This window comes from Lepidothrix coronata, unplaced genomic scaffold (genome assembly GCF_001604755.1).
Source record: "Lepidothrix coronata isolate B3197 unplaced genomic scaffold, Lepidothrix_coronata-1.0 Scaffold100, whole genome shotgun sequence".
NCBI lineage: Eukaryota > Metazoa > Chordata > Aves > Passeriformes > Pipridae > Lepidothrix > Lepidothrix coronata.
Genome location: NW_016690280.1, coordinates 3,119,430 through 3,191,518, shown reverse-complemented (window position 1 = coordinate 3,191,518; position 72,089 = coordinate 3,119,430). Strand labels below are relative to the sequence as shown.

The following is a 72,089-nucleotide window of genomic DNA, read 5'->3' as shown; positions in this document are numbered from 1 at the left end:
TTTCCTGGGGGTGGGGGCAATAGTAGCAGGATGGGGAGAGTTCTCCATCCGTGCCCAAAAAGCAGGGTGTACCCAGAGCTGCCATTGCATTTGTATCTCCATCCTGCTGCCAGTTTTCAATGAAACAGAGGGATTTTCAGCTTATCCACATGAATGCTGAGTTGCTGATATACCAATGGCATGAGTGGAGTGGAAAGCAAGACCTGAAAGGTGTAAGGACTGGGGAGGAGAGAGTTACACCTACAGAAAATTGCCTGTGTTGTCAGAGCATTTTATCATGGTCCCTGTATGCTCTGTGTTACCAGGACAGTTTGTCTCTAATCGCATCCCTCACACACACAGAGCAAAGATTCACATGACGACTAGAGGGAAGCTTCTGCAATTTATAGTCTCAGCCTGCATCCTTGCAGGATGGAAAAAAAAATCCATGGGGCTTTTGCTGGAAGCTTCTGTGGTGCTTCATCAAGCCCTTGCGTCGCACCCTGACAGGGCTGCCCTTTCAGCCTGACTGCACGGCAACTACTCACTGCTCCTGAAGTCACACCTGGCCCTTCTTCCAAATGATCAGCTCTTCAAACCTCCCCACCACCTCCCTGGGCAAGAGAGGAAGGCTGGAGCCTTTCATCTGTCACTGGCTGGAGGCTGACCTTGAGTCAGCTGTTTGATCTCAGCAGGTCTCTCTTCTGCCACTTGTGAAGGAAGAACAATGATACTTCCCTCCATCCATGAGACACTCTGTGAGCTAGACATGAAAAACACCTATCAAAATGCAAAGCATGACTATGATTTATTTAACAGCTTTTCCACCCCAGTCCTCAGCCTCTTCATTACCAAGATTGACAACTGTGCTGAATGCAGAAGCCGACGACATGTGGGTTTCCTGAAATGAGCCTGAGCTCCCCCTCCCAGGGAATGCACAGCCTGGCTCCGAGGCAGCCGGAAAGGAGGGCTTGGCTGGAAAGGAGGTTTGGCACATTAGCAAAGGGTTGGCTCGGTTCAAAGGAGGCACCTTTGTCTCAGGGTGTGGATCTGCACACAGGAGAGGAGGGGCTGCGTTAGCAGAGGCGCTGGCACAGCCCATCCCCTGCGACTGCACAAACCACAGCCCAGATCTGCTGCAGGAGTGAGGGAGGGACATGGACAGAGCAGCACCATGAGAGCAGGACAAACCATGACATGGCACAGGATTTCAAACCAATAAGAGGGTTTTCTGAACAGACTGGGCAATTTGTCATTTTTGTTGTCAATTAAAATAGCCTGCTGAGGGGAAGACTTCACTATCAGGATCAATAAGGGGCCTTCTTCCCTTTCCATCCTTACTGTGACCAGTTTTACTCTCATCTAAATGCAAATCTATTACCAGTCTATAAATGAAAGTCTAAAATAAAAGGGACAAGAGAAGTCCATGGACGATGTACAAGTGACTGACTCCCTAATGCCAACACTATTAATAACACCCCACATCAGCCAGTGTACTTTGGAGCTGAATCCTAGTGAACAGGATGAGAGGTCTTTTAAATGATCTATATACTCCTCACCAGGGACTCTCTGGCATTGATTTGTAAAGATGGGCATTTCATTTCCACAATTTGTCTCAGATAGGTTTCTCTCCATGTTCTCTAGATGTGCTTGCAGTCAGCTCTCATCTGTATTTCAAAATGCTTTTCAGACCAGAGAGGAGAATTTGAAATAGGTTTATATGTGTATGCATGTGTTTTGTGAGTGGCTTTAGCCAAAATCTTTCAGTGCAGGCTTCTGTTTTAGAGATGAGCATTAAATTGCATCTGGATAAATTTCTTTTCTTCATATTACAATTACTGCAGAAGACCAGGCTCTTATATACAGATGACATCCCCTAAGACAAGAGCAGGGGATAGACCTCAGCACTCATCTTCACATCTCCTTTCTCTCCTGCCTCCCCAACTCCTTCTCTTGCTATTTTTGAATAAGACTAATGCACTTCTCCATGCAAGTAGTCAGTCCTGTGCCCTTCTCTCGTGAGTAGCCCTTTGAACAAGCAAACTCACCTCTTCTGACCTGTGGAATGGCTTCACATATTTCATAAGAAGAGCCCAAAAAGCTCTGAAGCAAACAACTCTGCAATGTTTCACCCTGATTGAACATCAGATTTTAGGTCTGAAATGTCATCAAGTTAAGCATATAATGATAAAACTAGGTCCCAAGGCAGCAAAGCATTTAAGCATACACTTTAATTTAAGCATCTGAGTAATTTTACTGACTGTGCAGAAATATAGTTTTGGTGGGAAACATGATATTTTTCTTTGCCAGACTGGGGACTTAATAGCCCAAAATGTTAGTGTGTAAAGAAACCAGGAAAATGCATGCATTAATCATCACCTTTAAACCTTTATAGGGGAAATTATTTAAGTACAGACATGATTGCAGCAACTGTATTAGCGTTTTGCTCCTGCCAATGGGTCTGAAAGTGCTCAAAATCCAGGTGTTTTATCTTTTACTCTTTATACTAACATTGACATGCTGATGCCCAAAATGATGTCCTCTACACATCCCTTTGTACTTCCTGGCTATTTGACTTTGCTGCAGCAGATCCTGAATTCTTAAGTAAAACTGCAGCTTGATTCCCAGGGGATAGAGGCTGGAATGCATTTCAGTAGTTTGTCTATTCCATACTTATTACTTCAGCAGTCTGTCTGGTCCATCTCTGCAAGGCTGGTGTGGCAATTTGGTTAAGTTCATGAAGATTTGGAGGCTCTCTGCCTCATCCCCTTCCCAAAAACGGGACCAGAGTTGCCTGATGAATCTCATCCAGCAGACAGGATGGCACAGGGGGATTTTCCTGATCCTTTCTGCTTCACCAATGTCACCTGGAGCTGGGAGAAACCCCACTGGTTTCTTCATCACAGTCCTCTCACTGTGAAGACCCACTGGAGAGCTGAGCTGTGTTTCAGTGCAGCCTCACCCATAACATCCCTGAGCCCCACAGAGCTCTTGTCCTCATCTCACCCGCAACCAGCACCGACGTGAAGGGAGTTAACCTGGAGGGTTTTAACATTCCCACTCCTGACCTCCATCATGCCAGATTTGCTTTCTGGCTTTGTTTCCTAAGCCCTTGTTTAGCAGCGTTGCTTCCCCCTCCTCCCGTCGCAGCCCTTCAGTCACTCGCTCGCCTGATAAAGCCTCCCCGAGCCCCAGCCCGCTCAGTTCCCTCACACACAGATTAGCCAACGGCTACAAATAAAGGCACCAGCTTTGCTTTTCTGGAAGGGATTAATGTGCTTCCAGAAGAATGTCAAATCCACAAGCCGGTCCCTTTGTTCTGCTCCACTTCATGCACATGTGTTTTTGTATAGAGCCCTATAGAAAAAAAAAAAAAAAGAAATTTAAAAAAAAGCGAGGAGGGGGAGGAAAAGAGACAGATTGCTTTGCTATTGCCTGGAATTATCTCTACTTTATGGAGGGTGGAGCAGAGGCAGCAGTGTCAGAGCAAGAGTGGATTCTCTGGCTGGTGCAGCCCTCACCATGTTGAGAGTCAGATGTTAATAATTATTTAGCAGTTGAGTGTGCAGAGAAAGAGGGAGGGGGGAGAAATTGAATTTACATGCATCACTACAGTGGCCTTTAAAAGTCTTAGCATGAAAAATGCATGACTGCCCATGCATTATTTATTCAGCAATGAATAGAATTTCCCGAAGATCAGGCTCGCAGGTCAAGACTGACAAATTTGGCAGAATTAAGAATCGTGTCTATCAGCCCAATAGCAGACATGAAGGGAATGGGGCTTCACCACGTAAGGCATTGCTGCTTTGTTGCATAAATCTGGCTGTAGAAGGATGTGCAGGGTTTACCCCAACCAGCACTCCCCTGCCAGCCTGTGTTTAGCAGGAGAGAGTCTTGTTTCTCCATTTATTGTGGATTCAGATTGGGATCACTCCTTCTTTCCACAATGAAAAGCCTTTTACCACTAAATATCTGTGGCAGAACCTAGTTGTTTTGATCCATGAAGCACCATTTGTTTCAGGTTCTCTTGTGTTTATTCTGTCATCAGCAAGGCAGCCTGAATACAACCTTGAGGCTGTCAGCTGACAAATGCCCCCCAAAGTCTCTCCATCTCTCTCTTTTTGCCTTTCCAATTGTAATTCCTGTTTGAAAATAATTTTGTGCAGTCTCTAGTCCAGCTGCCTCCAGAATACCAATGAAGTACATGAGACAGCGACTCTATTTTCACTGTCTGCCCTGATCCAGCATTGAGCAATATGCAGACCCTTCCAAATATATATTTTCCTCACCATACACACAGAAATGAACTCACCCCTCCTGGCACGCCTCTACCCCTACAGACCAAGATTCCAAGCAGAATCATTACTGCCTGACAGTGAATGCCAGTGACCTGGGGAGGAGCTGGACCACGGAGTGTGGGGATAGTTCTGCATACAGAGCACTCAGCTCCAACCTCCTTAGCTAATGATCAGGGGAACACCCAGGGGTTCTCATTCTCTAGAAGAGACATCAGAACTGCTCAGAGTCCTCTCCCTGTCATGACCAGAAAGCCATGAAGACAGGCACATATCAGTTTTTCACACAGCTTAGCAGCTGATTAAAAAGGAGCACGTTTAACCTGTGTGAGGGTCTCCTCACAGAGTCATTTGTTAGCCCATTTACCTTTGAGCTCTGCTGGGAAGACCCTTGATGTAGGAGAGGTGAGCTACAGGTTTTGAAGTCTAATAAATATCTACCCATTGCTTAGTGATGGGAGGAACAGACCTGCAAACACTGTATTTCCTTGCCTGTGTTGAGTTTAGAGTGGGAAGGAGTGCCTCTCTTGGAGCTGCTCCAGGGAGACTGTCTCAGTGGGACCCCACCGAACAGGGCAGACAGACCCAGGCCACCCAGCAGGACCCAATGGAGGCAAATGGCCTGGGGATGTGAGGTGGGAGAGGGGTATGGAAGGGCATTAGTTGAACAGAAATCATCACAATTTCCATGGCAACAGCTGAGTAGGGGAGACAAGCTAAAAAAGTTAAGTGGGGAATGAAATGGAGACAAGGCAATTTGTGGAAAGGAGAAGCAAATGGTGCAAAGCACTAATAGTGCAGGCTGTAAGAGTGCAGCCAAGCCCCTTCTTCCTTTGGCTCATCCCATCACATGTAAGCTTTCCTGACTGCACACACTTTCACCTATGAAGGGCTGAGAAATGCTGCTTGGAGCAGATTGATGCTGCTGCTCCTCAGGCTGTCTGTCTCCCGTGGGGACAGAGGGCTCAAGGGACAGCTGTGCCACAGGAAGGGACAGCAAACATCTCAAACATCTTGTGTCCTACCACTGTGCCCCCTCCTTTGGGCAGAAGGATCTGTATCATGAGCCCCAGGTCTGCACTCTAAAAGGAAATGAAAAATAAGGTTGCGTCAAACACACACAATCCCTGCACACACCAAGGAATCTGTGGAGTTCATCAGCCTGGTACTGCTATTCTCGTGTAAGGCCAGTAAAATTTTCCCCACCATCACCCCCCTCACAAGTGCCATAAGTGCATGATAGACATCCTACTAGTACAGAAGCATCTCAGTAGCAATCTACTCTGGAGCTTGCTTGAAAATTGCTGTTTGCTGTAACGGTACCCAAGGGAGCACTGCTCTCTAATATTTGTTTAAAGCAGACTGGTAAAAGTAAAGTAATGCCCTGACTCACTTCTCAAGGCAGGCTGTTCCCCATAACATCAGGCAAAATTGAATTGCTGAAAGAATAGCAACAAATTGCTCTGCTCTGGAGTGGGGGATCCTAATCCAATCAAAACACACAGGCAGAGGGGCAAAGCCTTTGGAGGAGGCAAGTAACAGTTGGCATTTGGTGGGATGCTCGTAGCGAGGTTTCCTGCCTAAACGTGAGCTGAGTTTTGGCTTGTTTTATTGCCTGGTTAGGATTTGGATGTTAAAACACACTCCTGGTTATGAGAACCTCAGAAGAGAGAGAAAGCCTTAGCAAAGTTGGCCAAAGCCAAGATGAGTACAGACATTTTTTGGCATCTGAAGTTCTAAATGCCTTTAGGAAACAGTCCAGCAGGAAAGCACAAAGTGATAGCACTTGACGTGCACAAATTTCCATAATGAAGCCACTGGGAGAAGGAGGAATATGGGACTGCCTGAGAAAAGCCAGAGGCACTGAGTGCCTGAATGCCCCATACACAGAGCGCTGAGTTTCTACATGGGGTGGGTTTAGTAAGTGGATGGGGTGCTGCTCCTCCATTCACATCTCCCAGCTAAGGGTTAGGGAAGCCTGGGCAGTCCCTACTGCCCTTCACCCTCCTCCCAGATGCGTCCAGAAAATAATAATCCCCCCTGCCTAAAACATCCTCTTTCACGCTGAGGCTGCTGCCTGTCCGTGTTCACACTCTGCTCCATAACAGTCGATCTGATGAAGGTGACAAAGCTCAAACACAGCAACTTTCTTTCCTTTCCCTTGAAGTTGCTCAGTGTCAGTCTCTCCTTCTGTACATCTGCACACAGACTGTCTCACTGAGCCCTGATCATGTCTACCCTCGCTGATACGAAGTGCTGCCTTCTCACACCCTCCTCAGCCCTGCTCTGCCTTCAGAACAGCAGCAGAACTCAGCCCTGGAAATTTTCCCATGCAAGGCAATAACCGTGTGTGAATCTTAGCATAAATGTTTGTGAAGTGCTTGGAGATCCCAGCAGGGAAATTGCATTACAGTGAAATATTAAACTACACGGATCCCTACAACCTTGCAGTCAAGTGACCTGAGAGGCTTTTTGTTCTTCCCCAGCCTCTTAGTTTCTCTGTACAAACTGTGGTTCACTAGGTACAAGATCATCTGCAGTTCAGTTGTAAGGAATATCTCCATTACACTTCCAGGCAGTAAGAGAGGGCAGATAATAGCATGTAATGCAGAATCTTTTGTTGCTTGAGTCATATTTATCATTAATTCAACTACCATTTGCAGATGCAGGGATAGAACTAAAATGACTGTCTTTAAAAAATATATTGGTTGAAATAATTCTGGGCATTGTTATTCCTATTGCACACTGTCGTGTTCATTGTCATCTGAATGGCTCTGGGAAACTGCCATGGATGTACAAGGCTATTTTCATAATTCACTTTTGACACATGTTCTGGCTGCTGCTTTAGCAGTGGACTTTTCCTCCTTGCCTTTAGTCATTTGGGTCGTATATTGCTTCCTCTGCTTTCTCATCACAACAAACAATCATCCCAGAACAGGTTCATATACCTCCTGAATTCGGTACTTCTGCACATTCCAGGCAGGTGTGGACTCATGAATTCTTGATGTGCCTCAAGTTATCCTGCATCCATTTCAGAAACATCCTGTTGCACCCAGAGCTTACCCTGAGTTCTTTGAGAGCTGGGTTTTATTGGGTTATGCTGGATCACAAAATCTTGAAGCCCAACTTCTTTTTTTGAAATGTTCTTTACTATACTTTGTAATTACTGCAATAAATTCCACATGAAGATCTCCAAATGTACATTACTAAATGAGGTTTGTGGCCCTCCTTGGAGGTATATAAATATTATTATTATAACCACTTTATGGGTAGGGAATTTAAATAATGAGGGGGAGAGGTGACATATCTAAGGTCATGCTGGAACTACATTGGAGAGGACATGATAATATGAAATTAAATATGGCTCTGACCTCCTAAATCTCACTTCATTAATTTGAACTCTGAATGATGCACCTTCCTCATCCAGAGGGCTGTACAGGGATGAACTACCACTGGGGTTTTTTTCTGAGGATCAAAAAGTGCACTTTATTTGAAAGTGTAATTTCCAATGTAAAGAAAACTTAGTCATATAAAAAAATGTTCCTGTCATCCATTTAGTGAGATGGGCATGTTGTGTCTCTGCTGCCCCGGAGACCTCTGGCAATGGAAAGCTGGGGTTACCTGCTCAGGTGGCCTTTTGAACTCTGCATAGCTGAGAGCTTGTTTATATCCCTACAACCAGAGTGAATTAGTGAACTTTAATTCCAGAGCTATTCCTTTTGTGTCCACCTCTTACTAACCTTTAATTATGCCTTCATGCTCCCTCTTGCAGGCTCTGTAATTGACCACAAATTTAGTTGCGTGGCCCAAATCAAAGGCAGAGGCACAGAACTGTATTAAGGTCAATTACCTTGTGCTGCAGTTCTCCTGCAAAGTGAGCTGCTTCTGGTAAACTGTATTATTAAACAGGCGGTTATCTAATGCTAAAGTTGCATTAATTGTGCATTAATTGTGCTTTTTCCTCCAACACTGACAGGTCATCAGGATCCCAGAGGATTGCAGTCTCAGAGACAAGAAGGCAGTGCAGTCTCACTGCAGGGCTGTGATCAGGGTTGGAAATTCATTAGAAAGAAATAGCTGACAGTGGACAATGGTTTTATCTGCTTTACAGCCAGTTCTGGAGGGTCTAACATCTAAACCCATCAAACTTTTGCAATATTAATTAAATCAACTAATACCCCGTTGAATTAGTGTGCATTTCACAAATGAAAATGGAACTCTCGAAGTTCAGTTGGTCTAAAGCCAGTCTGAACATCAGTGGCCAAGGGTCATAAAATCCAAGGGAGGGGAAAAGGCTGTGAGAACATTGAGTCACTCCTCTTTTAATGTAGGATTATTCTTGAAGAATAATGGGCTGAACTGTATGCAGTAGAGTTTTTTAAAACTCATTAAAAAATGAATTAGAAGTCTTTGGGTGATTTTTCTATGGTGCTAACTGGGAAATCAATCTTATATCTTAAAAATGCCATAGAAAAAGAACCTCTATATAAACATGGGGAACTGTCAAGTAGGGTAATTAGAGAACTTCTAGATCTGTGAAAGACAAATTCTACTTTCTGTGTAGCAGCACAGAATTCAACAGTTAGCAGGGGATTTCTAAATTGCACCATGTTTTCACAGCTGAGATTCCCAAGGAAGAGACAAAGTGATACAGATCTTTGTGTTGAACAAACCAACCAAACAACCAAAACCCCCTGAGGTGATGGTTTTCATCCCAAATAAGCCCCAATCAGTGAGGAAGTTGTGTGCACACTTGATTTTGGTTGAATGAGTGGTCAGGTAGGTACCTGAGCCAGGCAAGTGATGGTGTTCCTAAGCTGATTTGGGATTTTTTACTGGTTTGCACCTATTACAGATATTCTTCATCTCTGCTGTCTTTCCAGCCAGGTAGTTGGAGTTACAGATGCTTCTGCTGCGTGTTAAAATCTATTGCTGTGTGTGGCCAAGCAGCCTGGTTTATATATCAGCTGGAAGCACCTGCAGGGTACAGCTGCATTTCCCATTGCACATCATTCTGCTGTGCTGTGAAGTATCCTTCAGATTTATTTTTTTTAATAAACATCACACATATGGGAAAAACTGCACATGGAAAATGCTGCTGTTTTCATTTACGCAGCCTAATGCAGTGACTTTTAAGAGAGAGATAAGGAAATTGTACCACTGTGTCAAAACTCAGCTTGGTAACGGAATCAGAAAATAATCACAGTTTAAGAGAGAACTGCATCAAATTCCGGGAATAAAGGACACCTTATTATGAGCTGAAGGTCTATGAATAATCCATTATCTGGAATCTGCAGAGGATTCAATAGGAAAGCCATTGCTGTATTTCCTTTATACTTGCTGGAATTCAATTTCATTTTGTATTCTTTTTTGACGTTAAAATATTGATGTTTACATCACTGCTACACCCAGATGCCAAAACTGGTAATGGGAAGACAGTGGACTGCAGATAACATGAAAATTAGGAGAAAAATAAGTTCTCTTCTGTGAGATTTATGGCTCCCAGTGGCTTCATGGTGTGAGGTGGCTTGTACTGCTCGGGAAAGGAATCCTATGTTTTTACAGCTCAGGATGAGAATCTGTTCAGGATTTTAGACTCTGACTGAAAGAGCCTTGCACTTTCTTTTTAATTTCCTTATAGTCAAGGTTTCTGATCAGGATAGTCCTTGGATTTGCAGTGCTAGAAAGTGTCATCATTCTGTCAGAATAAATCGATTTCTGAGTGACACACATCAAACCTTCCGCCAACCACTTCCAGGAAGCTCAGCCATGCCATGGGTAGGATGTGGCCCCTCGGTGCTGAAGTTCACCCCAGGCACTTCACAGTGGTCTGAGCCTGGTCTCGGGCTCCCATATTTCCAAGGGAGCCTGTTGCAGGGGGCCCAGCAAATAGGAGACAGTCCCCAGCTGAAAAAGAGCAGGTTTAGATTGGATATTAGGAAAAAATTCTTCCCTGGGAGGGTGGTGAGGCCCTGGCACAGGTTGCCCAGAGAAGCTGTGGCTGCCCCATCCCTGGAAGTGTTCAAGGCCAGACTGGACAGGGCTTGGAGCAACCTGGGATAGTGGAAGGTGTCCCTGCCCACGGCAGGAGGTGTAATGAGTTGATCTTTGAGATCCCTTCCAACCCAAACCATTCTATGATTCTATGACCTGTAGTTACACACAGCACCCAAGTCAACACTTTCTGACCCTAAACCTGAGCAACTATGGGCATTCAGCACATCAGTTCATCTCACCTTCACTTAAAGCCAGGATTTACTGAGTATTCTTGATCACTTGTTGCAATGGTGAAGTGCCCTAGACGTTAAAAAAATAAATTTCAATAATTTTATTTCTAATTTAATCTTTGCTAAATTCAACTGGCAATTTAATGCCTTTGCCTGTTAAAGAATCCTCTTGTATCAAATGTTCTCCCTATGCAGGTACTCACAAACTGTGATTGAATTGTCTCTTAATCTTCTTTCAATAAGCTTAAATGAACAGCGTAATATCAGTTGAATCTCCAAAAAAAGGCCACCTCTTGATAACTGATTTTCGTAAGAATCTTAAAGCCACAGGAAAGTGTTCTAATTCTTCCCTCTTCTTTTTATTTCTGGCCTCTACTAAATAAAAACAAAATATGAGGCAAGGAATCCGTCTTCTGCCTGCTTAGTTGAAGCTCATTTCTAAGGCAGGTTGATGATATGACGAGTCAAAACATGAGAAGTCCTCCATGGTGCCAAGGTGCTCTTGGCACTGAATTCAAAATGAATCTGAATAATCAAAAAATAGAAGGAATTCTGAGAGATATCTTGGAAGAGCTATTAAATGCTGACTAGTTATCTATTATCACTTTCACAAATTATAGTTGCTTTTTCCCCTCTTTATGGCTGTTTTAAGAGGTTGCTATTTCTCTTCCCTGGCAGCAGGTGAGCTCCTGCCAGGTGCTCCCTCTCCTTGCCAACAGCCAATGCTGCCCATGGGCCTGTGGAGAGGTGGGACCATCTTTCCTAGGATCAGGAGCCCCTCCAAAACCCAAGAAGGAATCCAGTGGAGATGTTCCCATGTTGCCCAGCCCCTGGGTGCTCATTTCAATGCCACCAGCACCTCCCCACCTCTGCCTGGGATTCCCTGGCTGTGTGTCAGAGAGGGGCCATGAGCCTTCAGGAAGTGCAGGGGCCAAGAACAGAGCTGGAATTACGGTATAATCCTGAGTTTTGTGATGTGGCAGGAGCTAACGCCTGGTATTTTATGCTCCATTTCCTCGAGGACTAGGAGGTGCTTTTTCTTCTTTTTGCCTGTGAGACCTTTGCAAGAGTCTCTGTTTCTGTTGGCACTGTAAGGGACACCGAGGCATCAAAGGCTCGCTGTTCCTGCCTCTGCAATCCCAGGTTAAGTGAGCGATGGGATCGAAGGGTATGTAAACATCAAGAGAGCTTCTATTCTCAAGTCAGATAACAAAGCTCAGCATAGATATACAGTTCCCAGATATACAGTTTTGTCAGGTGTTTTATTGACACTTTAGAAAGGGGAGCAGCCTGCTGACCTCTTCCACTTACAATCAATCCCACATCCACAGCTTAAAACACAGAATCGTTTAGGTTGGAAAAGACCTCTGAGTCCAACCTGTGGCCAATCCCCACCTTGTCAACCAGACCAGAGCACTGAGTGCCACATCCAGTCATTTCTCTAACATCTCCAGGGATGGTGACTTCACCAGTTCCCTGGGCAGCTCCTTCCAATGCCTGACAACCCTTTCCATGAAGAAATTTTTCCTGAGAAAGAATCAACACTAGAGGAGAGTCCCCAGCCTGGCTGGAGGGCTGTGAGCTCACTGTGCACGAACACAGCTGATGCAGACATCTTCCCATTCCTTAGAAGACTTTTTTTTTTAATCCAAACTTTAAATATTTAATTTTTTCTCCAAATTTTCAATTTTGAATTTCACAGCAATACTGGTACCAAACAAATGAGAAACTTAGGAGCAATGGAGAGCTAAAGCTTGGATGTGAGCTTTGCTTTGCTGTTTCTTCTGCTGCCTTTGTCAGTCATTTTGTCAAGGTGTCAGAAGTGACAATGTCAGTGTACGTGTGAAGTCACACCCGCTCTCACACGTGGATGTCTGATTTGAACACATTCACTGGGAATCTGCTTCCCTGTGAATCCTTGCTCTTACAACCTCCTGCTTCAGCCATGGGTAGGATCGGAAAAAAGTATCTGCATGAGCTTTGAACAGATGGAAAACACCACTGTCACTGTCTCAACTATTAACCTTCTGTGTGTTCCCAGTGATTGCTGCCATGAGCACATTTGCCTAATCTTCCAGGTGTTGCTGGGTTTTGAGTTCTCAGTTCTGCAGAGCATTACTTGGAGAAGCCAATCCTTTGTAGTTACTGGTATTTTCTCTTTGACATCTTAATTGCTTCCTAAATCTCCAACGTAAATGCATCCCCCAAAAAATGTCTCTTGCTCTTCCACTACCAGTTTTAAGTACTGACAGAGGCCATGCTGTGGGCCATCATCAAAATAAAACATTTATCATCGGGAGATGTTTTCAATGCAAAAGCCTTGATGGAAAAGAAGGTGGGAGTCCATGGAACTACAAGTCTCAAGGTCTTACCTCTGTGTAGTCGAGGGGAGACTCCCCAGTTGTGCACATCCCCACAGAGCAGAGAACACAACCTATAATCTGGCTGTAAGGTGGTGCCAAGTTGCCAAGGAATTGCCACATTACAGCAGTTGCCAGGTCAAAAAAATGTACTTTGGTGCAGATCTTCAAGAAACTCAGAGGGTATCAATGAAACTGCTCTTGAGTTTAATATTTGGCATGTGCTTAACTGGGCCTTACACTGCAGAAATGGCTGTAAACATTCAAAAAGTCAAAGATGTGCTGCTCCAAGGAGCTTAATAATATTTAGAATAAATTTCAGGAACATATGTCACTGCACATTGGTTTCCTTTTTTCTTGCTAATACATTTCTTGTTGCCCATTCACCTTCTAATTAACAAACTCAGTGAGATAAATCATTGTTTCCAGCAGCTTAGTGCATAGTTCTGGGGACAATGGCCTGGAAACACAGTACAATACTGTTTATCAGCTATTTCCCATACTCTGGCAGACAAACAAAGATCCCTGGAAAGTGTTGCTGTTGGTGTTCAGTAAAGTCTTTGCCCACTTCTTGGGGCACTATAAATGCTGAATCACCCATGCTGTGCCTCACTGTTGGGCCTGGCAGGAGCTGTTATGGCTCCACTACTCATCCTCACCTATGGGCATAGTGATTATTTATACCCCAGCCGCCTTAAAGCAGTTGAGAAAGTGAGGGAGAAAAGCAGTATTCCCAAGAGAATGGCTGAGAATGTCCTTCAGGAAATGAGTATTTGAACCTGTTATTCTTAAGGGAAGCACCTAATCACAAGCTTAAATTGTTTGCTGGATTTTCTGACTGAGGGGAAAAAGAAGGTGGGAGGAAAGAAAACAGCATCGAGGAGTCCAAAATAATAAAAGAGAAAAAAACAGTAAAGCATGACACACAGAAGAAATAGAGCTGCAAGGAGAAATGAAACATTAGGCATTAAACTGGGAGGGGAAAAGGGAGAATTCAGACTTAATTGAAGGAAAACAAGGGCAGCACAGGCCAAAAAGAAAACAACTCCTCAAATTTGGAAATAAAAATCAAAGACAATATATCCCTGTCTTAAACTGGAGTTAATATTCTAGTGAGTGAGAATAAATTATTTGTACTCTACAGCCCATTTCATGTTTTCCTGATACGCAGCTGGAATGTTTATTATTGTTGTTGTTATGAGGAGTAGTTGGTTTCTGAGGGAGTATTGACACACCAGGTCTGTCCTTTCCCTTTCTCCTTCGTGCTCTGCCTCTGCAAGATGAGTGTGAATGAAACCAGGGCTCCAGCCCCAGCAGTGCCACCCACAGCACCGAGAGAGGTTGAGTCACCCCGGGATGTGCAGGTGTGGCAGGTGAGGTACCTGAGTGCTCTGGTGCCTTTCCAGTGCTGCTGTCAGCGGGAGCTGAGCAGCCACTGCTGCTCCTGCCTGTGCTACCCATGCCAGCTAACTCAGGATGGATGTTAAAATCCCATCTGAGAGGAGGATGTGCTGCAATGTGCTGCTCTGTGCTGGGCTCGAGCTTATGCTGCGCTGCAGAGCAGCAGCGCACGTCATATGTGCAAACCCAAAGTGCATGAGCTGTAAATATAGTAACAGAGTTCTTATGCCTTATGTTCAAACACATTTCCAGGGTAGCACGTGCCGTGGGGTAGTGGAAGTTGCAGGGATGGGATATTCAGGGATGTAGCAAGGGAGGAGGAGAGAAGACACTCATCGCCTGTAAGGGAACCACATTATGGAATCACAGAATGGTTTGTGTTGGAAGGAACCTTAAAAATCATCTTGTTGCAACCTCCTACCATGGGTAGGGACACCTTCCACTAGACCAGGTTTCTCCAGGTCTCATCCAACCTGGCCTTGAACACTTCCAGGGATGGGGCAGCCACAGCTTCTTTGGGTAACCTGTGCCAGGGCCTCACCACCCTCACAGGGAAGAATTTCTTCCCAATATCTAATCTAAACCTACTCTCTTTCAGTTTGAAGCCATTCCCCCTTGTCTGGTCACTCCAGGTCCTTGTAAAAAGTCCCTCTCCCTGTTTCTTGTTGGCTCCCTTCAGGCACTGGAACGCCACTCTTAAGTTACCTTCTCTTCTCCAGGCTGAACAATCCCAATTCTCTCAGCCTTTCCTCATAGCAGAAGTGTTCCATCCCTCTAGTCATCTTAGTGGCCTCCTCTGGAATCATTCCAACAGGTTGATGTCCTTCTTGTGTTGGGGACAGTAGCTCCTTGCTCCTGTTGGGATCTCCAATTGCCTCAGCAGTGTCTTACCCAGCAGGACGAAGTGCTGGTGACACACTCAGCAGTGTGGAGAGAAGAGCTGCATTTGGCCCTGTGATTGCAGGGCTTGGGGGCAGGAGGGGAAGAGACATTTATCCCAGGACAAGAAAGTGCCTTATTATGGTCTGAAGTGTGTTCTGCTCTAGCACACACCAATTCTTCACTGCAGGGAACTGCTGAGCTTTAGGACTCAAATCCTCATCCACAGCAAGCACACCTTCCACTGGAGTCTGTGATGCCAGAAAGAGTTTCTGAAGTTAGGAGCAAAGCAGATTTTCATATCTTCTGCAGTTCCCTGTCCTGCTGGTTCTCCTCAGTACATCTGGGCATCCTAGGCTGGCTCTGCACTGAGGTTTGTCTCCTTGCACCAACATGAAAATTCAAAAGGCAACAGCTGTGGTTGCAAGAGGTTCAGCCCTGGCTGATCAGCACACATCCCATCACCCCAGAGGAGAAGGGAAAAGAAAAGTGTGACCTGCTGAGGACAAGCTGAGCACAGTGAGGGGATGTGCAGGCTCCAGGCAGAGGAAAGCAGAGCTTGTTTTGGGAGCAGAAACTGAGCAAGCCTCAATCAGCCTCTACTCTCACATGGGAGTGAGTAGAGGCAGCTCCCTGTGTCAGAGGGTTATGTATGATCCTCCCGTTGCCAGGCTCGAGGCTGGGGAATCCAGGTGGCAGAACAGCAAGGGAGCTGAGTCTATTCAGTTATTATTCAAGGACTCCCACAGCTCTGCAGGCTGCAGTGCCACAGGCAGAGAGATGCCTGCAGAAGGCAGAGAAGGGGAACAGGGACACAGAGAGGAGCCCAGGCACGGACAGTGCAGTGCAGAGCCAGGGAACTGCATTTCATCCTGAACCTTTAACCTTCTGGTGCTGTGCAGGGTCTAAACACTGAAACACAACTGGGAAAGCAGCAAACACATTGAATAAGGAGCTGTCCCCCAGAAGCCTTGGATCTGCCTGGAGCAGCCCCCACTCTCCTGTCTCAGAGCACCAGTCAAGGTAAAGAAACTCTCACAGAGGCTCTTTGCCCCAGGGAATGAGCAGAGAAGGACAAAGGGAAATGTTCCTCTAAACCTTGCACGCTCACAGCCAAGAATTTAATTACATGCCATCTTTTGAGTCTGTCCCATACATTGCACCCTCAGGGGTTTGCTGATTTCTTTTCTCATTGAAACTAATCCCAATCACTTTGTTTGGATGGTTTAACTCCTTGGCTGGCCCAGATGCCTTATTGCTTCTGCCAAGATGCTGTTTCATTCTAAAATTCATGTTTCATGACAGAAGACTCCTGATGATACAGATGATTTTCCTCAATGAACAAGAGCAATTGGGAAATAAGGAGGACCAAACAACAGAAAAGAGAAGTGTCAGATGGATCACAAATCTGGAGAATGGCCTGTTCCTGGATGCCTGTTTTCTCAGAGGACCTATATTGTGATGTTAAAGTTCCCTAAGTAAAACAGAAAGTCACGTCTAGGAACATTTCCTTTCCATTCCTGGGGATTTGCAGTCATACTTCCACAGCTGTTGGGAAATAGCATCTTGTGAGCATCTGCCAGTAGTGACAATGTGCCAATCCCAGCACGAGGGGGTGGGTGTCTGATGTCAGGGATATGGGTAAAGATGCACAGATAATCTTCAATACGAGAACAGATCTGGGAGACCTTTGGTGGTCCCTCATAGGCCAGAATTTGGGGCTATCCCCAACGGAAGGACTTTGGATTCCAGCTTCTTTGCTGCCACTTGTGACCCAGTGTGGCTCAGAGACACTTATTTCCCACAGGAACATTGCTTTGGTTTCAATCATTGTACATTTTATGTCCAGCAATTCTCATTGCAAACCCTGCAGGACTGCAAATTTGTCTTTGTTTTGGGTTAAAAAGTAGAAAGTGTAGCTCTGACTAAAGAAAGGAAGCACTTGGAGAATTTTTCTTTGGGCTCCATTAGTGAGCTCTTTCCAAGTGATGTCCTGGGTGGATGTTTAGTTCTCAGCATAGTGTACTAGTCTGTGTGAAACTGGCTCTCTCTCGCCCTCCTAGTTTGGTCCTGGCTGTCCCTACATTCATCCTCTACTCAGTCAATGCAGACTTCATTACAATCCTGGCTTAGGCTTCAGGTTTTGCTACAACAAGAGAAAGTGAAGGGAGACAACAAAAATTATATCCATGGGCCAGGGAACATATGTGACCCTTGTGTTTGTCACAGCTGCTTAAAGAAGAGGGTCTCGTTTGCTTCATAAGTGTTGCAATATTCTTCACAGGTGGCTAATGCATTCCACCATCACAGGAAAGAATAATTGGGCAGCCACTTTTTTAAGCTGTATGTAACCAACCATATCAAATTTATCACTAAATGTCACATTTTATCATAATCTAATCACCAGAGAGCAAGAAAAATTAGCATACTTGTCTCCATCAATAAACAAGTGATTACTCAGACAATAACTAGGTTTATTTTCTTTACTTCTGTAAATGTTTGAAGTCTTATGAAGATGCTCTGGAGAAAGGATTATTATTTATTTTGGCATCCAGACGGTACAGTGACAGGAGGTTTAGAAAAGCTAAATATGTTAATTTAGAAATGCTCCTAAAAGTCTTACTCATTTTCATTCTGTGGAAGGAATTTTAGACATCAGATTATTTATCAGATTAAAATGCACTGCCTGTTCCATCTTGTACCGTGCAAGTCCAATGCACAATCACATTACTGGAAAGCCAGTAACAAGGAAAGAGCCAAAATTTTTACTTTAGCTTTTATTTTTAAGGTAACATGGCTGTTCTCCTGCCAATTGGCCCTTCTTCCATGCCCCATTTTTGGAAGTTACGTAGTATCAAATGCTGACATTGCCAAAGACAAACCCTCCACTGACAATAGTAAAAATAGTTTTGATCCACATCAGGGGGAAAAAAAAAAAAGGAAACTTTAAAATATGACCTCGAGTGTCCAGTATGTTCTAACATGAAGGAAGTAATGGCTTGTCCCCAGGGGGATGACAAACTGCATCTCTGGTGGCTGAGCAAATCTGACACCACGTGGCACCCGTGCGCCCACCCGTGCCAGGGGACAGGTGTGTGCTGCAGTATTTCACACAAACAGATGTTCCTCAGCCAATGCACCGGGCTGCCTGAGCCTCCTGTGAGAAAATAGAGATGTCAGGAAAGGAAAACAATTTCCTCCATGATCCATTTGCCCTCGCAGCTATTCCTCACGCCTCCAGACTCAAGAGCAAACATCTGACGGGCATTCAGGCGGCGGCGGCTCCGTGGTTGTGAGGAGGAAGCGTATGAGGAAGAGCTGGAAAATATTTCTGTGACAGAAATAGCAATACATCAGCTTGAGTGAACGATAAGAGATAAGGACTCATTTTCCTCGCTCAAGTGGAAATGCTAGCGACATCAGTCCAGGGAAGCTTTGCCAAATTTGGCTTCCAGAGTCCACAAGGTGCTTGCAGGACACTTGTGGTTAAGCAGAGAATCGGAGAATGGTTTGGGTTGGAAGGGATGGTAAAGACGACTTTTCTCTTTACCTGCAGAGAGCTACCAGTCTGAGAGCATTTCCCCTCAATTTCCTTGGAAATCCAGGGGAGATCCCATGAGACAAGATCTTTGTGAGTTCCTCATCCATCTCAAGTGTGTGTTCAGGGTGGCAGACTGAAATCCCTGAGCAGGAGCCCAGGAGACCTGGCTTCAATGCTTCTTTTTCTCTTCACAAGTTCTCTCTCCTGGCCTGCCCTTTGAAGCTGATGCATCTCTCTAGACACAGCTTCCCAGCTTTATTGATGGGGAATAACCAAGATGACTCTTCTCTATCCCTGCTCTATTTTATCACATTACGCAAGAAGTTCCTAGCAACAACAAATTTGGATCTTTTCAGTGCTGCTCTAACATAACAAGAAGACAGCTCCATATATTTTCTCCTAGGGTTTTTTATGTAACTTTCTGTGTCTCTGGTTTTCCTGGAAGAGGCAAGGAAGGACTTGAGCTAGAAAATAAGCAGAGCCATTAGTCCTTAAAAAAAAGGTTAAATGAGAACTAAGGCAAATTGAAATCTAGGTCTAGAGCAGGATCACCACTTCACAGCTTGGGTCTATAGCTGCTGGAGATCTCCTTTGAATATGTCCTTTAACCTCTTTCAGACATTCATTTTAAAGCCCTTGTTAGCTGACCTTTCTATAATGTCACTGCAAAATATCTTCTTAACAGTGGCTGCCAGCTCATGGTGTCTTGGTGACCTAAATGCTGCTTTTGTGCAACAGTGACCTGCAAACAGCAAATGCTGTGGATTATTTTGCATTTCCTTCAGCCCTGATGTTGGGAAGAGGGGAGAGGGAAACAGCAACAGCAGGAGGGACAGGCAATGGGGGACAGGAGGCAAGGGACAAGCTGGAGAAGATGGATGGGGGTTCAAGAGGTACCGTTTCTGCGAAGAAAGAGTGCCCTCACTGCCCCTGGCAGCTCCTGCCCTACTTCTGCCAGTGCCCACTCAACATCCCCCCAGTGCCTTGGGCAGACCCCTGCTTTCCATTCTGCAGCAGTTCTTCTGCAAGATGAGATCTTGGGCAGCTACTTTTCCACTTATTTAACTGTAATTAAGCTGATTAGACCAGGGAGGCCAATGAGAGCTCAGTCCTCTCCATACCTGTCACAAGAAGCAGAACAAAGATCAAGAAGATTTTTTTTCCTCTTTTTAATTATTTCATGCAAAATGAGCTAAATATACATTTGATCTTCCTAGTGAACAATGCTTTTTAAAAAGGCAGATGGTGCTTTCTTCTTACCTTTTTCAATTACTGTTTACAACTATTTTCTGCTGCATTTATGAACTACTTCAAAAGCTTTCTTGGAATTCATACAGCCCAGAGTCATTTGGATGTAGTACAAACCAAGCAATCAAGGAAAAGGGGGGTGAAAAAACAATAATAATAAAAAAACCCTACTTGCAGGTTAATAAGATTTCAGATGGTAGAAAAAAAGCAATAGTTCTGAGCTGCTGTGTGAGAGACTCTGAACCTATTCATTTCTGTTCTCTCCCTTCTTATTTTAATGCATCACAGTTGAATTAGCCTTAGCAGAATTTACAGCCCTTTTGGTCTATTGGGTTTGCTGAGTCTTTAATGTCCCAAGTGGTCCCATGATCTGTTAATTACCTTATTGCCTGCAAAGCTCTATAGGGCTGTTTCTCCACAAGAATTCTTTGTCAGGATCAAATTAGATCCGGGGACCCCTTTCTGTGTGATGTCGAGTGTCCTCAGCTCCATGCAGGGAGTGTAAGATCCTCTGCTCATGGCAGGATGCAGTGTGTGAAGTAAATGATCAAAGTGGCCCATTAGATAAATCCATGCTCTCATCATTAACCACCCTGAAAGTTGCAGCAGAATGGTTTACATTTTTCGTTCTGCATCAGGCTTAATTTTGACATTCCCTCTCTTTGTAGGGACAGTTCTCGTGCTTGGCTCTGGAGGGCTGAACAGCAGGGAACAGCTGAACTGGGGTGGTAAAACATCATCCTGATTCTTCCTAACCCAGAGTATTTGTCATAAGCAAAGGCATGTTTTGAATGAATGGTGTTTCCATAATGGACAGCCCCATTCAGAAGCAATTAGTGAAAATTTGAGGTGCTGGAGCATGTCCAGAGAAGGGCAACAGAGCTGGGGAAGAGTCTAGAGAGTCAGTCCTATGAGGAGGAGCTAAGGGAGCTGGGGGGGCTCAGCCTGGAGAAAAGAAAGCTCAGGGGGACCTTCTCTCTCTCTCCAACTCCCTGACAGGAGGGTGGAGCCAGGTGGGGGTCGGGCTCTGCTCCCAGGGAACAAGGGACAGGAGAAGAGGAAATGGCCTCAAGCTGTGGCAGGGGAGGTTCAGGTTGGACATCAGGAAGAATTTCTTCACAGAAAGGGTTGTCAGGTACTGGAATGGGCTGCCCAGAGAGGTGGTGGAGTCCCCATCCCTGGAGATGTTCAAGGAACGACAGGATGTGGCACTCAGTGCTCTGGTCTGGTTGACAAAGTGGGGATCGTGCACAGGGTGGACACGATGATCTTGGAGGTCTCTTCCAGCCTTAATGATTCTGTGATTCTGTGATTCTGTGAACAGCCATTGCACCAAATAGTTCAGATAGATTGGAGTTCTCCCTGTTTATACAATATCTTTCACCCCTGCCTGGCAGCAGTACCAGCGGATTAGGAACATTCACTTTTCCATCCCCTAAGCCCCATGCTAAGTTTGTTTGTCTTCACCCAAAACTGTTGTCCATGACCTTCTAACATGGCAAAATACAGTAAGGACCAAAATGTCCTGACACTCTGCCCCTCACTGGAGTCTCTCCACCGGTGACATGACCACACCTTTTCTTCTCTGTGTCGGCTCCTTCCCACAGTACATCCCTCCTGGTGCCATCACCATAGCAATGGGCTTTCACCAGATGGGAGGTAAATTATACCAGGAATAGAAATGGGTAGGATTTTTCATGACTTTCCTTAAGGGAAATAATAACTGCAGTGGCATTCATAATAACAATAATTGTGCAAAGTTAAATACTGGATTCAGTGCTCATACATACAAAGAAGGGCTATTCAATTCCTAAAAAAGAGGCCAATCCCAATTCTTTTTAGTAGCAAATCTGGAATGATGCGAGTCTAATGGCTAAAACTGCAGACAGTTTCTTTTTTCTTAACTTCTGAAATACAAAGGAAATACCCACAAACCAATGTGGGTACTAATATACCCTTCACAAATGTGGTGGAGGACCATTTAACAGGATATTAGGAGACACTGAGAGAATTGACTTCTATAATCATTTAGAAGCTCCTCAGAAGGAAAAAAACTGCTAAGTAAAATAAAATTAAGTCTTAATAAGCTAAACTTATAAGTCTAACATGCCCAGTATGGTGAAGGGAAGAGGTATATGTATGATATTCAGATGCAAGAGTAAACTGGACAGAGCAAACAGAAGGATTAGGAATAATTCACAGTGTATAACATCACAGTTGAGAATTTATATGAAGATATGTTTTATGATGACAGAAAGGTCAGTGGGAAAGATGTGTGAGTGCTGCAGAATTGGAATGTGTGGGGATAGTGAACTATATCATAGATGGGCAACAGACTAATTGGTTCTAGTACCAACACAAAATGAGGACTATGTTGTAAATGAGACACAGACAATGGCAAGAAATACACAACTAAAAGAAGGGTGGGGGAAACCAAAACAAGGTGGTGTTTCCTTTGAAAAAAAGTGTTAAAAAATAATGTGGCAAATGAAAGTCTTGTCAAAGCTGGATTGAAAGAAGAAACTACAAGTATAGTCATGTCTGTAGCAATATGCAAAAGAAAAGATAAAAGGTAGAAAGATGTAATCCCAACTCTGCAGACATGCTCCGGGGTGTATTAGTGGTATTACAGGAGATGTGCAAAGTTAGCCAGAGGTATGAAGCACAATGTGACAAATGAGGCAGGACTGAGCACTGGACACTCTGCCAGTATGAGCTACGTGTTACACTGTGAGCCTGACAAAATGATAGGGAAATAAGAAGATAAGAATAATGGAATTTCTTATTCATTGCTCCTCTTAAAATATTTCCCACAGGCTTGTAAAAAAAGATGAGAACTATAAAAATTGTACCACTTAGAATCATAGGATCATAAAATGGTTTGGGTTGGAAGGGACCTTAAAGAACATCTAGTTCCAATCCCCCTGCCATGGGCAGGGACACCTTCCACTAGATCAGGTTGTTCCAAGTCCCATCCAACCTGACCTTGAACACTTGCAGTTTTTTTCCACTTGTTTTCATACATCTCAGCTCTCATGAAAGAGGTTATCACACCAGACAATGGAGAAACTGAATCTACCAAGCCTTTCTGAGAGCTGTGCTGATGGCTGAGTGTCTAAAACTTGGAGGAAAGCCTTCAACAGGATTCCTTGGCTTGCCTTGCCCTGTGCTTGTGTCCCAATAACAGTCAGGGACTGATGATGATGACTTATGTCATGGTAGTGACACAGACTGGAAACAGGGAAAGCATCACTGGAGGATGTTGCCCTTCCACACTGCACATTTATAGCCATTCCCTTTGCTCCCAGTCTGGTGATTAGACTCTGCTTCAGCATCTGGAAATGCCATGCTCAGCAATCTGTATTTACTGGCTGGTACAATTTACTACAGCCTTATCCTCAAAGCCACATTTAGGAGCCTATGGAAGGTGCACAAATGTCTGATTTATAAACAAAAGCACCGTGACTGCGTAGCCTTTGTTTGGATTATAAATATCAGCCGAGTGCTTTGAGGGTCAAGGCTTCCCACTGCATCCCTTTCTGAAAGGGACTCTGTTAAATTATAGATGTGCTTGTATAAAACTGGCAGCTTTTGCTGCAAGCTGGGGTAATAAATAGGTATGTGGTACAGCTGCCTGACTCACTTTAAAGGGTGTCACCTTGTCGTGCAGAGTCACTGAAAGCCAAAGCCAGGATCATAGGGGTCAGCTTGGGTTTGATTCTTCTGGGAGTGGAGTTTCTCTGTGCATTTTCTGTTCAGCGTTGGGTGCACAGCTTTTGCAATTGCAGTCCTGGGGCTGTGATTTAGGGGTAGGATTTTAATTCACTCCCTCTCTCCTACCCATTTCATAGTCTTAAGCTGTGCAGGGGAGGTTCAGGTTGGAGATCAGGAAGAATTTCTTCATGGAAAGAGTTGTCAGGCATTGGAAGGGGCTGCCCAGGGAGGTGGTGGAGGTGGTGGTGGAGTCCCCATCCCTGGAGGATCCTCCTCGATCTACTGCAGTGTCACAGCCCAGCATGACAAGTGACTTTTTGGGGGGGTGATTCCAGCACTTATCCGAGGGCTGCAGTACAACCTCCACAGGCAAGGTCATGTCCAGCCTTAGAGGGACAGGCAAAGCAGGGCAGGAAGCTTCTGCTCTTTTGATTCTCCCTTGTACCCCAGTCAGAGCCCAGGCCATGTCCTGCCCACCCTCTTCCATCAGTGGGCTGCCCTGGGGCTGCCACTGAGCCCCCGACATTTAGACAAAGGGTATTATTTTTGGAGCCTCCCAAACTTCAGAGAAGCACAAATGCTTTTCAATATCCTGTATCTCATTCTGATTAACAGCTGGGGGACATTAGGGCTGATACAGTCTCTGCCTGGCAGAACAAAGGCAACAACAACAAAAAAATCTTTCTCTTATTCCTAACCCCCCGCTGGGAGTGGGTGGAAAGCGCTAAACTTTCCGGTACTTGGAAAAAGGGAAATGGTGATATGAAAAGGAGAGTGTCAAAGAAACATCCTCCATTTCCAGCTCCTCCTCCGACTTTGTACTCCCCTCCACCGCCTCCCCACACACGTGCTCTTGAGCACAGTCTTTGAGAACTTTCAGACTTAAAAAATCAACTGTGCTTCAAAAAGAACTAGTGGGAGGTTTTCCCGCAAAATTGTGGCACCAGGCACAAAGGCTGGGACTGCACATCCTGGTTTGCCATGGGAGCAGGGTTTGGGAAGAGGAGGCTCCGCAGACTGGGAATTCTCCTCTGGGGAACACAACTGGTGAAGCTCAGTTTGAGACTCCCATGGCTGTGGCAAAGAGCCCAAGGTCAGAGGAAATGTGTCATTTCAGGTCACTTCAGGCCTCATCAGCGATCCTTTAAGTGCACTTTCCCTCTGGAATGCCAGACGTTTAACCTCAAACATTAATGTAATTAATATGGGATAAAAGTGTTTACTCTGGTACCTTGGTGTTTTGACAACAGGTAGGTGCTGAGAGTAGAGAATAAAATATTTTAATGAACAGGAGGAATAATTGCTCTTTATTCTAAACCTCCCTAAGTTAAATCATTTCTTTTCAGTTTGCTTTGCTCCTGAGCAGGAAAATTGCTGAAAATGGACAAGACTATTAAAGAGAGTTATAACTGGCATAAACAGACCTTCAAGAGGAGAAATGATGGGACTATATTAGACAAACAGATCTTAGTGCAGCCCAGTTTCAGTTTATATTGTAATTTTTAAAACCTGCAGGTGATTGCAGGAATACAGACGGGGGAAAAAATCAGTGGTGTGAATTATTAAAAACCAGAGGGCCAGATCTTCCATTAATATGAATCTGCTTGGTCCTTAGCATTGCTAGGATATATAGAGAACTACAAGGGATTTTAGCAAGACTATTTTGAAGGGCAAGACAAGAATGAGACAAAAACTCTCTCATTATAATTTGGGATGAGCTTAGTATTCATTATTGGGAAGGCTGGGAGTAAATCATCCTGACTATTACAACAAGCTGAAGATTTTCTTCAGCCACTCTGCTCTGTCATATAAATTGTGTGTGGTAAATGCTTAACTAAAAACAATTTTAAAAATGTTTTAGAAAACTAAAAATACATCCTTTGTGCTATTTACTGCTAAACCCTAAAGTGAGGTTTCTCAGCATCAGGCAGAAATCAAAGAAAAGCATTTGAAACACCTGGAATTACTTAATAATAGTCATTTGGTACCTAAATTACCTAAGAAGAACTCTGGGATTTTAAGTCAAGTCAATGGAAGATTTCCTTCTGATCTGTGCACATTCAAGAACTGTGCTGAGGTAACATTCCCTGCTGTGGGGACCTGGCACAGTGCTAAGTGAACAGCAGCTACTCAGGAAGCTGAGACTCTCCCCTTCCCACTGTTATGGAGATACAGGGAAGCTCATTCCAAAGAGTTCAGTTCCCTCATGCTTTCATGCCTAATTGTGGCTGTTCGGGTCTTCTGAAAATCTGGATACCCCCTTCAGAACTGAGGACAGCTGTGGGATAATTGCCTGGAATTACAGTGGGGTTTCTTGGAGAAAATTCCCCCTTTCCCTGGTGAAAGGAAATTCTTCCCTGTGAGGGTGGTGAGGCCCTGGCACAGGTTGCCCAGAGAAGCTGTGGCTGCCCCATCCCTGGAAGTGTTCAAGGCTGGTTTGGACGGGGCATGGAGCAGCCTGGTCAAGTGGAAGGTGTCCCTGCCCATGGCAGGGGGTGAAAAAAGATGATCTGTAAGGACACTTCTGATGCAAGCCATTCCATGATTCTACAATTCTATGAAATGATGGCATTTGCAGAAATGGGCGGGCACTCCTGCCCCACCAGCCACGGGGACTCAGGGGGGTGGGACTGCTCCCCGTTTTCCCTAAAGCTCTCAGTGGGCTTTGCCTTCACACAAGGAAAGGAAACTCCCCAGGAGCTGCCAGGCTGAATTCAAATTAGGAAGCAGCACGGAGCCGGTTGCTGGAGTGTGTAAGGACTGTCACCAAAAATCCCTGGGCAGCAACACTCCTCTCATGCCTCAGCAGTCACCACCCACCCATTTGCCATCAGAGCAATTTGGAGGTGGGATTAGTTTGGGATCCGTTTGATAGCCTTGGCAAACTCTGTATCCAGGGGGATGAGACAGTCACATCCTCTTGTTTCTCCACAGAGCCATTTGTCAGCAGGTGCTCACATCCTTCTGGGTTATAGAGTATCTGGTCTTTTCTATAGTACACACTCATTACATTGATAATTAATCCGATAATGCCTATATGTCTGCTGTTATCTCCGAGGAGCACACTGCCTGAGCAGGGAGCCATTAACACACCTCTTTGTCTTATAGCAACAACAAAAGCTCCCCTATGCTTCCCTCAGCTCCTTCCAGCCAGACTTTAAAGTCAATGCAAAATGATACAAAGGTAAGAGAGGTTTAAATGTCTTTTTTTTTTTTTTCAATTCTGGAGCCAAGCCTTGTTCCTGTGGCTGGTGGTGGCATTCCCAGCCCAAGTGGATGGGATCCCAGGCTGAAAGATAAGCAAGAGATCCCTCTCCTTCAGCTTCTTGCTGTGAGCAGCCCTCACCAGCTCTCAGAACTAAAGTGATGCCTCTTGCAGCATGGACAGGGCACATGTGGGTTGAAATGGAAATAGAAATGGTCTCAATGGATTTATTTAATGTCTCGCAAATATTAAAAAATTAAGTCAAAATTAGGAAAATCCAGTCTCAGGTGAGATCATTCAGCGGGTTACTCCTGATCTTCACCAGGGAAAAGATGCCATCCCCGTGTCTGGCTTTAGGAAAATCCCTGATCAGAGCACCCAACCCCCTCCAGGGCAGGTAACCCTGTGGGATCTGGATGAGCCACAGATTTTCTGTTTGTGTTTTCTCACTCCGTGTGTTTGAAGGAATTGGTGGCCAGAAGGCCACCTGGTTGGGACTGACAGGTGCCCTTTGCCTTGTGTTCCTTGGGCTGTATAAAGTCCTAATACAGGAAAGGAAAAGAACAGACTTAGGAAACAAGGGAAGGGCAGCACAGAAGTGATTTCTGCTGAAACAAATGAAACCGTGCTGCAGCTAGGGAAGAAAATCAATTGGAAAAAAAGGAAGGAAGAAAGAAAGAAAATAAAACAGAAGGAGCATTTAATCTCAATTACAATGTTCTTTCCAGTGGAAGCTGAATTGAGTGGTCTTCAATCAGCCCACAGAAATATAATTCAAAATGAAATTTTCTATCCCCCACTGGCACACTGAGGATCCCACTGCTGTGGGTGGAAGGGGGTCAGCCATGGGCTCTGCTGGCCTTCAGCTCCTGCTTGTGTTCCCACCCTGCCTTTCCAAAGGGTGTTACAGCCCCTGGGAGCCAGAAACAATAATCCCTCTGGCAGCACAAGCCTCTACCTCTCCCTTTAACCTCGAGGTGTGTTTCTTCACCAATCAAGAATGACTGTGGCATCAAGCTGTTGTCCTAAATGGCTGTGGTTTATTTCTCTCTGCAGGCAGCTCCCAGACAAAAGCTGTATCGTAGGTAATCAGGGATCCCAGGACAGCAGCCTCACCACACCAGCTTTCTCTAATCTTTCTGCCCAATTACGTGTTGCAAAATGCTCTCCCTGAAAGTAATTAGGTTGTTTGTGTTTTCTCACTCCGTGTGTTTGAAGGAATTGGTGGCCAGAAGGTCTTGTTTAGTCTTGTTTAGTCTTGTTTAGTCTTGTTTAGTCCCTGCACAAGTGATTACAGAGAGATTCAAACTTCTGTGAGTGGTGAAATTACCCACAGCAGATCCAGATAAAAGCACCCTCACTACAGCCTTGGTGCATTTCAGGAGTCTATTTGTACTGTTTGATTTTAAATACACACCAAAGCTTAAGCACATGTCACTTCAATGCACTGCACTGTTCACACTGCAGGACACCTCCCTGCCTCAGCAGCTCCTAATAAGCAAAGGAGGACAACTGCCATTTGGTAAAGAAAAAAAAGAGGAAAAAATAAAAACTCCCAGAAATGAGTACACCATCATTTAAATGTCTGTAATCCCAGGAGAGGCAGCAAATGTGACTCAGAGCCACCCAGCCAAAGGCTGTGGGGTGACCAGCATTCCTCACTTACAAAGGGCACAAATTGACATTTTTTTGTTCCCATCTCAGGACTTAAGAACTCGTGTCAGGTTAAGGAGAGGGAGAACCCCTTTCTAAAGGCAGAATCCAGGCAAAGGAGAGAGTGGGCTGAGTTCAGACCTGAGATTAAACACCCACACACATCACACTTGAGGTTCCCACCACACAACCAGGTTGCCCAGCTGAATTTCTCAGGCTTCAGAGTTGAGCCTCAAGGACACAGAAAGTAGAGCTCCAACAGCACCAAAATAAAAAGCAACTGGTTGGGTGGGACACAATTTCTTGTCTGGTTTATGTATTTAATAATTGTTAGAGCTCTTCCTGACTGAGGGTAGCCTGATCCTCCCCCTTCCTGGGGATCTCTGGGCATGGGGGTTTTGCTGACAGCAGCTGCTCCCAGACTTCCCCTCAGTGCAGGGCTGTGCCTGCTCTGCTCTGTAATCACTGCTCAGGCTGTATTGACCAATGTATGGAGTGCCAAGATATAAAGCTCTAAATACCATCCTGTGGTTGTTCTCCACGTAAACTTCCCCCTTACCACCACTCTCCTGCATCTCGCTGTCTTATGTCGATTTTAAAGGGTCCCCCAGGTACAATTTTACTACCCGTGGCAGAATGGAGGCAGATTTAAACACACTCAGTCGAAGCTGCCGCTCAGATTCTCAGAACAGCCTTTCTCCCCCTCATGGAGCTGTGGTTTCTGTTTGCAGGGCTCTCCCTGAGGGCCTGGTTTCGGTGGGATTTGAGATGGAGTCAGATAACAGAGGACTCTGCTGTCTGAGCATTTTATAGAGCCTTTCTTCATAGATGTGCACACTCTAAAGGGAGGCAGGAAGGGAGGGAGGGAGGGAGGGGAAACCACTGAATCACCCAGGTCATGCTTGGCTGTTCAATACAGCGCTGAGGCTCAGCCCTGGCTGGTGAGGCAGGAGTGAGGGTCCAGCCCCACACGTTTCCACACAGGTTCTGGGATGCCTTGGAATTGCAGCATTTTCAGACACACCCACCCCCTCCCTTGTACAGGCAGTGAGGCTTTGCCACTGCTGTGTGCACTGTGCTGTAGCTGGTGGCAACCCGTGGCTCACACAGACTTTTTCATTTGCCTTGGACAGAAAGAATGAAATAACCTGAGGAACAAATGGGAAGGCAAAAGGTACTGGAAGTGCAGAGGATTTGCCAAGTCAGGAGGTGAAAAACTGCCCCTCAAATAATTGTGTTCTGTGCATTTTAATCAGGTGCAATATTAGCTGTGCTGGCAGGGTGATGACCAAGGAAAATAGTCCTGGATACCCTTTGCTTTCTGAACTGACACTTCCATTCTCTTCTTGCCCAGAGACACACCATGACCTTGAGTATGTGGGGCTCATTGTTCCTGCAAAGTTCATTCTCTCCTTACAGTATTTGACCACCACAGTCACTGCCATTTGCTGAAGAAAAGGACTGAAATAAATAAAGCCTTGCTGAGACTCCCTGAAAAACCGAGAGGTGTGGACACATGGTGCCTCTCACTGCACAGCTCCCCTGGGGCATTGAGCAGGGAGTCCTTTGTACAGCTACAAATCCTCTGGGCTTTAAAACCAGTTCACCTCCAAGAGGACTTTTCATTGCCCAGTGTCTGGTTCATGCTGTGAGTTTGTTTTCTCACAGTCCTACTGTATTCAGGAATCACTCAGCCTTTGGGTGAGTTATTTTCCCTCTGTGCAGGGACCCACCCACCTCTGCAGTCCCCTTGTTCTGAGGCACTGCCTTTTGGCAGTGTGTTCACAGAGGTTGCACAGGGAAACCCTGAGTTCAGTTAAGGCTGTCATGTTTTCCTCTATGAAGCTATAAAACATACACAGGCCCCATATAAAGCCCATTTCTTTTGTAGCAGTAAATCCCCATTGAATCAGAATTAATTCTGGCAGGTGGATTATGGCTCTATGTGCCTTCAAGAGATAATAATATTAATGATATATATATGAATATATGTATATATATTTATGAAATATAAGATTTTACCCTTCACACTCCCCTGCCCTATCCCTGCAAGTGTCCAAGGCCAGGCTGGACGAGACTTGGAGCAACCTGGTCTAGTGGAAGGTGTCCCTGCCCGTGGCACATATTAATATGTGCCTGCACAAACATCAACAGCTTCTCCATCATGTACATGCCAAAATATTACTGGAAATAAAAGGGCTGAAGAGACAGCCAGGCATCCCTTTTTTATAGGCAGTCACTGCTGTGCAGATTGAATGCAGCAGGGAAAAGCAATAAACCCGGAGCTGAATAAGGCATGGAATAGATTTTTCACCCCTTCTTTGTTTATTTAGTTTGAGGAGGTTAAAGTGGCATGTCTTAGTTGTTTGGGTTTTTTTAAGAAAAAGCTTCACTGATATTTTTCTAAGCAAGGTCAAAACAGAAGTGAGCAGATCGTGGGGTAGGTTGCAAGGAGGGGGGAGAGGGTGGATGTGGAGCATGCAGAGATTAATGTAATTTGTATGAATCAAAGACTTTAACATCTTATTTACTCATCTTAGGGTCTCAGTGATTATGCCAATTGATCAAAACCATCAGAAAAAAGCCTTCTCCAGGGATAACATGGAGCAAGGAGGGAATGGTACATCTTTAAATGTTAAGTGACTGCAACACCTCCATGAACTGGAGCCTGAACAACGGTGCTGGAGCCCCACGGGAGCCACTTCTGCTGACAATGCCTCTTCCTCAGCAAACATCATAAACCCACTTCTCTCCCTCTGTTGTTCTTTTCTAGACCTTCAGCCTGAGGATCAGACTGAGGAAAATGGTTCCCCTGAAACACCCATTACTTGAGGTATCAAACTCAAACTCCACTCAGATGAGCTTCTGCACCCTGCAACCTGCTCGTAGCCGTTGTCACCCGAGAGCTGTCGAGGGGTGTTTGAACGCTGGTCCTGCTGAGACGTGTGGAGCAGTCCTTATCCCCAAACCACTGGCATCCCCATGGATCCACTGCTGTGGTAGGAGCACAGAAACAACCATGGTGCCTCCCCCCAGCCATGTGTTGGGTGGACAGTGAGCCCATAATTAACTGAATTTATGAAAACATATCTGGAAAAGATGGGGGGCGTGTTTCACTGTCCTACCACCGTCATTTCAAAATTCCCTTCACCTATATTTCTTTTTCTTTAGCATTCAAAATTGTTAATTCCCAAGGATTCTCCACCTCTACTACAAAAATTCTACTTTTAGCATAAGAAATCATCTTATTCCTCCTCCCCCCATCCCGCAACAATTCCTTTTTTTTTATTGATGGTAGGCAGAAGTTGTTTTTACAGTGAGCCAAAACTCCATAATTCACACAGTAATTCAAATGGCTGCTATAAAAATAGCCCCATCTTCCCAGTGGATTAAGCTGTCTTGCACACCAGATTAGCCGGTCCGGACTGCTGCCAAATGCTATATTTACATTTCCAAACTAGAACATTTTTATGGGGAGTTTTGACCCTTTATATTTATTGTTAATGAGCTTTCATCTCTATAATAGCATTTCATCCCAAAGGATCCTGAAGAGTAATTGCAATAACCTGGCATACAAAATATACACAGAAATCAATTTACCCACCACTGAAATGTGGCCACAACTGGAGGGGCTGGGAGCTAGTGAGTGTTTTGCAGAACCCTGGGCTGCTGCAGCTGCTTCCACCACACAGGGACAGGCAACCTGTGCTGGCCCTGCTCCAGGTGAGATATGGAGAAGATATTTAGTGACTGCAAGGCTTGGGAGCTTGGATTTGGGGGCTGTCCACAGGCCATGGGGAGCTGCACGCTGACCCAGCAGGGACATGGCACTGGTGGAGCCCCAGAAACAGCCCCTGCAGGCACCAAGTGCCACCATCATGTTCAGCAGTGGCTGAGAAGCTGCTGGCAAAGCTGGAATTCCTGCTGGGATTGCTCCTCTTCCTCCAGCAAATCCTCCCTCGGATTTGCACTGTGCAACCACTTAAAGCAACCTGCTGGCCTGGACCTGCAGGCTCCAGAGGAGAGCTGGGCTCGCTGTGACCTCGCAGCCCCTCGTGGCATCAGTGTGGCTCTTTGTAGCCCCTGGGACTGCAAAGGGCTGATTCTCCTTGGCCATTTGCAGCTGGCAAACACTGGCCTTCCCCAAGCCCTGCTGATGGAGGAGGGCTGGGGAGCAGTGAGGAAAATGCCACCATCCATCCCTGACTGCCACGGGGCAAACCTCCACACCTTCATTAATCTAAAACACCACTGCCCGCGTGGTGCAAATATTTCATCACTGGCTGCTCAGTTTGCAGCGTTTTCCTTCCTGCTCACACCAGTGGTGCTCACGCTCTGTGTTATCAGCAAGGGAAGCCACAGGGCAGGTTGTTTCTGCCCCCTCCCCAGAGCCTCCGTGGAGGGACGTGATGCACATCCCACATGCCCAGCAGATGGGTCCTGCTGCAGCAGTGGGATCAGGCTTGGGCAATCCTGTCATGTCAGGGCACTGGCCGAGCCAGGATGAACTGTGTAACCTGCTGTTAAGAGGCTTTTCCATGTCCTCTCTCTTTTTCCCAATCATCATCTGGCTGCTGCAGGACAAAAGCCTCTTCAGCACTAATCCTGCCCAGCCTTTCCCGGAGAGGAGTGGGTCAGGCATAACACCACTGCACCTCCCATCCTTCCTGTGCTTACCATGGATTATTTTCCAGGAGGGAGCAACCCAAGACCTTTCAAATCACTTGTCATCCACCCTCCTGAGTAAAGTAACATTCTCAAACAAAAGGATTTTACCTCTTTTGCCCCTCAAAGGGCACCAGTCCAGGTGAGCAGGGGAGCTGAGTGACAGAGACCCCCAACTTTGCTGGGCGCTCAGTGTTCCCCGTGGGATCCCTGCAATGCCCCTGCCACTGCTGGCATTTTAAAATAGCAAAGGCCAAAGAGATGGAAGAAAAGAGCCTTTTCTTCCCCCATCCCTTCCTATAAGTCATTTTCCCTGGCCTATTTTACAGGAACTGAAAATCTATTAGAGGAACAGCTTAATCCGGTTTGACTGTAATAATTAGGGTGCTTTAAAAAACCCCTGACTAATCGTATAAAATGTGATTGTAGACAGTTCAGTGCATGACCCTTACACTTATCACTGGAAGTATTATTACAAACCAGAAACAGCTGGCAAGCACAGAGGGGGATAAAGGGAATAAAAAAAAAAATCACATGTAAAGGGACAGGGACTGTTACTTTTCTGATCTGGAAACAGAGGCTCTGGCAGCACCTTGAGCTGTCTTTAGATCCAAAGCCCCAAGTCACCTCCAAAACCCTGTTTTAGGAGTGAGCCCCACCAGCCCTGAGGTCCTGTCACTGGCACCTCCTTTGCTCACCCTGTTCTTGCAGGCAGTCCAAGATGACTGGAGTTCCCCTCAGGGCCCTGCAGTCAGCAGAAGTTTGGAGCAACAATGGGCGGCTTTTCCAAAACAAGCCAGTCTGTATCAGTCAAGCAGGATACAGTGTTTTAGGGTCCCTGGGTTACAGCAGAAAAGCAACTCTTGCTTCCATGCCTTGGCTGGTGGCAATCTCGTTTTCTCTTCCTTCCAGTCTTTCAGGCTCCAATAGCCATAGTTTCTTCCTTCACTTCCCAAGCCGGGACTGGGGGCAGCTGAGTTCCCACTATGGCATCACCACACCTTTAGTAAAGTTGGGGTTTTTTTCCACATGTTCTGCCAGTCATTCCACAGGATTGCTGCCTGTTCAGGATGCCCTTTCCCCACAAGATGAGCTCTTTCATGTACTGACACTTCTTGTTCCACCCTTCCTACCACTCCAGTAGGACAAACAAACAGTCCAAGCCCCCACCCCTCCATGACTGTCAACTCTTCCAGTCCCAGTGGTCCACAAGCATATTTTGGTGGGGAATTCATCCTCTGAGCCCACTGTAGCATTCTAATATAATGGAGAAGATTGCCCAAAGGGACTCCTGCCTCACCAGGGTCAGTCACAGAGGGAGAGGTTGGAGCTGATGGACTTGGCCATCACATAAATGTTGGCCGAAGCACAGGGAAGGCTCTTATTCATCAGTACCACTCAGAGCTGAGCCTGAGCCCTCACCCAGACACCAGCTCACAAAAACGCTGTTCTCTAGAGCCCATCAGGAGCTTTAGACTCCACAGAGAGATGACAGCCAGGATGAGTGTGTGCTATCATCAACACGCTGCTTTAATCAGCATTGAAACATATGACCAACCTTGAAGGAGGCTTTTAAAGGCTGAAATAATAAGATGATGTACTACAATTCCAATTTTCTCTCCCTCTCTCTGTAACTGTGATTAAAATACATGGTTGATCTTGGAAGCTCTTCTGCAGTTTGGACAGAAACTGTAATAAGAACATTCACAGTGATGAAATTTGCGGCTGGAGTTGAGTTGTTTGGTTTCTTTTGCTCTCCCATGAGTCTTTCTTGGGTCTTTTTTTTTTTTTTTTCATTCTGCTCCATACAGATTTTGATCTTTCCCTTATTAAATAGGAATGGTTATCCCCACTGACTCACTTATCTAATAATAGCTAGAACCTTTTAATTCAAATTATTTGATTCCTGGGTTTTTTAGATTAAAGTAAACATACAGTTAGAGTATTACTGGGAAACTGGCAATAGAAGTCCTTGGTCAAATTATCCTGTGACTCAATCCTGCAAAGCACTGGATCCTTTTTAATACATTTTACAAGTACTCAGCAGTGACCTCTAACACCAGAGTGATTCCTCTCCTATGGTAGCTCAATTTCACAACTCTGAATACACTTTTTTTTTTTGGAAGGAAAACCATCCAAAGGTTTTATAAAATGTTCTTTAGCCTTTGGGAATGAGTCAATTTAATGCCAGGGTATCATTTCATTTCGAAGAGTTGAAGGATTTGAGGAAATACAATCTGCTTTCTGAACTATGTGAGATGAATATAGTTGTGGTTTTGTTATAAACCAAGCTGCAGAGTTTGGATACAGAGCTCAACTTTTCCAAAGTTCAGCCATGGCTCTTTTTCTGCTGGACTTCCCTGCAGTGCTCCTTTTTTTAACAGCCCTTCCTACGGAGCAGCACCAGGAGCAGGTGGCAAAAGAGACACTGCTCCCAGGCAAAGTTCCTATCATCCATTGGTTTTAAAATGGGAAAGAAGGGAAGGGCCACTGTAAAGCAAAAAATCACCAGCAGCAGATCAGCTTCTATTTGCAATTGAAAAATGGGCAGGAACACAGGGAATGAAAATGCCTCAAGAATATGCCTCCTGAAAGCCAGAGTCACCTTTGTTCTGGTGCAAGGGTGCAGCCTCTGCTCAGCACCACGCAGACCTCCCACCACCCACCACCTCCCAGCCCAGGGCACGAGGAGCCAAACAAACCTGCTGGAGCCACGGAGACGCTCAGTCACATCAAGCTTTATTTTAATCCCATCAGAAAAGTTCAAGAATTACACCAAAAAATACTTCAGTCTCTGCTACCTACTGACAAAAAATACACCACAAAATTATAAACTGTTCAGTGGTTCTGCTGGAGTTTGGGTTGTTGGTGGAGGGGGTGGTTTGTACATTTTGAGTGAGAAATGAATTTACAGGTGGAAAGGGAAGGGAGGAGAGGAGATCAGACGATGGCATTTGGCACTACATTTTTAGCTACACTATACAGTTATTTATCATGATGCCTGTTAGGACTGAGGAGTTCTGCCCTCACACACTGCCTACTGTCTATGTATGTGACAATGAGGACAAAACTGCCCAATGCGGGGGGAAAAGGGGCCAGTTCCTAATTTCCATCCCAGTCTAGCCACGAATCTGAAAAAGCAGCCTTAGTCAAATGTGAACCTATGCACTCTGCTCCTGCTGCTCGGCTCTCCCTGCCTGTGCTCCTGAGGAGCAGAGCTGCTCTGCAGCAAAGGCTTGCAGCTCTGAAAAAAAGAGAATCCTTGGGGTTTCTTAAAATCCCACCAGTCTCCACTAAATTTGTGGGAGATGATGTGTGTGTTTGCAAGCAGATAGACCCTTGTACTCTGAGAGCTACAGCCACCCCTCTCTAGTGACCTGGAATGACATTGAATGCTGAAGTATCTGAAGCTGAAGGATGGAAGCAGGAGCATCCCATTTCATGGGTGAGAGAAAATTAGGGGCTGAAACTTAGAGGCTTAATACTGTTCTATACTATCACCACTTTTGAGAGGTTCCTCAAATCATAATGGCATTTCTTTGTCTCTCAGTAACCCTCAGGTGAGAGGTCCCAAAGGACAAAGTCTCGTGGAATTGCCAAAGGTCATGCAGGAAATGTATGCCAGAAGCAGTAGGGCCCTGATCTCCTGACTCTGAGTCCTGTGCTCAAAAGTATGTTCATGATTTCACTGCAGCAGCCTCTGCCTGCTTCCATCCTGCTCCATGTCCAAACAGCAACTTGGATTTCAGCCTCAGAGCCCAGCCAGGATCACCAGCACTGTGGTGGTTCATTAGGAATGCTGAGATCTTTCTGGATTTACTTGGGCCACTGCACAGGGGTGTGGGCACATGTGTATTTGCACGTGTCTATGTTTGGGGGACGAGGGGACGCCTGTATTTCTCTATCAGCGAATGAACACTGACACTAAATTCAATTTGACAGCAAAATATCCCCCCTTTGGCAACTAAACAACATCATAATGTCTTTGTACCGGGTTCTTTCCACCCCCTCTTGAAAGGATTTCAGCTCTTCCTTCACTGCACGTTGAGCCTCTGTCGCAGCTTTCCAGCGATGACAAAACTTTGCATGATTCTCTTTGCTGCTTTTATCCTCTCTGGCTGTTTACCTAATTTGCTTTTTTTGTTTTTTAATTTATTTTTCTAACAAATAGTTAAGCAATGATTTAAAAATATTTTTACATCGTTAAGGTACAGTCAACATCAAACATGCCTTTGTACAAGAGCTCGACTCGGTTACAAATCAACGAGAACAATGCACGAAAAGAAATATCCATTAAGATGACTCCTGCACTTGGGTTTTATTTATTCCTGCCGTGCTGGTGGCACAGCACGCTCAGCTAGAGCAGTATAGACACGGTGTTGTCCCCCCACCCTCCCTCTTTGCCCAACCACCGCTCGTTCCCTTTAATGACCTTCTGTCTTGGCAGCCTTGGCTTCGTGGTTCGCGGATCCCGAGGACATCCAGGGCGATACGGCCCGGGAGCTGGTCTGCTTGGCCATGCTGTAGTGGCTGATGACGGTGTAGAACCTGCCCCGGGAGTTGGAATCCTGTGCAGAGTAGTAGGCGTCCAGCGAGGCCGGGATGCACCGCTTGTGCTGGGAAGGGGGAGAAAGCAAAAGTAGAGTGACCCCGCCAGCCTCTTTCCAAAATCTCCTGGCTGGCTGTTTGCATGGAGGATGTTTGACTCAGACTTGCTGCAGTTGCCTTTCGGTGCCCCTGGGAATGCACCAAGTCGGGCAGCAGCCTTCAAAACCTGTTGCTATTGGCAACCCTGATGGCAGGCTGGTTTCAGCCCTGGATGGGAAATGGGGGTTGTGTAGGGAAGGTTTGGTGTGTTACTGACAAGCAGAGACTGAGGCCCCTTGCTGGGGGCCAGCCAGGGCTCTGCTCATGTGCTGGACCAAAAGCTCTGTACATTCAAGTCCAGAATTAATCCTCAGACAAGCAGAGAGGACAGACTGAGGCTGAGCAAGCAGCTTATGAGCCGCTCTGTTGCAGGGTGTTCTCCTGACCTGTGGGACAAGCACCTTGGTCAGGGATGGAAGCAAGCACAGCCCAACAGGCCAGCCTTGCTCAGAAGTGCAGGTTTGAATCTGATTCTGAAATTCATGACTGTCCAAACTTCACTTTTATCACAGAACCATAGAATGGTTTGGCTTGGAAGGGACCTTAAAGATCATCCAGTTCCAAACCCGTGCCATGAGCAGGGACACCTCCCACTAGACCAGGCTGCTCCAAGCCCTGTCCAACCGGGCCTTGAACACTTCCAGGGATGGGGCCCTGCTCTCTGTCAGTGGGAAGCCATTCCCCCTTATCCTGTCACTACATGCCCCTGTAAATAGTCTCTCTCCATCTTTCTTGTAGGCTCCCTTCAGGTACTGGAAAGCTGCAATTAGGTTACCCCAAAGCCTTTTCTTTTCCAGGATGAACAATCCCAATTCTCCCTTTTTATATAACTTAAGTGAATAATTCACAATGACTAATACACCAACATCTTACTCTATTTTCCAGCCTACAGATCATCCCTAGTGTGGTCAAGACTCCTGTGAGTTTATGAGTTTATTCACAGTGAGGAGTCAGTGAATTATTTTGCAAACTTTTTTTTTTAATCTCAACAGATCGGGCAAATAGTTCTCTGTGAATATTCAATATAAAATCACTGGGCAGTGGGGTTTTAGCAATTGTTACACGGTTTTGTTCTTGATAGAGGCTTGAAAGCACCTAAAAGTGAACTATATCTGGGCAAATCTGGATTTCTTTCACAAAGGACACATGTGTCAGCACTCCAGGAGTTTGCTTTGCATTAAAATGTATGCCAGTAAACCTCAGCTACTTGAAAGTGTGGGAAGCAAAGGCAGGATTCCAGCTGCAATAAATCCATTCACAAATATGAGGGATTGTTCCTGAACATCTGTCTGTAGTGTTCACCAAATGCTAATCCCAGCAATTACAGTGTAACAGTAGCTGATGGAGGCAGATGCACATCCACATTTCCCATAACACTTTTTCCATTTCAACACGTTCTTGCCAAATGTTCTGTTTGGCCTGGTCAAAAAAAGCAGACTGGACTGTAACCATGTAGTCAATTAGAGTCTGTCATTAGCTCAGGCAATTCATCCATCTGAAGTTTCTTACCTTATAAACAAATCCATCTGGGCAACTGTGGTCGTAAGTAAAGGCTTTGTACACCACAAGGAACACTATGCAGGCAAGGAATGCAAGAGCCAGGCTGATGAGAATAGTGACCTACAAAAGAGGGATAATGTTACTCTACATATGTTAAAATGGCATATGAGCAACCTCATAATTAAATGACTTATAGGAACAGACATTCTAACAGACTGCAGCCTTCACTGCACTGTGCACTACTTAACTAAGCATGGTAATTGAATGAATGCTGGATCCAACAGCCCTGAATTCTCACTTTATTCCCATTCCCTCATACACTTTCAGGATTGCACATTCCTGTTTAACCCCTTGTAAATGTATGGATTTTGCTGAAGCATTTGTTGTCCTCAATGGCTTTGTGTTCCCATGCTCTTAGCTGTTGCACCAGTGTCATCATCTGCTGGCCCAACAGGACCCCCAGCAGCCAGAATTTTCATTTGGGGTCTGGTCTGTGTGGACAAACTGCCTTATAACCATTGAAGGTTCTGCTTTTCTGAGACAGAGGCAGGTAAGCAGAGAGGAGGAATGAGGCCTTTGTAGCACATATCCATTTGTGCCTTCTGGGTGATTAAACAAGGGCAAATTGTGCCTTGCAGAAGGAAGGGAGGGAGAAAGGGAATCCTTCTCTATTTCTCAAAGCTGTAAAAGGACAATATCCCAACCACTGACAAAACCCAGCATGGAAATCTCACAGCATGTCCAAGAGCAGGTGCTGGTGTTGGAGGCAGCAGACACAAAACCCACTTTGGGGCTCAAAAATTCCCCTTCTCCTCATTCCCAGCAGGTTACCTTGTTGCACCATTGTTTCTTTGCTGTAGCTCCCTTCTCTCCAGCCCTTCCAGGTCCTTCCTAAATAGTTCATTCAACAGCAAGTTTTCTGTCCCTGTTCTGTGTCTGGACTGAGGCCCTGACCCTTGATTTTTGCTGAGCTGTGTATTCCCTGAAGACTGAGCAAGGGTCTGTAAAGCACTCACATTCTTCCCTTCCCCAAAGATTTCTTGGTCCCATAATTCTGCAAATGCAGCATAAATGGCTCTGGACTTCCACTGCCTAAATTAGAGGTGGCTGCACCAGCAGCACGGATTTTGCAGGATGTTTTTCCTACCCACAGGCTCAATCTGTTTGCTTCAGAATGCCACTTTCTCACCATGGCACCACAAGCTGAGCCCAGCGCTGCAAATTTTCCCCAGTCTCACCAAAATCCATCCACCAAGAGAACTTCAGTGGTAGGATGTGGCAGGGACTGTGTGCCTGACCCTGGCTAATGCCCCTGCCTGCAGGAATGCTGCCACCATTCCATGTGTGTGCTCATCCCCCAAATCATGCCCCCATTCCAGTATCAGCAGTGACCTGCACTAAAGGCATCGGTATCATTTACTGCCCTAGCAAGGAAAAGCCACACATTTTTCAGCTCCATCCAGTCATTCAGGTTTCATCCACCCTGTTGTTTTTACAGTTATGTTACAATCTTCTGTATTTTCTGGTATGGGTGTTCAAGGTAATTGAATAATATGTACAGACAGAAGTTGTTCCTTGCCTAATGTATAGGAGAGATGATGGTAGAAAGTGGGGAAAACACAGTGATAATTCCTACAGGATAGTGGACAGGCTTGTCAGGAATAGTGGCTAATATACAGCAAGCTGACTACATCTCAGAATTCACCAATAATGTTATTTTTATAACAATAATATTATTTAATATTATATCATTAAATATGAACTAATTGCTTAATATTGGTTCACATTGAAATTTGCTCTAATTCTGCCCCTCGATCATTACAGCAGCTGCAGTGCTGGGAGCAGTGGGATATGCAATCCTGCACGGACTCAAGGGGCCACTGTAATTGCTTGCAGGGCAGGAAAGAGTCTTCTCACCAACCCCACAGAAAGATGAACTGCCTGGTGAGATGTATTCCTACACTGCACACAGCACACTGGGACTATTACTGAAAGGTCCAGGGCTACAATTCTTGTTTTAAGACAAAAAGGAAGAGAGAAGGTAAATCTGTATGCACGGTGTTAAATCTTACCCATCCTGTCCAGGTCAAAACTCAGGAAAGAGAGAGGTGTGGAGACTCTATCTAGCAGGACACATTCCTAAGTTCATTGTTAAGTCAGAGTATTATAGTGTAAAAAGGTAAGAAGAAAGGGACTAACAGGCTTTTCCAATGATGAACAGTTCATTGAAGCCTCAAACTGCCTTTTAGAATTACTGCTTGTATTAACCTCCTCCTTGGGGCCTAATCTGCTGCAAAATGGGTCAATTAAGCAAAAGGCAGCTGCAGAGGGAGAAGCTCTTACTGCTGGATCTTGTAAGAGAACATGTGTAAGAGAGTCCTGGAGTGTTGGAGAGGGATCTGGTGGAAAAGGACTACAGTTGTATGAATTGCACTACTCTGACCAAAAGAATTTGGGATCCACCTTCACTCTATCAATGCCTTCAGGGTTGAACAGAAGTATTTCAGACCATTTTTATGGTAGTCTTGAGTTCCCAACCTGGGGAAGTCATGTCTCTTTTCATGGTGATAAAGAGGAAGAAGTCTCAGCTGGATTCAAGGAAGATGGAAATGTAATTTCACGAGTTCTCATCCCCAAAAGAAATAATATTACACCTGAAAAAATTGTGAAAAGTCATTTTGGAAAAGTATAGTTAAAAGAAGAGACTTTGTGGATTAACAGTGCCAGCACTCTCTACTTTTTTCCAACAGGAGAGCTGGAAAAAAAGGCCCCTCCCTATAAAGAGTCACCACATCCCTGCTCCGGCAGACCAGTGTGGAAGAGCACAGAGTACATGTCCATCAACTCCATTTAAGAGAGGAGTGTGTCAGGCCTGGTACTTCCTCTAATTACAATGCAGGTACCAACACAAGGATGACAATGACACGAGTCTCCTCTGAGGTCAATCTGGAGGCACTAAGCCAGAAGTACATCCTGTTCTACCAAAGCCAAAGCTCAGGGGCAGCCCTGGCTAGAAATTCAGAAAAAAAAGAAATGCTCAGCTCTCCAGTTTGGCTACTCTGTCCCAAATACAATGTACAAGGAAAAAAGAAATGTTGCTTGAAACCCAGCCTTCAGCAGAAGACAGAACTGAGCTGTCTGGAGTGAGAATGAATGTCTGCTCTTTTGTTGAACCCCACGTACATGCACAGCCTATGGAAATGACCATTAGAACTGCAATTTGAGGGGTTCCTTTCTCCTTGTCTGCCCACTGAGTCCCTAAAAATAATAAATTCCCCTCTGTTCTGTCGCTCTGCTCTGGCAAAGTGCTGACATCCAATTCATTCTGTCCCAGGAGCAGGTCCTTCCATGGAGCCCTCCCCTCCCTCCAGGGTGTAATTGAGCCCATCCTCACCCTCCTCCTGCCTTTCATACACTTGCAAAATTACAGCAGGACAATATTACACACGATGATAAATGGTGTAAAATTGCTCTGGATGAAATGTCATGTAAGATGTTAAAACCCAGAGGAAAGGGAAGAAAAATCCACCCTCAGATATTTTGCCATGCCAGAGCTAAGATCCACCTCTCCAGCTATTCCAGAGCATACAAAGCTTCATTAACATTCAAAAACCAAAGAATCACAGAGCTGCAATACCTAATAAACCTCCACTTTTTTTTTTATGATTAACACGAACCTTGGCAGTCTCTAAGCAATATAAACACTCACAGAGGGGAAATAAAATTTAGTGAGCAGATAAAACCTAGAAGTGCTGCAGGCATGAATCTGTCATGTGCCACTGCTCAAGTGGGTAAAGGAAGGGGGGGATTTGCCTGCCCTCTCCTCAAAATCTTACATGATTCCCAAAGGTTCCCTTAAGAGGGGTGTGTCTGCTGCAACAGAGAACATCATTATCACACCAAAAAACTCCCCATACTCCCCAAAATGTGGAAAGAGGCCCTTAACATCCATGAACGATGATGTCAACCTCCCATCAACAGCAGCACACTGGCCTTAGTTCCTCCCCCCTTCCCCACAGATGAAGAACATGTTGCATTATCACAACAGCATGGATGAATAAAAAGATCCATCCTCATCAGGCAAAAGGACATCAGTTGCCACTAACTTTTGTGCCAGGGAGATATGTCTAATTGCAGCTAACCTGGCTTTCATGCTGCCCATGGAACCATCCTTCCTGCTCTCTTTGATTTCATCAACTGCCCAAGATTTTTTTCCATCAAAGATTCCCTTTTTCCCTCTCTCACTACAATGCAAAGCCATGTTTAAAAGCCAACCAGGCAACAAAGCCACATCCAAAAAGCAGGGCATTTATTTAATATCCTTTTACATTGCAAGGTTTTTACATTTTTATTCCTGATCATAGAATCATTGGGTTGGAAGGGCCCTCAAAGATCATCCAGTTCCATCCCCCTGCCATGGGAAGGGACACCTCCCACTAGCCCAGGTTGCTCCAAGCCCTGTCCAACCTGGCCTTGAACACTTTCAGGGATGGGGCAGCCACAGCTTCTCTGGGCAACCCAAGTCAGTGTCTCACCACCCTCCCAGGGAGGAATTTTTTCCTAATATCCAATCTATCCCTACTCTCTTTCTTCTTTCTCTCTCAATTTTGAAGCCACTGCTCCTTGTCCTGTCACTGCATGTCCCTGTGAAGTCTTTCTCTATTAAGGCTGGAATGACCTCTGAGATCATCGAGTCCAACCGTTAACAAGCACCCCCATGTTCACCACTAAACCATATCCCAAAGTCCTGTTTGAGCACTTCCAGTGTTCATTGCTCTGGCTCTGCCTCTGGGTCACTAAAAATGGTTTCTAAATGAGGTGATCACCTAGTTTGGTACAACTGCAATCCTCATGCTCCCCTGCTAAAGCTCAAACCCGTCCCTGTTCATACTCAGGCAGCAGCCTTATCCTCTGCTGTGTAAAATTCCTTTGGAAAATCACTGTGCTTATCTTTCTCTGGGGGGGGGAAAGCACTCCATTCAGTACAGTTTTGGAGGAACTAGACAAGTACCACCTGCTATTTGTGGATCAGGCAAACCCCAGCTGCCCAGGGGTTTGAAACCACCCCCCATCTGCCACCTAAGGGGAGCAATTCTCAGGATCCAAACAGAGGATGTGATCTCCATCAGTCTGTCTGAAACAGCACAGACTACCTGTTCCATGCTCAGGTCAGTGTAGGTGCCACTTCTTAGATATCAGGCATGAATTTTTTTTCTAAGCCTGGTAAATAAATGTTTGACTCTGGACACCTTTCCCACCGCTCAGAGCACGCAATGTGTACACTTATATACACTCAAAACAGGAGCAGAGCCAAGAAGATGCCACGACCAGGAAAAGCATTGCTGCCTACAGGAAAACCAGCCAGGCCAGCAGCACCCAGAGAAAAGCTAATGCTCTCAGGGTGTAGAGTTGTGTGTTACTGTGAAGGAGATCAGTTTAATTCCCAGGTAAAGATCATTTACCATGGGAAAATCCCAACAAAATTCTGCACAGTTTTCCTAGTCTCAGCAGCTGTAATGTGAATAAGGGACCTCAGAGGCATCTGGCACCTCTGTCCGTTCCTGCACTGCAGTCTCACCCTCTTCACAAAATTCCAGTTTGTCAGGAAAGGATTCCACTGCTGATGCCACCTCTTGTTCCACAAGATACCTTCAGTGTTGCTGGGTATTGGGAAATTTTGTGACCTTTAGTAGGGAATTCAGTTGAAGAAACTCTCTGGGTTTTAATTTGCTCTTGGTAAAAGAAGAAAGGTGAAGAATGAGGCAAAATTTGTTATGAACAAAATTGGCAGAAATTCTGTCAAGGTTATTTCAGAGATGAGCACAAGAGCTGTGCCTGGCAACAAGGCTCTTTCTGTAGCTTATAGCAATGCCATCACACCTGGAAGCCTCTCACTCCATTGACAACCCAGTTAACTTGCATTCTAGCTAAAAAAACCACAGAATCACCCAAGGGCATCCCAATATACATCCATACACTCATGAGTCCATTTTAAGGATTTCTGCTTGACAGTGGAAAACTCAGCAGTGTAATTTTCTCCCCTTCATCCCATAACTTCTTCCAGCTGATAATCAGATGTAAGATCAACACCATTAGATCTCGACAGGAAAGGTACAGCTAAAGTGAAAGACTCAGGAGCACCTCCTAGCTCCTAGATCCAGCTATCCTGGCTGCCTCCCATCTGTATTCCAGGATGAAATCCAAGTGTGAACCACCCCAACATTTGAATCCAGGTTGCTATTCCAAGAAAACTCAGGTATGTAGGCAGGGAGGGAGCCACAGGTTGAGAGGACACTCAGATGGATCGAGCAGGGGGATGAGGAGTCTGAAATACACCTCAGGAAGAGCTGCCCCACTGTTCAGACCCAAAGAACCAGTGTGGTGCCTTGCCCAGCACCCTGTTACAAAGCCTGATGCATCCTGATGGTAAAAATGATTTGACTGCACTTCTTTAAACATGACATTTCACTCCCCATTGTTAAAAATGGTTTTGTAATAAGTTGCTGATTTTGTTGATCTTCTGGCAACAGTTTTGCCTCTGGAATTTTGAAAGGCTAACTGAGAAAAAGTGACACAATTGGGTCTTCAGATTTGCTTAGTACTGTTCAAGAAGATGTAGGATTTGCTCTTTATTATTACAGCACAGCTCTATTGCAGATGGTGTCCAGATTCTCAAGAAGTATTTTAAGGTGATGCTTTGTGAGAGGGAAATGTCCTTAGTCATGTACCTAAATGTTCAGGGCTATGGGAAAATGCTCCATAGTGCTGCGAGGCTTCTGACATGAAGTTTTATCGTGGATGGGTTTTTTTGGTCCTGTATCTTAGAATTCATAACCATTAAAAAATTTGGCCCCAATTCTCATGAGGACACTGAACACCATCCGTGAGGATGGGATTAGACACATCTTACATCTGCTCCTGGGCTGATCCCACAGTGTGGGCAGCAGGGGAGGGGGGGATCCTGCCCCTCTGCCCCGCTCAGGTGAGACCCCCCTGCAGAGCTGCCTCCAGCTCTGGGGACCCAGCTGGGACACGGGCTTGGAGTGAGTCCAGAGGAGGCACCGTAATGATCAGAGGGATGGAGCAGCTCTGCTATGAGGAAAGGCTGAGAGAATTGGGATTGTTCAGCCTGGAGAAGAGAAGCTTCGGGGAGACCTAATTGTGGCCTTCCAGTACCTGAAGGGAGCCAATGAGAGAGATGGAGAGAGACTATTTACAAGGGTCTGGAGCGACAGGACAAGGGGGAATGGCTTCACACTGACAGAGAGGAGGGTTAGATGGTACATTAGAAAAAGAAGTCTTCCCTGTGAGGGTGGTGAGGCCCTGGTATGGGTTGCCCAGAGAAGCTGTGGCTGCCCCATCCCTGGAAGTGTCCAAGGCCAGGTTGAATGGAGCTCTGAGCAACTCAGAGGTATCCACTTGTAACAGAACTGGCTGTCTCTGACCCAGTTTGCTCTCCCAGCCATGTCCCATTTGGCTCTACCCTTCCTACACACACCACCCCACCATGACACCACCAGTGAACCTCTCCAAGTTTGTTAATCTTAAAAAGAAATATCTATTTCCCGAGATAACCATGTACCCACCAGCAATTCCTCTGCTCTGTGCCTTATAAAGCTGTGAGTGCAGCTCGAGTGTGGAACGAGAACACCGTGTTTCTAAGCAATTTGTCAAATAATTAAATTATGCACACAATAACTAGCTGGCTCAATTATATTAGCCAGTCTCCATCATGTAATATAATTTCTAGTGGCTGTTTAGGCACTAATAGCCTCAGATCTTTTTAACTGTGTCTGGTGCCAGCTGCGGTCTGCATGACGTCTCCCTGTGCCAAGTCAAACCCCTTGAATGGAAAATTCATGGCTCAGTTTCCAAGCCCCCGTTCCTTATGGAAGTTCTAAATGTCATTTCCAATAAGGATGCTTTTGCCAATGAATATTAGTGAATTTCCACTTGGGTAAATAAAAAGCTCTGTTTGGTTTCCTTTCTCTTTTCTGCCATTTAATGCCATAAAAAAATTCCTTCATCAAATAGGCTGGTATAGTGAGATGGAATAATTTTGGTTTTAGCAACACCAAATAAATACACGACCTTTTTCACAGACCATACAGGTGTTTAAAGGTCTTTTTCTTTCTTTTTCAACTGTCCTAGGCCTTCCCTCTGGAACTAAATGATCTTCGAGGTGCCTTCCAACCCAGGCCATTCTATGTCTGACTCTGCTACCTTCAAAAGAAAAGAAGCAAACACCCCAAATTAAAGTGGGGGGACCCAAGAACACTGCTTATAAAGGTGTTTTTCTTTCCAAACCCACGGCCCTAAGAACACCTGACACACCGTTTCAGGAGATGAGCAATGCTGGGAGACGCTTCCTCCCAGATCACTAATTTGCGATGGTTTTGCAATTAGTGGGATTGCAGCAGACAGAAACATCATCTCCAACCCCTCCAGAGGGCCATGCTGCCATTTCCCACTGCAGTGTGCAAAGCCTTGGCTGTGACATTTCCTCCAGTCACTCCACGGGGGACATGACCATGGATACCTCGGCTCACCAAGGGCCTTTTTTAAATGCATTAACAGGAATACAAGATAAATCAAGTCATCAGTAAAGTGTCTCCCTTTGCCTGCAAGACTCAACCTCCTGAAGAGTCTCCTGCATACAATATCCTCCATTCTTCCTCCTTCCTCATGTTGGAATTGGTGTGGGGAAAGCATTAGGAGCCCTGAATAAGAATGGGTTCAGGGATTAGCACAGAGAACACACCTGAGCTTGTGTTCCTTGCTCTGCCACTGATTTTTTTGACACCTGACACACCCCCAAGTCCAGCTCCACAGACACTCCAGAAAGAGCCACCCAAAGCTGCAAGCATGTAAATTCTCCAAATCTTGGCTTTTTCTAGGACAAAACCACCCAAACACCAACACCATCCCACGGCCAAGGATCAGGCTGGCTCTAGGGAAAAGCTGAGGTGAGTTTGCTTTGTGAAATTATCTTCTTCCACAGGCAGGGCAATTTTCAAAACAATTTCAAACTTGAGTATTGATGTAATGGCCTTATCCTCCAGACCTGTTTTCTGTGTATTTGCCTCTCCCATCATTTTCTTTTAGTTTGATTTTCCATTTTCCTCATGAACCATCAACCACAGAAGACTAGATTTAAAAATGCCCAGAATATTTTAAGCTCTTTATATGCCAGAGCACAAGATATCTTTCCCCTACCAATCTCCAGTCCCTTGGACATCAATAAAATAAAATCAAGGGTCAGGGCTGTGCAAATTAAAACCTCTGTTCAGTGCAGTCTTGTGGTTAAAAAAAAAATCACTTGGAAGTTTGTTCCTTCAAGAGGGCCAACAAATTCACCTGTATTTCAGCATCTGTGTCTATCATCATGGGTAGAAAACAGAGCTAATAATATGCCTGCATTCATGGTCCAGTACATCCATCTCTCTTAAAAAACTTATTATGTGGGTGCTTCATACGAGGACAAAGTGAGGACTTGGCGAGCAACGTCCCTGGGTAACCTGAGAATTAAAAGCCTTTCCATTTTGAATTAGAAATATGAAGCTTTATTGCTGCAAATGACTTACAAGATCTACTCTTTTAAAAGCGAACAACAAAAATGAACAATCGAGCTGATTATGATGCCTTCAAAGGCACGAGGCCAGTTCCATTAGCTGTGGATCTGACCCAACAGGCTTAATACATCTGCAAGTACCAACAAGAGGGAGCTCAGGTTTGTTTAACATTCAATCACAGCTGGTGCTGCTTTAGAAATAGAGAGTGAAACATTACATGGAAAAATATGTATGAGTAAAGCATTTCACTTCCCTGACTATTTATTTTTTTAGCATTCAGTGGTTTGGCTGCAAATGCACTTCAAAATACACCTCACAACACTCAATAAACTTTGCCTTGGTTTCATCAGCTGAAAACTCTTTCCTCCTCCTCTATCCTGTTCAGTCCCTTTAGCCAGAGCAGCATTAAGCATCTTTCTTTTCACCTCAAATGCTGACAAGTAAATTACCCAACAAGCAGGGTTTCCAGCAGGAAACAAACCCATAGGCATTTGAATATTCTCTGTGACTTCCATTTTTCGACATTTTCTCCATAACAATTAACTTTCTTCTTCTCTCCAAAAATCAATTAAATTAAAACAAAACAAAACAAAACAAAACAAAAAACAAACCCACAAACAAATCTCTTCAGCTGATTACTCTGGTAGTGCTTGCAGATGGCAGAAATAAAATATATTTTGGAGGGTTTTCCTGACTTTGCAAAAAAGTATGTCTGTGTGTGTTTCTGTAAAATCTAATATAAAACAAGAATGCACTGTAAGGAATGATCCATTTCATATAAAAGCCACATTTTGGGTTTTTTCTTTGCTCTGTTAGGTGGTCCTGAAGTCAGTTGCATAGAGCATTGTAGTTATATCAAAATATACTTTTCTTGCATATGTTTTAGACATGGACATAACATTCTTGGGACCTTGCCTGTACCACAAAGCCAGGTATTAGCTGGGAACTCTTACAAAATCCACAGGGGGAACCTTGAAGGGTTTACAGTGTCATACCTGGGGATGTGATCAGAAATATCTGTTCTCTGGCAGCTGAGCCACAAATCCACATTCGGTTCACCCTCACAGCTCCAAAGTGCCACTGATGATCACAAATGGCTCCATCAATCTGCCTCCATGCAGCCTGTGAGGCCAACTGGGACAGATATGACCTGTTCTCTTCTCTTCCCATTACAGCCAGAGGAGAAGAATGATTTCTGAGCTCAGACAGAAAGATGATGAGCAACATTTCTCACTTGCATACACACCACAAGTGAGAGTCTGAATCCACACAGGTGTGACATTGCATTAGACAGAAGCAGACAGAAGGCCAGGCAGGGGTGAGCAGTGTTTTTTTCAGAAAGGAGAAACTGTGACCCTCTGCACTGCACTGGGAAATATTCAACCTCCAAAGACAAGGCAAAGCTTGGGCTCCAGAAACAAGTGACTCCACCACTGTCTTGAGAAGACTTTGGTGCAGTGAGAGCTGACTGACACCCCCGCAAGAACATGCCCACTGCTTCCCAGCCCAGTGGGAAAGGAGAGTCCTGATGACAGCTGAGAACTCCCAAAGGGAGGGAATAAGCCTCCAAATCACTCCCTGGGGACTCAAATTAACCCTTTCATATTGACACCTCTCCAAGCCCCTCTCTGAATGCAAGTTTCAACAGAAAAGCACTGCACCAGCCCCAGTGCTACTGCCACTGCTCCCCTGTGCCTGCCACCTTTCTGGCTTTCCTCTGCTTTGTCCCTTTTTTCTCCCAACTTGGCTCATCCAAGTGCTGTGCAACCTGGAAACAACATCTCAGCCACAGCAGCAATTATCATGAAAGTGAGAAAAATCTCTGTGCATGAGCCCATGTTCCCTCCCTGGAGCACCACTCACATTAGTGAGTGTAATGGGATCCTTCAGCAGCCACTCTGCATCTCCCAGATAACCGATGTGATGTGGCAGTCGCCATGGTAACACTGTTATTGTTAGTATTAAAAAGCAGTACAGAAAATTGTCCTGCTCATACTCAGAGGAGTCCTTTCTCCATGAGTTACTCCTGCCCTGTGGTAACTCAACAATTATAGGAGACTTTAAATTTATCTGGCTATTGAATGGGCACAGTGAAAAGCTCCACACCTTTTTTTCCTGGGATTTGTTTCTTTGCAGGTTAGAGGAAGAACTATCAGAATACAGCAACAGTCTACAGGTGAAAACACAACACCCCATGGAGAAGTCTGCAGGAACCAGGGCATGGAAGGCGAGTTTTGGAAATAGGAGCAGGAAGAGAGGAATGCCACATTTGGGGCTCTGTGTGTGTGTGCAGCAGAGCAAGGGACAGTTGCCACCTACACAGCTGCAGTGATGTGCCTGTTGAAAACAAGGGCAGAGAAATGCATGGATTTGAGGGAAAGGAGGTGTTTCCCACGGCCGTGCTCAGGTGCAGGCATTTGGCAGGCCAGAGGTCACACAGCAATTCTTCACCACACTGCACAAGACACTGTACAAGACTCCTTGTGCTTATGTCCCAGATCTTACCTATGGGAAGAACATGATCCAGACCCACTCCCCACCTTCCTCCACACATGCCCAGGACCTTCCTTTCCTCTAAATTGTCATATGAGAGTCCTCCCACAAGATCTAACTGAATTACCTGTGGGTTTGCTGGGTCACCTTCCAGTGGGGGAAGCAAAGGAAGCATCTTCCACTGAGCAAAGCTGCTACCAACAGGAAATCAAGGCCTGGCCCTGGCCCAGAAAAATCCTTCTCAGTTAGGAGCCAAGTGTTTCAGATATTGGCTTGGTTTCGATAATGAACAATTATTGCATCAATGTCTGGTTTGCAGGGTGTGGCTGGACACAAACCAATTTTCTTCTAAATCCTTCACATTAGGTCAGAGGAGAATAATTGTTTCAGTATGAGCATTTCAATAACAGCAACATTTGAAGGGGTTCTGCTATATTTTAAGAACCTGATGAAAAGCGTGGGGAATAATTACATCCACTGTTTCCTGGATCTGCATGTGTCAGAGCAGTTTCAGAGTGGAGGGAGGAGAGGGCTGATCTAATGATAAGAGATAGATTGTCATTGCACACCCAACAGGAACAGATTACACAGCTGGTGACTCTGAAAATGCATCTTGCCAACTTGTAGCAAGAAGAATGAAGCTCACAGCCTTCTTCAGTGAAGTAATGATCAATACTTGCAGATGATTTTTCCAGGTAGATAAACTGCTTGTAAGAAAACATCTTAAATATCTCCACTTCTCCCCCATACACCCACACTCAACTTGTTCTGTTAAAGACAAGTACAGAGTTTAATTATTCCAACTCTGAGAATTTCAACTTCCTTAAGAAAAATGATCCATGAAAAGGAAAGAACTGTTGAAGACTTGTGAAGTCAGGTAACTATGGTAGGTAACTATCACCCAGCTAACAGCCAGTAAATCATTGTCTCCCTGAAAATAACGAATAGCTCTGTGGCATTTAGTGATAAAGGACTCAGACTGGTTGTATGTGCACTTACTTGTGTAATAAAGAGACCAATTTATGTAAAACCAGTAATGGACCAGCAGTTACATGTGTCAACCCAATAGTCCACAAGCCTACACTTAAAGACCACTCCAGTACCATTTCTGCTGCTATTTGAATAAATAAATGCTTCTGGTTGATTTCTGTGTTATCTGGACTGGCTGGAAGAGAAAAGGAGTCCCTGGAAATCCTGTTCTCCAGAAGTAACACGACTCCATTTGATGGATGATCTGCTTGAAAAGCAAAAGAGCATTTGATCTCTTTTCAGTACTGAGAGAAAGAAATAAGGGCAGAAACTCACAGGAATGATGATACTCACATATGAGAGACTGTTCTTATGAGCTGTAAAATAGGATATCACTGGCGAAAAGAAGCAGTAAGCCCTACCTCAGATGCAAAGGGTTAGACCTGTCATCCCACAAAGGAATCATAGAGAGACTCATCACATTTGCAGACCTTCTCTAAAGCACCTCGGTGTTGTCACTGGATGGCAAAGAATAGGAGGAACGTGAGCTGCCTTCAAAGCAAGCAGAATGAAAGGTAAACACCAGGCACCATTCCCCTTCAGACTGGGAAGCCTCGGAATATAGCGTGACTGCAAAGATCTTTGCAGTTCAAAAACTTCTGAGAGGAACACACTCTAAAGGTATAAACACTCTGGAGAAGGCAAGGTCTATAAATCACTGCCAGTCAGCTTAAAAAAATGTTGTCTTTGCTTCTCTGTGGAGAAGTAAAACGATAACAGAAATTTCTTTTATGTATGGATGGCTCAACCATAATGCTATTTTAACATCAGTTTCTTGTAACCCATCTACACACAACGACTTAAACACTTGTTATAAAGTATGCATAGGGTGACTCATCCAGCTGAAGAATCAGCCTAATTGGTCAAAATTTCAGGACACTGTGTGCTGAGCTATAGAGAATCATAATCTCATCTATTAGGGGATGTGACAAGATGCAGGAGCTATCTCAAATTCCTGGAAGAGCTAGTGTGGAATAAGAACCGTTGCCTAGGGACAGTCTCTTCTTTATGATAATTAAAGAGCTCAGATCTGTGCTATTCTGGATGGTTGAAAAATATGCATGCATAAGCTTAAATTCTAGCTTTGGCTTGTTCATGTGAGAAAGTTGTCTAATAATTCATTAGTCTCTTCAATAAAAGATACCCAAAAGGAAGAATAAAGGGCATCTGTGAATTTTGCTGCCAGGTTCACATGGTCCCAAAATTTCCCCCAGATATCCTGCTCTTCTATATCACAGAATCACAGAATATCCTGAGTTGGAAGGGACCCACAAGGATCATCAGAGCCCTGCACAGGACATCCCCACAATCCCACCATGTGCCTGAGAGCATTGTCCAAACACTCCTTGAGCTCTGTCAGCCTTGGGGCTGTGACCACTGTCCTGGGGAACCGACCACCCTCTGGGGGAAGGACCTTTTCCTGATATCCAACCTAAGCCTCCCCTGACACAGCTCCAGCCATTCCCTGGATCCTGCCTCTGGTCACCAACTACATGACTCAAAAAAAACCCCAAGAACTTGGGGAGAGTTTCCTTCTTCCCTGAGAATATTCCCATACCAGTTGACAAAAAGTAGAGAGAAGAGAAAGGCAATTCATAAACTGAATCAAAAATGTTAAAAACCTCTCCAGAGAAGCTACTAGTGGGTGGGGAGCACAGGCATAAGTAGTCCAGCAGCATTTTTACACACACACTCATTAATGATATTCCATCTGCCACATTTCTGTTTGAATTGATAATAATTCTACCGTTTGGGTGAAAAATAAAATACGAGACATCTCACTTTGTATTCTCCAGTAGCAGATGGGAGAGGACCTCTTGGATATGTCTTTGCATCCCTTTACTCTCCTGTCCCTTCCCAGCATACAACTACCATGTTCTGAGATGTTGCTTCTCACACACAGATCATTAGAGCTGTAGAAGCAAAACAGCTCCCCAGGAAAACCCTTAATTAATCACTGCTGTGGACTGACACCAGTTGTACATCATTTCCCATACAGCTCTCACACATTTGGAATGCACCAAATTTGGGCCATCTATACTTCATCTACACTTGGATGGACTGTTGGCCCTTCCCTCCAGCATTTTCTACCTGACAAGAGGCTGGAGTCAGGTGGGAGTCAGGCTCTGGTCTTGGCTACCAGTGAGAGGACAGGAGGAAAGAGCCTCAAGCTGGGCCAGGGGAGGTTCATGTTGGACATCAGGAAGAATTTCTTCATGGAAATAGTTGTCAGGCATTGGAAGGAGCTGCCCAGGGAGGTGGTGGAGTCCCCATCCCTGCAGGTGTTCAAGGAATGACTGGATGTGGAACTCAGTGCTCTGCTCTGGGTGACAAGGTGGGGATGGGTCACAGGTTGGACTCGATGATCTTGGAGGTCTTTTCCAACCTCAGTGGTTCTGTGAAATTCTCTGAAATCATCTCTCTTGCAAAATTGAATGGGATGGTTTCCCTGCTTCTGCCAGTGTACAGATACCAACAGCCCAGCTCATAATTTTCCTCAGCGTGTAAGCAAGACGTTGTGGATGGTATTTCCAACACACCACACACTTAGAAGCCTATACAAAGCAACCAGCCAAAAAAAGAAAGTTTGATGATCACAGTTATATCATCTTTTTCAAAGCTTTTAAAAGTAGAGCCAAACTGAGATCATAAAAGTTAAGTATTTACTATAATTCCCTCTTACAGAAAACAAATGTAAAATGATTTCATCAGTACCAGCTAATAGGCCAGCTTATAACCAGAGGGCAGGATTTTTTAATAACTTCACTAACAATATGCACTGGCACAAAAATGTGGTGCAGTAAGAAAAAAAAAGTACAAAGGGTAATAAATATTACCTATTAGTTCACTTTTGTCAGGAAATAATACTACAAACTTAATGGGATACATGGAAGCCTTATGAAAAGCAGGCTGGGAGAGGCTTATGGTCTTATCCAGCATTAGATGGGAGGCTGACTGATTAATAAGTTGACATTGAAGAGCAGAGAATGAAAATCATATGGACTTCAGGGAAAGGAAATAGTTTAAAAATGAAACTGTGATGCTGCCAGGCTGCAGAGGAAGAGGCCCAGCTCCCACTGGCAGCTCCCAGTGTGCAGGGAGGGGAAGGCAGCTCACACCTCTGCCAGGGCTGTGCTCCCAGCTGGAGCCTCCGGGAGAGAGTGGTGGGAGAACTGCACCCAAAACAGGAAGGAGAGAGGAAAAAATACATGAAAGCAGAGGTCTCAGTACAACAGCAAGTTGGGCATTTCAAGAATAGGAAAAATAAGATACTCTATAGAAGAAGAAATGAGATTTATCCATAGCAGCGGATGAGCTAAACATTAACTCAGTGTGTAAGGATGAGATGTTCTTGATTGCTTTTTTAAAATTACAGGGCTGCAGGATTGAGTTTTAAACACCCAGTGAGGCACCACTACTTACAACATCAACAATGCTGTTTATTGGGGCTCCCAAACCAACAGATCATTTCCAGGAGACTCTACATTTACTGTTGTTTCTCAGGCACATTGTGTCTGGTTTTGATTTGTATGTTACTCACACTGGAAAATGTCTGCTGTGGTTTCCAAGACTGGGATTTAACTGTGGTTAATTCACTGTTCCCTTTACTAGTGACACCAATGGGGAGTTACCACTGGTGGTAAATTGATAGTACACACACAATAAGATTAGTGAAGAATTCAGTCAAAATTAAAAGCATGTAAGGCCCTGGTAAGTAAATTTAAATCAAAACGTGATATCCACTAAAAAAAAAAACAAACAAGAACCTATAAATTTTAATTCACACACTTTTTAAGAATAAATTATGGCTTTAAGTATGCTGGATAAAAGCAAGAGTCATCCTTGTAAAATATAGGTAAGTGAATTTCTGGAAAAAACAGAAATGGTACAGTTCTGTAGTGTTTCAGGAGAGAGCAGCTAAACATTTCTTCTTGTAATAAGCTGAACAAGCCTTATCTTGAAGTTTATCAAGGATGAATGGGAACAATTTTTCCTGTATCACATTGCAATTTTAAAAGCGATGCTTTTCTTCTAAATTACTAGAAAATAATTATAATAAACTTCTTTATTTCTTGCAACTAAGAACAATTTGGGCAAATGAAAGACTATACAGTTCCTTGAGTCAATTCCTGTTAACTGTTGAGAATGACACCCTTTCACAAAAATTTCTAAGCCCAATCTGAGCTTTCCAAGGAGCAGGACTATAACCAGGCATTGCCTGCTTCCTGTGTTTTCTACTCAAATCACTGGTGTTTCCTCTGAGTTTGAAAATGTAAAATTAGGTCTCACATTTTTATCACTGCCATGCTCTTGGGTTTAGGAAAAGCACCAGGTCTTCCAATGAAAAGGGAGATAATACTGGCAGCTACACACTTGGAGTCTAATTTTAGGAGGAACTGAGCCATTCTAATATGCTGCAGTCAACAGGAACTCAGGGCACTCAATAATTCATGAGTTTCTTTCCACGTTTGAGTAGAGCCTGTTGAAAACCTCTCAAGGAAACATTTTCCATCAGAAAAATTCCAATTCCTGTGAATCAAAATTGCTTACAGGGCAGGTTATGCTTGGATACTTCTCTAATATCTCTTCTTCTATGCAGTCTCAAGTGGCTTTAAATCTCTAATAATAACTTTTTAAATGTGAAGAGGGTTGTAATTGAAAGGTGAAACAAACTGTTTCAATTAACATTCACTGTGATTTTTTTAAATTCTTTCTAAACATAAAAGCTTGAGGAGAAAGAAGATTCGAACTTGTTTTACTTTCAGTTTGGGTTTGTAAATATTTTTATAATTTTTCCTGGGAAAGAAAATGATTTCCTACTTTAGATGTAGTTAAGAAGGTATTTTTATGCCCATCCTAAAAAAAAAGCTTTACACTCATGCAGATAAACCTCTCTTTGACCCTGGTGATGAGTGGAGTGTTAAATTTGTTATGTCTTTACTGTCACTTTGATTCAGTTGTTTTACAATGAATGGCATTTGCATCAGAAGGCAGCAGAATAACCATTTCTTACCTTTAGTCTTTCTGTTACACCATCAGTGAAGCTGACTGTGAATTCAGCAATTTTGGGCACTCTGAGTTTTCCTTTGTTCTTCTGGTCAGGCTGATACTCTGTTCTTGTTTTCACAATTACCTGGAAAATATCAACACTTTTAAGGTTACTGCCCAGAGAACAAAACATTTTGGATTTGTTATCTAAGCTTTCCTATATAAACCATCCCCTGGACTTACACAAGCACCATAAATTAACACAAACTCATCATAGCCTCAGGAATAAGAGCGACAGATAAACAGTCAGGCAGATACACAGAACTAGGACAGTGAGCTTATCACACTGAGTCTTAAAATAGCTGACAGCAAAATGTTTCACACCCACTTTTGTTTAGGACTAGGCATTTAATTTTTATATCGTGTTCAACAGGCACAGTAACAGCCCATCCTAAAGAAGAGCTTCACTAATTAAAAGCTCCAGCCTATCAAGCTCCACTGAAGCCAATTTAAATTTAGGCCATTTGATGTCTCATTCATTCAGGCTCCAGATTATCAATATTAATCTGATATTATCACCTGGGGTTTTCCCCTGAAGATCTGTGTCAGTTGCTGATTAATCCAGGTTCTATTAATCTTACAAAAATGAGGTAGTTTATGCCAATGGAGAATCTGTAAATGGCTTTTAAGAGGGTTTGGTCAAATTACCTCTGTTGCATTGTCAATCTACACTGAATTTAACTGTGATCTAGAATGACCCTAAATATTTTTGGTGAAATGCACCCACTGGAAACACAGTGAAGGTAACAGCTAATTCCAACTGCTCCCAGAGGGGATGAGTGTCAGGGCTGTACTCAGAAACAGCCCTTCAGAGGAGTGAGTGTATCCAACCCATTATGGAGGAGAATCTTGAAAGACCACCCATCCATGAGCCCATGCAGCTAAAGAGTGTCTGGAGAGCATTCCAGCAGATCCACATGGTCTCACTCCAGCTGGGAAATGCAAAAGAAGACAAAACAGGCTCATCTTCAGCACTGCCAAGGCCCGGAGCTCATCCCTGGAGAAGACACTACTGCTGAGCTTCTGCCCAGGATTCCCAACTCAGGGACAAGGTCTACAAAGCAGCTGATGGTTTGGTGTGGTTTGCAAGGTTTGGGGAGGTTAAAAAAGGATGGAAAGAACATTGTGGCTCTCGATCCCAGGGCCAACACTTCTACTTTTTGCCCCCCCCCATTCTGAGCTGCAGGATGTGCAGCCTGGTGAAAATTAAATACTCCAGGAGTAGTGGCTGGTCCAGACTAGAGTGACAAGAGTGATCCTAAAGCCCTTACTTAGAAACAAAAACACTGTGAAGGATTGAAAAAGATTAAGTGATGCACAAGGTTGAGTTCCCAGCTAATCAAGGATTTATTTCCAAATGAAGACAGCAAAGTCTGGTTTGGACCAAAGAGAACCCCAGGTATTTAATCCTCCTGCACTTAATGCATGTGAAAATCAGAGTGACAGAAAACCAGTGAGGAGTCATAAGCCAATTTTCTGGATTCAAATGCAAATCATTAAAGACTGATGAATATTTACATCCTTCAGCGAATCTCTCTCAACAGTATTTATTACAGTAGCATTTGCAATATTAAGACTTGGGAAGAAGAGGGGACAAAAAGCCACTCAAATACATTTATATCAGCATTTCGTAGCTCAGGGTTTCAGATGGCACAACACAGATGATGGGAAATGACAAATGGGGACAAGCTTGATTTGACAGGTTTGGGATAAATCCTAGCACTGCTCTGAACCTACTACTGAATCAAACCCCATTTTGCCCACTGTGTCCAGCACGCTGCGGCCAAAATAAGGCAAAGCTCACTCTCCAACCAAGACCATCTGGCCCAGGTCAGCTCCCGAGTTTCAAACAAGCAATAACCTCATTTTCTCCCTCAAAAGGAGGCGAGTGCAGTCAGGACTCATGCAGCTGGCCAGCCTTCCAGTCTTCTTGCAGGCCTTTTGTAAACCCAGTATAGAAAATTACAGAGTCTCAGCCAACAACACCTGCAAACCAGTGTTTAGAAATTGCAGTCATTCTGTTTTCAAACAATATCCAACTCCCCCAAATTCATGCTTCCTGCTTGGTATAAATCTTAGCTGCAGACATAATTTTTAAATTTACATGAGGGCTTTTTCACAAACTCTAACAACTGGGTCTTAAGGAAGGACCATGAAGCCAGAATAAAAGAAAGAAAATCAGATTAAAACCTTACTTGTTTCTACATACAATTTAATTTTCTTCCATTCTCTGCCATCAACACCAGTTTTCTTATGGGTATTTTTTCCACTGTTGTTACATTCAACCAATACCCTATAAGTTGGAAAGCCTGAATTATGCTGTCTGCAGGGATACAGCATGAGACTGAAAATAAACCCACACAGCCCTTCACAAGGCATCCGATTCAGGTCCAGTAGCAATTCTATCATGTCTGTGAATAAATAACCAAGCTCACTCCCCAGCCAGATCAGAAGCTACTTGAAGCACAACTTGCTGACTGTGCCAGCAGTGAAATGTGTGTGCACAGAGCCAGAGTCATCCTGCTGGTCAGTGTTTTTCAGAGAAATTTGCAGAGGTATCAAAAACCTTCAGCAGAAGAGGTAAGAAGTACCTTTGCTAAATACCTTCTGGCATGGCAAAAGCTAAAAGTCTGCTCTCCAAAAGTATCTTTGTCAGACACCTGGTGGAACTACTCAGCAGAAAGAAAGACAGGGCAGTCGGTGAGGTCTGCTCTTTAAAGGAGAGCACAGAAATCAAATGACAAAGGTCAAAGAGAAAACTGAAAACCTGCAGTGGGGGGGAAGCATTCAGTATTGTGCTAGTAATGACAAAAATGCAATTTTGCTGAGGACATGGGGTGTACATTTAGAAAAACAGAGCTACCTCTTGCTCAGTCCCCTGTAGCCTAAATAAATCACCCTGAGCAAACTCTTGCAAAGTTAAAAGTGCAAATTTAGAAAAGGAATAACAATCTTATAAAGAAACTTTTCTGTATTTTAAGCATTACTGGATTTTTTTACTATTTTTGTTGGTCGATCTGTTTTCATTTTCCAGTTTTCTGTTTGAGTTGGGTGGGAAGGTTCTGCTTCCCCACCCTCACCATTCCCTGCCATCACTCCTTTTTCACCTTTTCCTTCCATTTTGTCAGCGAGAAAAAAATTCCTAGCAGTAAAGTTCCAGAAATGCTACCCAAATTGCTGTTGAATGTGGAGTAATAAAACCCCCCTGACTCCACAGTCGGCGCAATGATCAGCGTTCATTCATCACCGGCTGCCCCGGAGCAGTTCCAGCCCAGCCCAGGATCCCACTGTTTCCATGCAAACAAGGTACATTCATCTCACACCAGGACAGGCTTCCTGGGAGAGCTACCGGCGTTTATTACAAGCCACAGCAAACACACCGACCCCCATTCCCTCTCCTTGTGGGTTCTGCAGCGTTGCCAACTTGGGCAGAGTCACTCTGGATTGAAACCAGTGGAAGTGAATATAAAACTGGGCTCCTGTGTAGGCTGCAATTCAAACTGAAGTGAAAGAAATGCTCATCTCCTCCTTCCCTTCCCTGGCATGCTCTCACTGTTGAAGGGGGGAACTTCCAGAATTGGCAGCAGCTTGGCTGTGCTCGGGCCTCCTGAGTACTGACAATAAACTGAATCAAACCGGTGCTTAAATGGTCAAGTAATCTCTAGAATACTCACAAAAAAGACAATTAGCCTCTTCTCCGCTCCCACTGCAGAAACACCTCTCTGCCCATTCTCTGCACTTGTCTCCTTGAGCTCTCAGTTCCTGATGCCTGCTCCACCAGGCTTGCCTTAACTCAGTCCTCCTGGTGAGAAGGGTCTGGCTGGTCTAAGCTGGCATCCCTAACCATAAGCTTCTTGGAGTAGAGAATTACTGTATTATTATTTTATTATTATTTATTTTATTTATTGTTTTATTATTTTTGAAGCAACCTGCACACCTGCAAATGAATATTAAAAAGCAAGAGCAGTCCCAACAGCTCTTCGAACTGTCTGAGCCTTTGCGATTGCTGGATAAAAACCCTTAGAACCCTTTTGGACACTTGTCAGCCTCTGTGTTTTGTTATCTAGGCTCTGATTCAGCACCAGCTCATAACTGGGACCCACTTGGTGTGCTGTGACTGTCCACCAAAGAGAGCAGCCTCCCTGCCAGCTTAGTCCAGCCCTTCTGTAGTGCTTTACAGTCTGAACTGGGGTGGAGCCCAGGTGAATATAGCTCAGGGGATCTCCCTGCAAATTAACTTGCTGCTGTGACCTGTTCTTAAAAGTTTTCACACTATCTCCCAGAGATCCTCTACCTTTAGGTTGCAGAGACTGTGCTGTTTATGGCAGATGCAATAAAGGGGGCACAAATAAATTACCTGTGACTTTCTTCATTTTACATCTGATATAAAACTGTTCTTTGAAAGCTGCCTCTGAGATGAGGTTTGCCCAGTGACTGTAAGAATACAAGAGGAGAGAAAAGGGCTTCCATGGACCACCAAAAAGACGCATTTAATGACAGGAATCCACACTGCAGTCCTTGAAGCTTCCTCCTTAACCAGGTTTATCTGGTATTCGAACTAATTAATTACCAATTCAGCAAAGCACTTAAGCATGCAAGTAGTCCTATTAACATCAGCAGGATTAGCTGGATATTTAAAGTTAACTGTGCATTTAAGTGCTTTGGCTGATCAGAGCTTCAACTGGCTTGAGGCACCTTCCCACAGCCAGTTCCAATGCTGCTGGCAGGGGATCCTGGGAATTCTTAGTCAAGTGCTCAAGGCACTGTGCACACCAGCATGACCCCAGGATCCCATATTACTGATAGAGGAGGAGGGAAAAAAAGGACAAAAAAAGAACCTCAATAATGTGCTGAGTCACACCAGCATTTGGTGGCAGAGTCAGGAGTTCAGACCACAGGTCGCTGCTACTTACAGTGCACCGTGTTTCTCAAGCTTTCATTAATGACTGACAATAGTAGCTCCAGCAGATTTTCCATACAAATATAACATTTGTGGGACTAAGGGCTAGCAAAGTGTGACTGGGGTGGGAAGGAAGTCATATGCTCTATGGAAAATGGCAGCTCTCTGCAGAGTTGTCCTTCTCAGCCATCCTAGGTCAGCAGATGTAATAACACTCCCCATATCTAGAAAGGTTTTGACTTTCTGTTCTTTTTCTTGCATCTTCTGGTTCCTCGTTCCAATCCCTCATTCTTCTGGAAGAGCTCAAAGCAGTCTGTAGGGAATGGCCTGTGAAAGCTATAAAACCCCAACACGACAGGACCACAAGCCATATCCATCACACTGCTCCACACAAGCAAGACGTTTGTAATGATACTGTTTGCTAATACATTTATTGAGTCCTAAACCTAAATGCACTTATTATTCCAGGCTTAATGTTAGTGCCATGACTGGAATCAATAGGAAACCTTTCCTTGGTTTTAATGAATGCAGGACCAGACATCTTCTCTGTAGTGATGCTTTGGAAAATTATAGGTGTGCTGAGATGAGAAACAACAGATGAGAGTCTGCCTACACCAGCAGGAAATCCATCACTGACAACCTTGAGAAGGTAAACAGTAGGAGAGTGCTGGGAAGTCTAGAGATTTGGGACTCTGAAATGAAAAAGAAAGCAAGCTTCTAACCGAGTGGGTTATATTAAAAGCATTTGCTTTGAGGAGGAAGGAGCAGAGTAGACGTGAAATGTGACAAATGGAAAAATATCGCATTAAGCATGGAACCTTAAAAAGGATTTTCCTGCAAAGGGATGAAGTAAGTGTTTCAGAAAATGAACTGATATGAATTCTGGGTCCTGTGTCCAACTGGCTAAACTTAACATCATTTATTGCCACTTTATATTTGCGTTTGAGCTCTAAGGTTTTCCCTGAAGAAATGAGTAATAATATTTAACATAACAGGCATTGTGAAAACTTTAAATTATTCATTTGGAAAAGGACATGTTGCCCTGCTGTAATTCCCACTTCACTGCCACAGTGCATGTAATATATTGTGGTTCAGGTGCTGCAAAGCACAAGCCATAAAAATTTAAAATACTACTTCCTGGGATTATTAATAATGAAGAGTCTCTCACTCGGAGTGGCTGTCGGATTGACAGAAGAGATAAACAAAATGTGTTTCTGCTACCAAGGAGAAAGGTTTCTTCTGAGTTCAAAGCTGGACTTTGTAGTCCCACAAAATGGTTGTAACACCCCCACTCAGTATCCATGTGGATTAGTCAGGCTCTCTTTTAAATGAAAATGAGACTCAGCTTCATTCCTTTCCATACCTTTCTTCATTCCTTGCAGAGAGAAGGAAAAATATAAACTCCTCACTGGCACCAATGTCATGGTTTCCTTTGCCTCTGTTACCCAACTGAGCATCAGTAGCTGAGCAGGACCTCAGCCTGAGTCCCCCATGCAGCACCTGCCCAAGGTGTCTGGTGACAGCAAAATGTGACCTCCAGTCTGGCACTAAACCCACTGTGACTGAGGCAAGTTCTCTCTCCTTGAGCTCCAAGACAAGGAATGGCCAAAATTCACCACCTGCTCACACAGAATTCTCCAGTGACCTGCAAGCCTTAATCCTCACACAGAGCCAGCTTCAAAGAGCAAATGAGAGGTACACAATACTGCTAAGTTAAAATACTTAGCAGTAAAAGAATGTAGGAGAAGAGATGGAAAAATCATGTTTCAGGGCTTAAAACAATCCTTTTCTTTGCAGGCTCAGGATGAAACATTGCTAGGCATGAGCAGCTCCATGTAGCATCTCCTGTACCTCCTTCTGACTGTTGCCCTGGCTACTGCTAGAAACAGGACACACTGGAAAAGGTGAACCAGTATTCTCAGACTCCCTGGCAAACACCATGCTGCAAATTCCCAGATTTTTAGAGAATTAGGTCTTTAAAAACTTCCCCAAATAATTATAGTCATGTCCCTTCCCATGGGATAGACAGCTATGCTTCCAAATCTATAGGATGGACACATCTCAGCAGGCAGATTTCCCAAAGGTTAGTGTTAAAATTGGCATTTGGGATGTATGTAATGGTAGTGCCCATGTAATGGGGTGCCCACAGCACCCCAGTCACTATCTGAATACATAACATGTCTGAAATATCAAGCAGCAAAAGGCAAAAAAAAGAGGAAAATTTAAGAGAAAGGTCCCTTGGATCAAATCCATAGTCAGTGGAGAAAGCCAGGGTCAGTACTCTGCTTGTTTTACCCCTCATCTAATAGGTGTTGTGCTGGAAATGAGTTTCACAGAGGCTGGTAGGAAAAAAGTGGTCTCCTGAATCAGTGCCAGGAGGATATTCCAGGCATAAGGAACATCACAAAAGGACAAAGACAGCAAATGTAATCAGCCCTGGCATCACCAGTGAAAGGCAGCACAGAACTCAAAGGCTGCGCTGGGAGCTGAAAGGAGCTGAGAAGGGAAAGGCAGGGCTCCAAGCACAAAAGGAGCTTGGAATTTATCCAGCTAAGTCTCCCTGCAAATCCCTAGGTGACTGTAACCAGCAGGAACCCACAGGAGGCTGGGAAGGGGTGACAAAAATTGATTTCAGTGGGTTCATCCAGGAGAAGGTTTAGCAAAGCAGACAAAAGAATCAATCTCTCAGCTGTAGTGAGGGCGAACTGGCCAGGGTAAATTAGCAGAGCTCCACCGATTTCCTCTAAACTGCCCTGATTTACACCAGTCAAGGATGCAGCCCAGTTTTTCTTTCCAGACCAGTCAGTAACTGGTATGTGGGGTTCATTTCACAGTCTTGCTGAAATGCTTCCACCCTAAGTAATTGGCTTTCATGTTAGAGAAAAGAATAGACTGTAACAGGCTCGGCCAAACCTCCACACCCTCACACACTTTCCCTGTGTCCGTTCCTGCTGTTTGTGCAGAATGCAGCTCCAGGGATTGCAGCGCAGACATAACTGAGTTTAAGAGAGGCAATGGAGCTCACAAAACCAGGCGGCTTTAAAGCCCCTCACTCAGACACTGATGGCAGTGCAGTTAAGGAGGGAGATTTCTGCACAGGCTACAGAAATCCTGGGATGTTCAAAGTGAAGCTGTGCAGTAGCAACATGTTATCTGGATGCACGGGAGGCCTCCGGATGCTGCCCCAGGTGCCTGTGAGCAAGTGCCTGGATCGTGGCACAGCCCCGGATCACCTGCGAGCGGAGGGGTTGGTGCGTGAGGGGAAAGCCAGAACAGCAGCAGTGACATCCAAAAGAGAGGAGCGTGAACTGCCAAGAATCACAAGCAGGGCTGTCCAAAACACGCAAACAACATCAAAAAGGTTCCCCCAGAAACGCTGCTCTGCCAGAGAGTGCGATGCTGCAAATATTTATTACAGCTTAACAAGCAGAGGTGGTGTTTACGTTCAAATACACATTTAGAGGACAAATGGATTTGCATAGTGTAGGAGGGGGACAATGTCACAGGAGAGGAAGCTCAGACTTTGGCATTTGTGGGGATTAGGTAGAGTATCCCATGAAAGGAGAAAGGAAAGGATGGGGAAAGGCAAGACAGCCTGCCTGTTCCTTTATATTTGCAATGCTGTCTTTTTATTCCCTTCCTTTCTTTTATTCACACTTTCTTTCCCTTTGCATCCTCCTCCTCCCTTTCACTCCTCCTTTCTCCACCTGCCACATTAGTATCCCTGCCCCATCCCTCCAGCTTCACCAGCAGATGAACAGGAGCACAGCAGCCTGTTCCCAGCTATATCTCAAGCCCTTCCAGACGTTGGCAGGGAAGGCTGAGCTGCCTCTGGCTCCAGCATGTGCAGCAGCTCCCCAAAACCAGCTCCACACACCCCGAAAACAGCCCCACACACTCCAAACGAGCTCCACACCGCCCAGACCACGTGTGCCTTCAGCCTGGCCGGGCTTCACAGAGGGCAGGCTGACATCAGTGTTTCAGGACACAGCTCCAAGCAGTCCCCGAGGTACAAGAGCACTCATCCAGCTACTATTAATTATTCCTGCTCAGCTGGCCAGGACCAAACATTATTTTCTGTTAAACCAACAGGGACAGGCTGTGAACACAAGGGACCCCCCTGATTTTCAGGAACTCTTGATTGCTCTGTGTAAACGCGTGGCCTCAGCCAAGGGCAGGAGCACAGGGCGGGAAAGGCATTTGAAGAGAGCAGTTACATCTATTTTTTTCTTTCTTGGGTTGGATGGCAGGAATTTGCCACTAGAGAAATTAATTCTCGAGCCTCCTGATGCATTCAAAATAAAGAACAATGGACCACATGATAAGCCTTCTGCAGTCTTCACCACAAAAGAGATGCCGGATGTTTTTTCCAGCCCTGACAATAGCTTTCATGCACTTTTGTGTTATGTAAAATTAGGATTTTTCTGCCAGAAGTGAGGCATTTCCTGGTGGATTACACTGAAGTGAGCCCAGAGACCAAGGGGTTCCCAGTTGTTGGTCTCATTTAAACAGAATGGTCCCTGAAAAGCTGCACATCTTTCAGCATTATCATTGCAGAGACACAATTACAGCTGAAGCACTTTGTCAGAAAACAAGGCAACACCTCATCTTTTCCCCTTTGGTCCTAAAAGATAAAAGGCTTGGTGGTTTTTTTGCCTTTTTAATCAGAAGAAATGAGACTCAGATACATAAAAGGCCAGGTCAAGAGCTTGTCACTGGTGTTATACGGATGGATTTCAACAAAAAGGCTGTGCAAAAATTATTTAGGAGCACCTGTCTCTGCCTTCTGCCCCAGCAAGAGAACAGGGGACAAGGGAAATGATTGAAGATAGTCAATAAATATAAATACACAGCAGGTTTAGCACCCTAGGGGGGAAATTACAATCCTGGGTACATTTCTCCCCTCGCAGCCACACAACTGCTGACAGAAGGACGAGAATGCTGATGCTGCAGGAGGAACAGCACGAGCCTTGGGAGGGAACATCCTCATTTGGTGGAAAAAGAAACAGTCCAGTGGCCCTTAATTTAAAAACAAAAGATTTCCAAATTGAACCCTCATGAATTCCTGCCTGCATTTTTCCAGCAGCATCAAGGTGGAAGTCAGAGGGAGCTGCTAAGCTCACAGTGCTTTGAGAAACAAGCATGTTAGGAAAGCACCTCCAAAAGGACAGACAGTAAATTTAAGCACACCTTTAAGAAAGTGTTTTGCCCTCCCACCCCCCACTTCTTAGAATCAAGGAACTATCTGAAAACAGATGGGCTTCAGGGATTACATCACGTAAGCAAAAGCCTCATTATTTTTGTTCTTTCTCCCTATCCTTTCTCTGAAAGGGGAGCCAGACACAGAAAACTCTTTGAAAGACATCATGGAAGCTGTGGTGAAACACCTACAGAGGTTAATGCTGAGAGTCACTCAAGTTACAGAAATATCCTTAAAATGAAGGAAAATGAGGTATTTAAAGCCCTTCAACAACAATTTTCAGTCTGTAAATGCCATAGGCTTTGTGGGGTGCTTTAAGGATCTGACAAATAACAGGTTTGATTTTCTTCAGCCTGCATATAGCTGTCTAAAACTCAACTGAAAAAAAAAAAGTCTATAAATGAACAGAGCTTGCAAATATACAGCAGGTGAAGGCATTATTGCACACTGGCAGTAACAGCAGATGGGTTGCTCAGCATAGACCTTGTGCACTCTTGGATCACTATCTGAAGCTGTTACTACTCCTCCTTTACGACAGACTGAAGTCAAAGCAAGGACAGAGCCCCAAACCTCCTTGCCCTGGTTTTGATGCACCCTGGATTGCCCTGACCCCAAGGTTAAGATCCAGGTCGAAAGCTCACAGTTTCATAAAAGAAGATCCCTTCTAAGGGCAAAGAGAAGCTCAGAAAGGGGAGTATTTAGCAGGGTTAGGGTCCTTTTTAGGTTTCACTCACAGGAGAATGCCAGGACAATGCCCAGCTCTTTGTTGAGTGCCGAGGCAGGAGCTGGCCGGCAGCATTGCCTCCCTGTGGTTGCTGTCAGCAGGATTGGGTTTGCATTGCAGAAAACCTGTGAGCCTTTAAATCCCTGCTGAGCTGTCACCCACAGACCCCAACACCAGGGCTGGTTTAGCTCTGGTCACTCCTGCAGCATCCCATGCAGGAGGCACAGAAAACACCTTGCCTTGTGCTCTCACTCTCCCAGGCTAAAAATCAATTGCTGACAGGTTTCAGGAAAAGACAGAAAAAAAGTCAATTTTAGGTAGTTTTTTTAACCTTGCCTCCTGACTGCCAAGCAAGAATACACCCTGAAATATTTGAAATCCATGTCGACTCCTCCTCAGACTCACAGCCTCACTGAATTCAGCAGCAGCTTTGCTTTCCTAAGTACAAAGCTGCAATTTCCCCCTTTCACTTAACCTCTGCCCAAGCTTTTCACCTGAGGCTCAGCTCCTTATTAGCAGGTCTTTAAACAGCCCCTCTGCCCTGGAGTGAACTCACCCCAACAGAACCTGTTCTACAGAGAGCAAAGGAAACAGATTGTGAATTATTTTGCTTTTATCATAAATAACCTCTCTTCCTAGTGAAGGGATCTCCAGCCCGTTAACTCCAGGCCTGCTGCACACAGGAGCTGAACCACAGCCTGCAGAAATCAATACCTCTGACTCTAATGAGTTCTGAATCATGCTCAGCACGCCTGGAGATACATCCCACTCTTCCAGCAAAGAAAAATATGGATGTCAGTAGATGCACTGACAGTAATGTATGCTAATGAAGGTAATGTAACCTAACAACACGTGAATTATTGATGTAGGCATGTTTAAACAGAAAAATCAGCAAGGAATCACAGCAGACCAATACACTCCAGTGTTTGTTCACCAACAGGCAATTGGAACATGGTGGTTGTGAGAACACTCATTACCACTTTATCAGGCTGAAAGAATTCTTGTTGGGTAATCCATGTCTCACCTGATCCACGAGTCATTTAAATTTCACACCGTGTGACACTGGGTGATCTCAGTGCGCCATTTGTAGTGGCATGAAAGGAGCTACTTTTACACACCTATAGTTTCCTCTGAGGTTTTCAGACATCTATGACAAATCATACTGCTTTGCCTGAATTATTTTGCTTAATCTTATTTACCAGTCATAGGTAAGGGCTGGTTTAGCCTCTCATTCACAGTAGTTTTGGAAATCTAACTCCCTTCAATGCAGCAAAGTTGCACCTGATCGTCATGAGGCACATGGAGAATGAAACCAGCTTTGTCTGGCACAGCTCTGGTTTCCAGGATGCCAAGGCAGTTGGCTCAGCTCTACCATAAAATAAACACAGTTTGTCTACCTAGGCAGGTTTATCACATCCATCATCATGTTCTCCTAATGTTATTTAGGGAAAATTCATTTTGTACCACCGTAAAAACAGGATATATGTTCAATAAACATCAGTGTTAATTTTGCCCTTATTCCATTATCCTGTGAGATCTAATCATTCTGTCTGTACTTAGGGGTGAGTTGGCTCCACCTCTGTGGTATCTGGGAACTACATTGCAGACAGGCTTTGTTTTGGTAAGGACTGTTGGGGCATATGGATTTTTACAGTCTCATCATGTCCTCACCAGGTTATATTGATGTGCATCATCCCTGCATCAACAGAGACAAAAGATTTCCTAGTACATGCTGCATCCAAAAAATCCCAACCACAACCCACAGCCAATTGCCAACACACATTCCTGGACATCTTAGTGCTGCATTCAGATGTGAGAGAGTTGAGAGGGCAGGGGAGAACCATGTCCTCTGTCCAAACAAACCCCTGGGCTGCTCCCCAGGATCTCAGCCACTGTCCTCAGAGAAATCAGCATCCTCAGTGCCCAAATAAGCTTTGCAAAGCCACGGAGAAGAAAACGGAGCTTAACTGAGAAAATTAAAACAGCTGCTTATTTCGGAAGAGTTATCACATTACTCTCAATGCAGGCCATTCATCTTACTGATAATAACACATTTTAAATTGCTCCTCAGTTTCTTCAGCACTTGCAAGAGAAACACGCCAAGCTTTTTCCAGCTGTATTTAAGATTACTTGGGAGGGGAGGGAGGGTTTGAAGAGGGAAGGAGTTGGGGGATAGTTGCGTGCTTATTTGCCGTGTTAAAACAGATAAAGACACTATGAAAGATAGCCCCTTTTTATTTATTGAATAAATATGCCACAGTTCCTATCACCAGAGCCCACTGAAAACCACGGGGCACATACATGTGCACAACCATGCAGGAGCAGCATCTGATTCTGCTTTACCTTTTCCGGAGCCGGGAACTGCAGGTGATTTACTTCCAAAGGTGTGATCAAAGGAACTGTCTGAAAACCATCTTCGTTGGATGGTTGTTTGTTGTTCTTGTCGTTCAAATTACTCCCCAGCTTCACCATCCTTGGACCTTGCTTTCCAGACCTAAAACCAGGAAGGTGATCAATGTCACGGGGGCAGTGGGAAGGGGAGGATTCCTGCCTTTCCCTGCTCGCTTTGGGGTGATGCATCGGTCCCTGGCTTCCAGGGAACAGGACTTCACTTCACCGACACACTTGCCTTACACAGACATCCCAAACACACTCCTTGAGCCCCCCTGAGCTGTCAGCACAGACAGGGCAGACCCCACACCACCGGGAATGCCACCAGCACTGCTGGGAATGTCACCTGCATCACGGGGAGAGCCACCAGCACCAGCAGGAATGTCACAAGCACTACTGGGAATGTCACCGGCACTGCCAGGAGTGCCACCAAGCACCAGCACTGCCACAGACATGCACGGGGACACAGGGACACGGGAACAGGGGACATGGAAAGACAGGCACACGGGGACGGGGCGCCATCCCCCACTGACCCTAGGGGTGGTTTTGATCCACCTCCCCCCCAATTTCTGCAGCCCCTTCGAGGGTGCCGAGCCCCTCCCCTGCACACCCCGGGGCACTCGGGGGTCCCCCCTCCCGGCTCCCCCCAGGGGCGGCGGGGCTGGGGGTCGGGGCGGGGGGTTCCGCGGGCACTACTTACTGCAAAGCAGGCGGCGAGAGGCGGCGGCGGGGCCGGTTCCCGTGCGGTGATCCCGCGGGGGGAGCGGTGCTGAAGGGACAGCGCTGCGCCCTGCGCTCCGTGCGGCTCCGGCAGCGACTGAGGGCGGGCGGGGCGGCGGCTCCCCCCCCTCAGCCCGCACCGCCCGCACCGCCCGCCGCGGCAGCGCGCGCCCCCTGGCGGCCCCGCCGCGCACCGCGCGTGGGGCGCCCCCTGCAGGCCGCGCGAGGGGCCGCGGCTGCCCCGGCGGGAGGGGGGACGTGAGGGACGGGCCGTGTCCCGGCGGCACAAAGGATGGAGAGGGACAAGTGGGAGCTGGGACACTTCCACAGCGCTGCCCGGGCACAGAGATTGGGCACAGAGAGCACTGAGGGTGGAGATGACCCAGGGCGGCTGCACGGAGGCGGGACCCCCATTGCTGCCCTTTGGCCCCCGGTGACATGGACCATTGTGTGCTTCACTGGGGCATCACTCGATGTCATAGAATTCCAGAATGATTTGGGTTGGAAGCGATCTTAGAGATCATCCAGTCCCACCCCCCCTGCCATGGGCAGGGACACCTTCCACTATTCCAGGTTGCTCCAAGCCCTGTCCAACCTGGCCTTGGACACTTCCAGGGATGGGGCAGCCACAGCTTCCTTGGGCAACCTGTGCCAGGGCCTCCCCACCCTCACAGCCAAGAATTTCTTCCCTATAGCT

At 45.1% G+C, this 72,089-nt stretch overlaps 1 protein-coding gene across 1 annotated transcript; it reads right to left on the bottom strand.

The window, feature by feature from the left end:
- Positions 1-35,889: 35,889 nt before the first annotated feature.
- Positions 35,890-71,496, bottom strand: LOC108501275 (neuron-specific protein family member 2). Its single transcript, XM_017823008.1, has 5 exons — positions 71,373-71,496; positions 70,625-70,775; positions 57,423-57,542; positions 39,324-39,434; positions 35,890-37,783 (listed from the first exon to the last, which is right to left on the bottom strand). Exons 2-5 carry the CDS (start codon positions 70,751-70,753, stop codon positions 37,592-37,594), a joined length of 552 nt encoding a protein of 183 aa, XP_017678497.1. The 5' UTR covers positions 70,754-70,775; positions 71,373-71,496; the 3' UTR covers positions 35,890-37,591.
- Between the last annotated feature and the right edge of the window lie 593 nt (positions 71,497-72,089).

Excerpts from the sequence above, each read along its gene's own strand:
- LOC108501275 (XM_017823008.1), bottom strand. The coding sequence starts at position 70,753 with ATGGTGAAGCTGGGGAGTAATTTGAACGACAAGAACAACAAACAACCA. Across the intron at positions 57,543-70,624 it reads AGTTCCCGGCTCCGGAAAAG|GTAATTGTGAAAACAAGAAC; the intron begins GTAAAGCAGAAT and ends GATATTTTCCAG. Across the intron at positions 39,435-57,422 it reads GTGTAACAGAAAGACTAAAG|GTCACTATTCTCATCAGCCT; the intron begins GTAAGAAATGGT and ends CCTCTTTTGTAG.